The sequence below is a fragment of the Adiantum capillus-veneris genome, unplaced genomic scaffold (assembly GCF_014529385.1).
Source record: "Adiantum capillus-veneris isolate H3 unplaced genomic scaffold, ASM1452938v2 Hic_scaffold_325, whole genome shotgun sequence".
In the NCBI taxonomy this organism is placed as follows: domain Eukaryota; kingdom Viridiplantae; phylum Streptophyta; class Polypodiopsida; order Polypodiales; family Pteridaceae; genus Adiantum; species Adiantum capillus-veneris.
The window spans coordinates 4,652,129-4,724,217 of record NW_028221436.1 but is presented as its reverse complement, the minus strand read 5'-3'; positions in this window follow the sequence as shown (position 1 = coordinate 4,724,217).

Sequence of the window (72,089 nt, the reverse complement as noted above, 5' to 3'; positions counted from 1 at the left end):
CTTACCTTCAAATCTATTATTTAGAGGTAAATCTCAAAATTTGTAGGTTAGATTAGACCGAATGTAGGTTTTTTTTAGCATTGAGATACACAATACTTTCTCCCAAAAACTTGGAAAACCTATATATGAGAATTTTTAGAGGCAAATTTACTATATTTGTAGGTTAGATTACACTGAATGTAGGCTTTTTTCAGCACTGAGATACACAATACTTTCTCCCAAAAACTTGGAAAACCTACGTATAAGAAATTTTAGAGTCAAATTTACTATATTTAAAGGCTTTTTTTTGCAGGTTGGATCACATTAAGTAGGTTTCTTTTTAGCACTTAAATACACAATATTTTTTCCAAAAAACTTGGAAAACCTACATATGATTACAGTAAGCGTACACTCAAATACATTTCTAGTTGGGATTGCACTAAACCTAGCCCTTTTTAGATTTTTAGTAGGGAGAGGAAGGTGTTTCAGTGTCTTATGCATTATTTGTTGAAGGTGTCATTGATCCAACATCTAATGATGATGGTGAAGAGGGAGAGGGAGATTATCCCTCATCTAGACCTTGCAAGATGTCTAACACATTAATGCTTTCTTGAAGTGTTGGTTTGCGTGAATGTGGGATGTGTATGGAGATGATCCATTGAAGGCTAGCGGCCCAGCAACATGCTTTGATGTCCATAAACCATTCTTCATCTCTTTCTACATCAAGTTAGGGGCCAATCCCATGGACTCGAGAATGTCGAGTCTAATGTATAAGTCGTCCAATGAGCAAACATGAGCTATGCTTCTTTTCACCTCTTCTAAAGGCTTGGAAGTATCCATCTTTAGCATACCAGCTCGATGTGAGTGCAACCAAGTGGTGATGGTACTCCTCACAAGATGGGCTCATTGGGTGGTAATGACACTACATATCTTCTTCACTTCCATGGCCAGTTGCATCTCTCAGACGTGGTACACATAGGTATGATCATCTTCCATCTTGACCAAAAATGTGCAGCAGCTCCTTTGAGATAATTAAGGTTAAATTCTCCGTCATCATGGAGATAGCAGGCCCTGTGTAGCTCTCTTTTTTCTTAGACAATTATACTCTCTCTCTCTCTCTCTCTCTCTCTCTCTCTCTCTCTCTCTCTCTCTCTCTCTCTCTCTCTCTTTGTGTGTGTGTAGCATGTTGCTTAACCAGAAGCGACTTCTATTGTATGACGAACACCAAAAGTTGGAGACGTCATGAATCGGGAGAAAAGCTCAAGAAAAAAGTGTAATGGCACCTACAAATTTTGAAACATTACCTCTAAATTTTAAATTAGAAAGTAAGAAAACCTTCAAAATATGAAGGAATTTAGTATTTAAAGTTTTTTTGGGCACTGGGGAGGGAGAGAAAATTAAGCAACTACCACCAACCCAGAGAACTGTCCAATTAAACAAAGAGAAGGGAGGAAGAGGAGGAGAATAGAAATATTAATATTTTTGTATGTGTGTGTGTGTGTGTGTGTGTGTGTTTTCTCTTCAATAGCAACAAAGAACTTAAATCCATTGAATAAGGGCTAGAAAATCCTATGTAATGTGTGAGAACCTACCAAGCTTGGTATTAAAGGAATATTTGTTGCCTCTTGCATGTATATTTTTATTTGAGAATCCATAGAGAGATGTTGTGAATCATTTTTTTTTCAATTAAAGAGAGTGTATACATGTAGAATAATGGAATTTATATAATTTTTCACCTTTGTAGTTGTAAGAATAGAAGATATGCATTTTCTAGCCGCAGCAACGCGCAGGTCATATACTACACTGGGTCTACACTCCCTCTTAAGGCGAATCTAGACAGATGCTTCTACGTCCACGTAGGCTTCTGCTTGCAAAAAAAAAAAACAAAGCAACACAGTCTCGATCTGTTCCTGCACTGTAGATTTCCATCGCAGGGCCATGGCCTCCTCTGCATTCGCGATGGCAGAGGGTACACCCCCACCCTCGTCCTCGCTTCCTCCTGCGACCAAGTTATCGCACTTTGGCCTTGCGTCCTCAACGCAATCAAGCCCCTCGTGAGTTGAAAGAACATACAGTGAGCTCTCCTTTAAGCTCCATCTCGGATTTTTACTCCATGCTCACACCTCACCTCCCTTCCTTACTGCCCTCTATACCTTTGCTCTACACCTCATACCCCCGGGCAGCCCGTCCGCTCACTGCATCTCTCTCTGTTTGCTTGTTTCTCTATCGTCCCCTTCGCCCTGGTACTTGGATATTGTGCAACCAAGCCCATTCATTATGTCTCATGATGATTTTTGCACTTCTCTTGAGACTGTCTCTAATGAAAATATTGTCATGTGTGTGGGACGGGTGTCTAACCTCACTCCTATCTCATTGCAGATGTAGCGCGAACCATGATTAAGTTGTCAATCCATGGGATGAAGCTGACTCGACTAGTGCACAGAGGCTACAAGAGGTTGTCAATCTCTCAAAAAACAACAAACAACTCACATCTAACTCAAGCTACACTCAAGTGACTTAAATCACCAAAAGCCAATCGCTCATCGACAAACAAATCACATCCATTACAGCATCAAATGACATCCAAATGTAATGAAACTTCTATGACAAGTTTATAAGACCTAAGACACATGCTTATGGTCTCAAATCCCACTTTAGGTCAAATGCAAAAATCACGATTATTAACAGCAGTGGATTTTTGACCTAGTCGTTTTCAATCTAGAATGTACCTAAATGCTTAGCAATGATGCCCCAATACCATGCCTATGCTTAGTTTTTTAGTTTGAAGTGTAAATTACTACTTATGATGAAATTAGGCCGTGGGTTGGCGACACCAAAAGCTACGAAATACCGTGAAATTCTTACGTCAATGAGTAGAGCTCTTACCTGCGGTTGCAACGCAACAGACGCGACTGCAATGTGACAACCACGGAGAGAGTAGGAAGCGCGAGAAGGAGAGAAGTGAGAGTCGTTAGCTCACACTGTGTATTTCATTATCTAAAACTCCCAAAATAACTTACAAAAATTGGCTTTTATACCTTAGCCAAGGTTTTTGGTGGTCAAACTAATAATTTGGGAGCTCTAACTAAAGATGGGTAAAGACAGGTTGATACAATCTGGAAACTTATAGCCCCGGCTCATCAATTACAAAGTTTATCCGAAAAATAGGAGTTACAATATTCCCGATTTATCAAAATAATAGGTGTTTTTACAATGATAGCTCCAAAAAATGGTATCCGACTTAGCTTGCTGCTAACATTCCCCCCCTCCTCGCCTATGTCGTCCCTTGACACAGCTTTATGGGTTGAAATGATCTTCAGGTTGACGGCTGGCGAGGTGGTCTTTAAGTGCATGTAGAGCCTTTTCGTATCTGATCTTTCTCTCTTTGTCTGGCACCTGCAAAAATTGCATAGTGTCTCTCTTTTTTAGCTCAATTGCGGAGTAGCCTACGAATCTGGAAGTCAGGTTGTTGATCATTGGCCCAAAAATCTTCGTTCGACAATTGAAAAATCTTGTGTAGAACGCTTCCTCAAACGCCAACATATTATGAGATGGCAAGAACATGCAGCGGGCGTAGAAGCCATAAAGGACTTCTTCGAAAGGTTGGCCATTAAGATCGTAGCATAAACCCTTATTGCCCTCTAGGAAGGACATCCACGGGGCTCCTGCTTGCTCAGGCTCATGAAAGACTTCAATCCATCTGAGCAGCATTCGGCAAATTTTATAGAGCATAGCACATGAGAGATCAGGGAGGCTTTTGAAGAATGACATGGCGTTCGTTAGGGTTTTCACCATGTATTCCTCTATCGGCGTTCCCTTTTCTGGAGCTGGCAATCTCAGATAATTCAGCCATGTCGGCCGCTTCTTTGTCATTGCCTCATGTGCTTGCCACGTTCTTACTCTTGGTACATGACAAAAAGTTGGATCCTTTTGAAGTGTCGCAGGTGCTCTTGTGAACAAAATCAAGTATCTTGGATTCTTGTTCAGCCAGCTCTTTCTCCACTTGGGGTGGACTTCATCTGCACCTTCTACTTGCATGTCTTTATAAAGTCTTTCCTTGACCTGTAGCAGCTCTACCTTGATCAAGGGATATGGTAGTGATTGTTGATGCCAGTGTGTATTGATTTGATTGGAAGTGAGTTGAGTAACATTGACAGAGTGAAGAACTCTCAACTCCCAATCCATCGCTGTTTTCCATTGTTCATCTGCTTCCTGGGTAACCTTTTCTTTAAGTGCATCTTCCTCAGCTTTTGACAATTGGACCATTGGCACCTCATCAGCTTCTGTGAATGGTACTTGAAATTCTTCTTCGCCACCTAGCCCTTCTTTTGGTTGTGTTTCCATCTCAGTGAAAGAGACTGAGGGAATATCAACGTGTGGCTGCTCTAACGTACCTGCTTTTTCCTACGTCTCTTGTTGTCCATCTCGCGGTAGCTAGTTGACTCTCTTTAGCTTGGCTATTTCCTTGAGAAATTCTTCTTCTCTTTGTACCCACATTAATGCAAGGTCTCTAAGTTGTGACTGCTCCAACTTTAGTTCTAGCTCAAGATCTTTATTCTTTTTCTCCAATGCTTTGTACACTTCGTCTGTACCTTTGATTGAGGTGACTGCAGGATTCTCTCTTATCTGTCGCAAAAAGGTTGCCTGATCATTGATCCTCTGCTCTGAATATTGCAATGAGGCGTTTGCTATGTCTAGTTGTACTTGGATCTTTTGAACTGACAGAGTTGTAGTTAAGAGTTCGTTGGTAACCTCTGTCAGTTGTTCGTCCTTGGTCTTGCAGGCATTTGTCAACTTCATGAGAAGTTCGCCTAGGTCTTCCATTTCCTTTTGCTATTTTTTCTCTAGCTAGCTAGTATTGTTCAGCTTCAGCTTTCAATTCTTGGACTTGTTTCTGCAGATCGGTGATGACATTTAAGATGTCCTCTAGCTCTCCTTGAAGAGCGTCTATCACCATTTCCAATTCTTTAGCCTTAGCACTGTGGCTAAGTGCTGCTGATCGTAATTTTTATGTCATCTCTTGCATCTACTTTGCATATTCATTAACTTTGAGAATTACCTCATCATTTGTCTGCCATTCTTCAGTTTCTATGGGCTACCTAGATGTTTTGCCAATATCTTGTGATTCCTTTGGTGTGGCTATGGCGGCTATTTATGGTAGCGGCCGTGTTTGTTCTTCCCCTTGAGACTGGCTTTTGTCTCTACTGCTTTGTCTTCTTGAGGCTTCGTGGATGCCTCGGTCGTTTCTTGCTGAGTGGTGGTAGATGGGGTTGCCTCAGTCTCTTGTACCTTTGGTTGTTTAGAACTTGTTGCGCCCCTTGGTTCAGGACTTGCTTCTCTTTGCGGTTCTAGTTTGTTTGCTTTGGCGTGCTCCGGAGTAGTTGCTGCCTGTTGTGCAGATTCTGCTGCTTCTTTCTGTTTAGGCTCTTTTTCTTTAGTTTACTCACCCTCCGTGGACCTAGCTGTTGGTGATGGTGGAGGGCTTGGCATGGGTTGGTCATGCTATTTCGTAGCAGGTGAAGATGGTCGGGGGTACATATCGCTTTGTTCATGTTGGGTCTCTCCTTGTGCGGTTGCTTTTTCTGCTTGTTTTTCTTGCTCGGATGCATCTTCTCTAGATTTTCTTTCTGCTTCTTGAGCTTCTTTTAGCTTTAATGCCTCCACTTCCTGGTACATTCTTTCCAAAAAATCCTTTGGATCTTCTGCTTCTCTCCCTGCAAGGTGCTTTGTTCTTGGTCCTTTTACTTCTATAGGTACCCACTTTGCAGGGTCCTTGCCTTGAGCTTGGCGGCTTCGTTCAAAAGAGTGCTTCTCTCTCTCAAACCTTGCCTTCTTCTGTTGAGGCTCCTCTTGATGTGCTACCACTGCCGTTCTTTTCATCTCTACAATGCGTGCTCTTCTTTCCTCATTGTCCGAGCTTTTGCTGCTATGCCCTTCTGGAGAGCTCTCGACAGATTCTTCATCGGATTTGTAAGTTCTTTTGGTGGACCTTGTGGCTCGAGGGGATGCCTAGGCAGACACAATCCATGTGTTCTGATCTGACGCAGGTGGAAAATTGTATGCCATGCCGATAGCATGGTAGGGTATTCTTGTGAGTACCTCAGGTGCTCCTAGATATGTTATCTTACCCTCTTTCTTTGTACCCTTCAGTGTGGACATAACATATTGTGCGTGGTCGATGGGTTGCCTGGTTGTCAACTTTAACACTTATATAAATGTAGTCGCAACTGCATGATTGGGTGTTGTGTATCTTGGCGGTCTCTTTGTGAGAAAGTGAAAGTGTTGATGATATAATCTTGTTGGTTCTTCCACTTGCTTCTGGATAAGATCAGCAAAGGTTGCAGCAACGATTTCCTTGGTGAAGGTACGTGCTGTCTTTCTATCTCTAGCCCTCATGGTCATCCCTTCTATCGGAAACTTGAGAGCTTCAGCTACTATTTCTTTGGTAATTACCACTTCTACCTTGTGCCCATGCTGGTCAGTAATCTGGGATGTTCCATCTTCCTTGATTGTGGACAGGAGCTCATAAGCTTTCTGAAAATCTACACCACATGGCTCTTGGTCGTAGAACTCTCTGAGCCCAAGCCTTCTGTTAGCTTCTTTTGTCTCGAGCTTTGCTACGACATTATAGACCTCTTTTGGTAGAAGTTGTAGTTCTACCTGATGTCCTTCTTCACTTTTGAATCTACCTGTGAAAATCGTTGTGTTATTCTCCTCAAGCTGTTCTTTAGACAGATAGGTTGCTTTGGTTATCTTTACTGAAGTGAGGTCAAGTTGGTATGGTGGTAGCTCTTGCAGCTTCTCCTTTTGAGTAACCTCTTCTTGGCCTTCTCTGCAGCTTGCATGGCTCGTGTTAAGTGAATAGAGTGTCAAAGTTAGAAAATTTGGCAGATTCCACCCTGAATTGTCCTTCAATCTGAACTATTGACAAGTTGAGTCCAATTTGCTTCAAATCAATTTTTGAACATGCATAGATGCATAAAAACATGTAAAGATTAAATCATGAAGTGCAAGAAAAAATTTGCAACAAAAGTGAATAATCGTGATTATTTATAGCTAAGAGATTTTTTCAACTTCTTGCAATTTTGGCATTATAGGCTTGAAGTATGTATCAATTAGATACTCTGAGTGAAGTGTGCACAGGGTGAAAATGGTGCCAGATTTAGACTTCAGCTTTTTGAAACAGTAGATGTAAAGGAATTTTGAGATTTTGAGCTCCAAATTTGTTCAAACTTGGTTAGTGGACTTCGAACATCATGTACTTTGGTTCCATGATGGCAAAGTTGCAATTTTTCCCATCTTGACAAAAAAGTAAATAATCGCGATTATTAACTTTTTCATCAAAATGAACATTTTTTTGTGCAACTTGGTTCTAGGCATGGTGTAGACCCTGTGTATGTGATATGAGGTGATTTGGATCAAAAAATATGCCTCATAACTCATAAATTGGTTTGAAAGGACTTCCTTGTGTTTTTTGGCAATTTTCCAAGTTATAATTGCTCATTTTGGCTCATACTTGAAATGGGGCATGTAATAGGTGTGTACAAGTTATAGGTGAGGTGATGATATCATTTTCAAGCCAAAATATTGCAAAAGTAAATAATAGCGATTATTTACAGCAATCAACTTTTTCTTGTAAAACTTGAGAATTTTGACCTAAACATATTCTATACACCTAAAACAAGTTTTAAATTGAATTTGGTAAAATTTCATCTTACCGGCAACACTTCGTGCTTTGTCGACTCTGAAATCATCGATTTTTGTGACTATATGGCCTATGGAGGTGGTTAGTCATATTTGAGGCTATGGACTTGTCCGCTACATAGTCCTAAAGAAACTCATCCAATGTTGGCCTATTTGGAGTCAGTTTGACCTCGTATGTCAAATTTGACGCTTTGTAGCCTTCGAGTTATTTTTTTCTTTTTGAGGGCTTGGCTTGATTGATTTTATGAAACCAACCATATACATTGTATATATACCTCCTATATAAGTTGTCTGTGGAGTCAAAATCCAATTCTGGCATCTACCAAAAACCTAGCTTTTCTACTTGGGACCCCCTCGACCCTTGCTGAATGGTCAACTGTTAATATTAGAAGTGTTCTATTATGTTGGGGCATGCTACAGTTCATGTCTCATCTGATTTGGTTGAGCTGACAGGCCGCTATGGTCAATTTTTGGTCGTAGGTCTTCGTGCACTGCTCGGATTCTAGGGTTTTTTCAAGGGGTTTAGACTAGCTACCGGCCGTCCAAAATGGATCATTGATAAGTATAGAACTTACCCCTCATGTTTCGTGTGAGACAACGCTAAAAACAGGCAACTGTGGACTCCAAAAAGTGCGCGCGAAGAAGCTCGAAAAGCTCTCTCTCCAAAGCCGACAAGTGAAAATGAGGTGATTTTAGCCTACCTTGCATATCTATACTCGGACTTCCCGAACCATTTTTCCCCAAACTACCCGTTAGTCCTATTAGGCCGTGAAATTTATGTTAGGCTCAAAATTTTCCCCAATCGGATTCCTGTAGCTCATTCTGCAAGAATTCTGCAAAAGTAGTTCTGGCCGCCTAATTTAGGCTTTCCCCTTTCATCTGCCGATTTGATTGAAATTTTTTGTGACTATACACCTTGTCTTTTTGATCATCGACGTATCTTCAGTTTTTCCATCTGAGCTTCTTTGATATTTATTATTAATTTTTGACCTGTTTATTAAAAAATCAAAGAAAATAACAAAATAATAAAAAATCAAAGTAAAAATATAATATTTAAGAAAATCCATTGAAAAACACACCTTGATTGTTTTTTGTTGGATTTCTAAATCTCAACATCACAAAAAATGATGAAAAATAACCAAAAAGGACTATTTTTTGATGATTTTTTTATAATATATACACTATTTACACTCATCGGGGAGATATTATCAATTAAATTTTCCCTGTTGATGATTTATAAGGACATTATTATGTAATTTTACAAAAAATCACATGTTAACATCAAACTTTTTTCTCTCTCTTCAAACATTGCCCTTAATTACTTAGTGCCCTTCCACCCCTCCTAGATGACGTACTTCGCGATGATTGTGTACATGGGTTGAATAATCGTGTCTATGCATAGCCTTGGTTGACTCTACCGTGCTTTGAAGATCAATGCAGTTCAAACCATTATGATGTGCATGAGTTGGGTCTTGAGTAATTAACTCAAGGGTTGCTGATGTCGAGGCTAATTGATGCTTTTTTCCAAAGAGCAATACTTGTAGCTTGTGTGCTTTTTGTTGATTGTACCATCAGGATGCTTTAGCACGCTAATTGCCTGAGCTGTTGGTATCAATAATGGTTGTTGCCGATATTTTTCCGGTCATTGATATCTTGGTTTGCTTTGTGCAGAATGGTATGGTTGAGTCTTCTAAGACTTAACTCTCCATTGCTTGATCAGTTTAATGGTTTGAGGAGAAGATAAGTGCTCCTTTTTCTTCCAAATCTATTTCGTGTTAGGTTCCTTGCTCAAGGATGCTCGTCTCTGTGTTGTGATCCTTGGATCTGTCTTTGGTATTTTCGATGATGTTTTGGGCACCTCGATTTGAATCGGCTTGTCCTTAAGCTCTGCTTTTGGTACCAAATTTGTCTGACTCCTTGCATACTACTTGGAGCATTTACTTGTCGATAGGATGGGGGAGATTGATTGCTTTGTGGTTTTCTCTATTGGTAACTTCTTTTCCATTCCTCTTTGCTTGGTGCAACTAGAACAACGAGTTGTCCGCCTTTAGGTGATAGCTTGAGATGATTTGTATCCCAATCTAGTACTGCCTTGTACATCCGCATCCATGAGATTCCAAGAATCATTGTCTCATTCATGTGTTCATCTAGTAAGCATGAGGACATGAACATCCATCTACTATCACATTTAAGTTGACTACTCCCAATGTTGGTGTTGGGTTCTTGTTGCATCCTTTGATAGTCGATATTCCTGTTGTCAAAGACTGATTGGTTTCTTTCTTGTATGTGGAATAATTGAGTGCATTTACTCGAGATCATAAATCAACCAATGCATTTGTGCTATGATTATTGAGCTGTACTTTGATGTGAAGGTCCATTCCATCTAACCATTCATCATCGGTTGACACAGCATCTTTCAGCAATTTCCATTGTCGGTCATCTATTTTGAGAGTGTTGATGGAAATAGGTATTTGTTGATTCTTGAGAGCAGCTTTCCTTTTGAGTACTCAAAGCCGAGCTTCTTCTTGGGCTTCATCAATAACCTGCTGTCGTTTTATCTTCCTTTTCTTAGCTGCATATATTCTTTCTAGCAATTCACTGGTTAGTGGAAAATTGTACTTCTTTAAACAACATCCGCTAATCCAATTAACCATTGCATCTAGGGTGGAAAATTTAACTGCTAAACTTGGAGATATATCTTCAATGATAAACGGTCCGTTTGCTTAAGGGAATATACTAAAACTAAGTCCCCTTTTTTGAAGACTTTTGTAATTAGATGGGAATCAAAAAACTGTTTTTTGTTTTCACTTTTGTGCATAGATGTGAGCTACAGCAGTTATCCTTTGCTCATCTAGATTTTCTAAATCTTCAAGTCTCTCTGAAAATTCATGTCCAGTCCACTTAAGATCCTTAGCTACGCATAGTGTCGGCAATAGAAACTCTATTGGCAGTATGGCATCAAGACTATAAACAAGGTTAAAGGGTGTAGCATTTAAAGTTGTTTTGAATGAAACTCGATAAGCCCATAATGCTGCATGGAGATTCATTTCCCAGTCTGTCCTTCCTGAACTAACCACTTTAGTCAATACCGAGCTAAGAATTTTATTCGTATGCTCAGTTTGTCCGTTTGCTTGTGGGTGATAGGGAGCTGATACTCGATTACCTCATTGAAGAAATGAGTTCCCCTATCACTGACAATTTCTATTGGTAGTCCATATCTTGTGAATACATACTCATATAAGAATGTGGAGGTGGTTCTGGCATCATTCTTTTGAGTTGCTTTAGCCTCGGTCCACTTGGTCAAATAGTCCGTAGCTATAATGATATATTGAGCTTGGTTTTTATAAGCAGGTGGTTGTATTGGCCCAACAAAATCTATACCCCATTTTTTGAAAGCTCTAGCCCCCATCATTGGTCTTAAGGGCATGCTATCTACATGTGTTGGCATTTTTGCTCGTTAACAAGCATCACACCTTCGAACATATTCTTTGGCATCTGCAAAAAGTATTGGGCACCGTATGCCATTAAGATTTCTTTTGAAGTGGTCTCACTAGAAAAGTGACGTCCAGCTAATCCAGCATGTGCTTGTTCTATAATTGGAATATACTCGTCTTCATTTGCACAAAGATGCAAATGTTGATCCTTACCTCTTTATTACAATTGGTTTTCAATAAGAGCATAATCTCCTGCTTCAGTTTCAATTTCTCTTTGACGGCGTTTACTCATATCCTCAGGAAATGTTCAGCTTGATAAGTAAGTAACTAGATAGTTACTCCACTTAGGAATAGGCGACATTTGGAACAATGCTACATGAGGTATAGGTGTTTGTTTTTGTCATTGGGGACAATTTCTCACAAAAGAATGAACACTCCTCATATTATGCCAAAATACTCCAAGTCTCAAGATTTGTCGCACAGTTTGATCTTCTGCAAAGTGAAGTCCTACTACGGTAATATGTGCTTGACTTAGGTATTGGGTTTTCTCCTCAAGATTGATGCATAAGAGCAATATTTCATCCCGGTTTCTTTTGTACAACCTTCCAGCTAGCAATTGATACATAGCCGATTGCTCAATTAATCCGATTGTAATAGGAAGTGATATTTGTGAATCCACTTGAGCTATGGTCATCAATGTGATCATGTTTTCGGACCATCTAGGTATCATTTCCACGAAGAACAGATATGCATCTGGTAGATCATCGTCTACTCCTTTAGATGGTTCTCCGCGACAATCCTTGACAGATGATCTACTCTTTGATGTGTAGTGCCCTTTTTTACAACTACAGTGAAATCAAATTCTAGAAGAATGATGATCCATCTCACCATTTTTCATTTGCTGCATTGCTTGTTGACCAAGTACAATAAGGCTTGGTGGTCCACAATGAACACAAATTTGTTGGCTAATAGGTAATGTCTATACTTTTAACGGCACAGATCATTCCTAGTCCTTCCCTTTCGATGGTGGTATAATTTTTTCTGCCATATTCAATTGTCGGCTAGCATAAGAGATAGGAAAATCAATTTTTCCGTCTCCCGGTTGAGCTAGTATACACCCAATGGCAAAATTGGAAGCATCTACATGTATGTGGAATATCTTATTTCAATCTGGTGCTTTCAATATTGGAGCTAAAGTGAGAGCTTTCTTAAGTTTCATGAACGATTCTTCACACGCCTCAATCCATTCAAAGTGTGTAATCAAGCTATACATGGGTTTTGCAATTATAGCGTACATGTAAATGAAACTTCTGTAATATCCACAATGCCCCATGAAGGCTTGAACCCCCTTGACTGTTGTCAGTCTAGGCAAATCAGCAATAATGTGAATTTTGTCCATATCAGTAGCTATGCCATTTTTAGACACTATATGTCCAAGAATTTTTTTCTTGTCTACCCATGAATGTGCACTTCTCAGGATTTAAGCAAATCCTATAAAGTCTTCATTTTTTTAATATCTTTTTGAGTTGTTCACAATGATCAGCTTGGATTGATGAATGTACGCATAGATTATCCATATAGACTTCCAAGAATTTCCTAAGATATTCTTGAAAGGAATGGTTCATCAATCTTTGAAAGGTGGCAGGGCATTAGTTAACAAAAAGGCATAACCCGATAGGCAAAAATACCCCATTCCGTCGCAAAGGCAATTTTATGTTGATCTTTTGGGTCAACCAAAAGTTGATTCTATCCCGAAAAGCCATCCAAAAAGTTGTAAGCTTCTTTTCGTGCAACTCATTCTAAAACATGCTCAGTGATTGGAAGAGGAAAGTTGTCTCTAATGGTAGCTGCATGCATTCACTTTCTTGAGGTTGATACACACTCGTAATTTTCCATTTTTCTTGGGCACTACAACAAATTGGAGACACCCAATCTGTGTGTTCTATTTCATAGATGAAATCAACCTCCTTTAGTTTTTCAATTCTTCTTTGATCTTCGTGACAAATATTTCATTGTATGTGTATGACCTTTGTCTACTTGGTTTCGCATTATCTATCATGGATATGGTATGTTGATAGAATTCTGAATCAACACCCTTGAGATCCTTGTAAGACCACGCAAAGATATCTCGGTATTCTTTCAGTAAGCTTAACAAAAGCTCTTCTTCTTCTTCCGTAAGGTCATTTTCAATGTAGGCTGGTCTAGGCTCTTCTCCTGGTTCGGCCAAATCTATCTTTTTTTGCATTTTCAGCCCTTCGTAGGACTCGTCGTGTTTTTCAAAGTTCTCTAAAGGTTGTTCAACTATAATTTTTCGATCTTAGAGAGTATATTTCTTGTAATGGGATGGAACACTCATTACATCTTTACCATCTTCTTCAGTGGTTTCCATTTTAGTTGTGCATGTCTCCTTTAAAGCTTTTTTCAACTCTTGATATTTCTTTTTTCGTTCGACTCGTGTCATAGTTGAATCCTTGTCCTGGTTTTTAGGTTTTCCTTGAGTTTCTTTTCTCGTTTTTCTCGACGTTTTTGTAGACATGTAGTAGTGCTAGTGTGTATACGCGCTTCACCAGGGGCACTTTTCTCCCACTGGGTTTTTTCCCCTGGACATTTGGTGTGAAAGGACACCTTATCTCTTAGGGTTTCATATAAGCTTTGTAGCTCTGAGTTTGTATATACTCTATTATTCTAATACAGAGAGAGAGAGACTACAGAGATCTCGTACACAAGCTCTGTGTCTTCTCCTTCTCCATCTTCTTCCTACTCTGAGTTGATGTCTTCCTTCTGTTTCCTGTTTCATCATCTTCAACAATTGGTATCAGAGCGAGGTGATTTCCAGAGCCTCTACTTGCGTTTTCTCGTCCGCGCGCGCAATCGCAGTTTTCAGGCAGTTTGTTCGTGGGAGCATCCTCGATGTTCCGGGAGTATTCTGAATAGGTGACCTGGGTTTTACCCCCCTTTTGAAGCCGTTCGAGCCCTCATAATTTTGTTCTGAGCAGCGTAGCAGAAGTTACTTTTCGGAGGCGTTTAGATCAAGAGGGTGTGCTTTTTGACAGATTTTCTTCAGGTAAACAGTTCTTTTGGGAAGCAGCTTGTCTTAGCTTTGTGCTGAGATTTTGTGTAGAGTTTTGCTTTCATTGGAGAGGAGATTTGTGAATCTCTTGGAGGTTCTTTTTCTCTCTTGTGTGCATCCACAGTATGGCTCAATCTACGGAGAAAGAGATTTTTGGTGCGTTTACATCCGAAGACAAATTGGATGGTACCAACTATTCTCTTTGGTCTTTTATGGCCAAAAATGTTTTGGTTGGTAAAGGATTGTGGGATTATGTATCTGGAGATGAAGTTCGTCCAGGTAGCATTGCATCTACCACGCCTGGTCGTGGTGCAGCTATTGGTGCAGGCCCCTCACAAGTCACTCCAGAGCAAAAGAGATGGGATACTAAAGATGCACAAGCTATGGCTATGATTGCCTTAACCATAAAGAGGACAATCACACTACATATCAGATCTTACAGAACTTCTGAGGATGCTTGGAACACTCCGCAAGCTATGTTTGGAGGAAGAAACGCTGCAAGAATAGAGTTTTTGAAGAAACAACTTGACAAAATACAGATGGACGAAGGTGACGATATCGTCGAGCATCTTACAAAAATCAGGGATCTTAAAGAGCAATTGCGTAGCATTGATGAAGTGATTCCAGAGAAGGACTTGGTTTCCAAAACACTCAATTCACTACCACCATCTTATCTGACTTTTCAAACTTCTTTGGCTCTGTCTTTGCGAGCTAATCCTGAGCCTCTTCATTTTGAAGAGTTAGTGGCTTTGCTATTGCAGGAGGATCAATCACGTAAGAACAAGTCTTTACAGGTGGATGGTATGGATCATGCTCTTGTTGTACAGAACAAAAACAAGGGTAAAGAGAGTGCTCATTACTCCAAGTCTGGTGCAGGACAATCTTCAGAGAAGTCTAAAGGTGATTCCGACAAGTCCAAGAAGAAAGGTAAATGTCACTACTGCAAGAAACCTGGTCACTACATTAGTGAGTGTAAAAAGAGAATTGCTAAAGAAAAGAAGAAAGAGTCAAGTTTGATTGTTTCAGCTTCTGGTGATTCTTCTACAGCTAAAGAAGAGTCTGCAAACTTTGTGCAGGATTCTTATGCTTTTGTAGTATGTTCAGATTTTTCTGCTTACAGTGTTGACGAGACACAAATGATTTGGTACTTTGATAGTGGTGCATCCAGGCATATTACTTCAAGGAAGGATTTGTTTTGTTCATTGGATGCAGCTCCAGCAGGAAAGAAGGTGACATGTGCAAATAATGCTTCTTATCCAATCAAAGGCGTTGGTAAGATTTTGATTACCATTTCAGATGGTTCAGATTTATGCTTGCCAGATGTCTTATATGTTCCAGGGATCAAGAAGAATTTGTTGTCTGTATCCTCTCTTGCAAAAAATGTTCTTCGGGTCATTTTTGAGGATGACAGATGTGTTGTACGAGATCGAGAGAATGGTTATTCTCTTATCACTACAGGTACGCTAGAAAATGGACTATTTGTGCTAGATCGTTATGATCAGCAGATCCAGGTATGTATTGTAGAAATAAAGACTCAGGCCATGCAGGATGCTGAGTTGTGGCATGCTAGATTTGGGCATGTTAGTTATGGCAGTTTGATGACTTTACAACGTCATAATATGGTGCATGATTTGTCTTTATTGGAGATGCCACCAAGACATGTATGTGAAGGTTGCGTTCTTGGAAAGATGCACAGATTTGCATTTTCACAGGATGGTTCAGTTAGAGGGACACGAAAGTTGCAACTTGTACACAGTGATGTATGTGGTCCTATGAGGACGCCATCTATAGGAAACAGCCTTTATTTTGTGACCTTCATTGATGACTTTTCCAGGTTTTGTTGGGTGTATCCACTCAAAGCAAAGTCAGATGTGTTTGCAGTTTTTCAACATTATGTCACCATGGTTGAAAATGAAACTGATTGCAAAGTACAGACTCTTCGTACCAATCGAGGAGGTGAATACATGTCAGGTGCATTTAAGGATTTTTTGGGAAAGAAAGGCATTAAACACCAATGCACTATGCCATACACACCACAACAGAATGGTGTTGCAGAAAGGAAGAACAGGTCTTTAATGGAGACGGCTAGATGTATGCTCAAGGCTAAGAGTTTGCCTCATAAGCTATGGATGGAGACAGTTGCTTGTGCAACACATGTTTTGAACAGGTGTCCTACTCGTGCCTTGAAGACCATTACTCCATATGAAGCTTGGTATGGCAGAAAACCTTCAGTCAGTTATCTTCGTGTTTTTGGTTGTCTTGATTATGCTCACATCCCTCAGCAGTTACGTGGGAAACTTGATGATAAGGCAATCAAATGTATATTTGTGGGGTACAGTAGTGGAAGTAAAGGTTATAGACTTTACAATCCTGCTACAAGCAAGATTTTTGAAAGTCGTGATGTAATTTTTGCAGAAACTACTTCTCAACCTATGGTTGCTTTTGATGTACCTCATATGCAGACACATGATGTATTTGAAGGTTTGCTTCCTTCTTTTGTGGAGAATCAAGAATCACAACAGGTTGATAATCTTAATCAATCTTTTGATCAGCATGTGACACCTCATGATGTAGAGAAAATTGTGTGTGAAGAGCAAGAAGTTCTTAGGGAAGAAAGAACCTTGCCTAAATGGGTTCAGAAAAATTTTCAGGATAGCAAGTTGGATGCACCGTTGCCACGAAAAACACGTGCTGGTACTACTTTTGGCAGAGAGCAAGTAGATTTGGCTTGCTTTAGCACTCTTTGTGATGCAGATGAGCCTGATTCATTTGAACAAGCTTTAGAGTGTGTTCAGTGGAAAGATGCTATGCAGCAAGAAATTGATTCTATTCATAAGAATCATACATGGGATCTAGTGGACTTGCCTACAGGTAAAAAGCCTATTGGTACAAAGTGGTTTTTAAGGTAAAAAGGAAACAAGATGGTACTGTTGATAGGTACAAAGCAAGGCTTGTAGCAAAAGGCTATGCGCAACAGAAAGGCATAGATTATGATGAAACCTTTGCTCCTACTTCTCGTGCGTCCACTGTTAGATCACTAGTTGCAATTGCTGCTCATCATGGTTGGAAAGTGCATCAGTTGGATATCAAAACTGCTTTTTTGAATGGTGATTTGCAGGAAGAATTTTATGTAAGTCAACCAAGTGGTTTTGTTGTAAAAGGTCAAGAGCAAAAGGTATGTAGATTGCGTAAAGCTTTGTATGGTCTCAAACAGGCTCCAAGAGCATGGTATGAGAAGATACATACTTATTTGATTGGCCAGGGATTTCAGAATAGTCCAACAGAAAGTGCTTTGTATGTCAAAAAGAGAGATGGAGTTCTCATTATGCTAACTCTTTATGTGGATGATATGCTTCTTACAGGCAATAATGCAAATGAAATTGAAGCGTTTAAAGATGCTTTGAGAAAAACCTTTGAGATGTCTGATCTTGGTTTGCTACATTATTACTTGGGTATTCAATTTGTGTAATTAGAGGATGGCATATACATGTTGCAGGCAAAATATTTGCATAAAATTTTGGACAAGTTTGGTATGCAAAATTGTAAACCAATCTCTACACCCGTAGAAACTGGATCAAAGTTGAGCATGCATGATGCTGGAGAACCTTTTGATGTACATACTTATGCAGCAGCGGTTGGTTGCTTAATATATTTGGCAGGCAACACTCGTCCAGACATTCAATTTGGGGTTTCACAAGCAAGCAGATTTATGCACAGCCCAGGTATGCATCATTGCAAGGCTATGAAGCGCATACTTCGTTACCTTTCAGGTACCCCTAATCTTGCCATGTTCTTGCCAAGGGGGGATATGTATGGAAAGCACAGTTCTATGCAGCTTCTTGGTTAATACGATTCAGATTGGGCCGGTGATTTTGACACACGACATTCCACAAGTGGCAATTGCTTTTTCTTGGGAAATGCATGTATATCTTGGCTAAGAAAGAAGCAACCCACAGTGGCTACATCAACTTGTGAAGCTGAGTACAGGGCAGCTTTCACGGCAACAGTTGATTGTGTATGGATACACAGGTTATTGGCAGATCTTTGTGAGTGTCAACAGGCACCCACTACCATTTTCACTGACAGTCAGAGTGCTATGGTAGTTCCAAGGAATCCAGTATTTCATGCAAGAACAAAGCACATAGAGGTTCACTACCACTATGTCAGGGAAAAGCTACATGCAGGGGAGATCACACTAACTTACTGTCCTACACAGGATAACATTGCAGATCTATTTACGAAGGCGTTATCACGAGAAAAGTTTGAAGCTTTCCGAAAATCTTTGGGCTTAATCTCATACACATGATGATCTGCTACCTTGTACGGATTCACACTATCACTACAGGGGGGATTTGTAGACATGTAGTAGTGTCAGTGTGTGTATACGCGCTTCACCAGGGGTACTTTTCTCCCACTAGGTTTTTCCCCCTGGACATCTGGTGTGAAAGGACACCTTATCTTTTAGGGTTTCATATAAGCTTTGTAGCTCTGAGTTTGTATGTACTCTATTATTCTAATACAGAGAGAGAGACTACAGAGATCTCGTACACAAGCTCTGTGTCTTCTCCTTCTCCATCTTCTTCCTACTCTGAGTTGCTGTCTTCCTTCTGTTTCCTGTTTCATCATCTTCAACAGTTTTCAACATTTCTTGATTTTTGTTTGAAGGATATTTGCCAGTGATTTTTTCCTTGACACAATCATATGCATTTATCTGCATTAGGAACCGTGTTCTACTAGAGACTGATGGCATAGTTCTAGCTTTCAAATTTCTAGTGTCTCTTTTTTGTCTATACCATTTTTGTCTTCTCGGTTTCTGGTTAGGAAAGTCAAAAAAGTTTTCCTTCCCTCCTTTCATGAGTAGCTTAGCTCTCACATGTTCTTTTTCCGACCCCGAATCATCTGAGGTAGTTGAATGTTCTTCTAACTCATCTGTTGCATCATAGTAGAGGTCTGAAAATACTTGTTGGGCTTTTATCAAGTGACCCTTGGATTCCGGATTTTTATCTTCAATGTGGAGGGTTGAGATCATTTGTATAGGAACTATGTCATAGCCGTCCTCATTGCAAAATTGAGTAGGCATAGACGTATTTACACATACATCCATTATCGCTAAAATTTGAGTTCACTCAAATGGCTCAAACAAATGCTCTGGAAAGGATTCAGGTACATAAGCTTCATCCGTTCAATCTCTTTCTAAGATAAATTCTTCTCTTTTTAAGCTCTCATTTTTTGAAGCTCCGCACGTCCAAATAGGAGTGTCTTTGTTTAACCAAGATGGAAGCTTATAGTTTTAGCTGAAGAGACTAAATTGAATTCTTGTATGGTCATTTTCATGACATCTCTATAAGTGTGATCTTTTGGATGAACCCTAGTAATTGATCCCACTTGCTTCAAGTACATATAATTGTTTCCCCAATCTTGAATGAGTTGTACTTGTCGCATGAAAGGTCTTCCCAATATGATTTCGTAATTGAGTTTCTTTCCAACATCTACTATGGCAAAAGTGTGTTGATATTCAATCCCACAAGAATTAACTATCACTTTTTCAAGGAGTCCTAATGGTCTTTCAATGTGTCCATCAACCAATTTCAATTTCATTCAAGTTTGTCTAATGGCTGGTTGTCCCCAGGATTCCAATACTGCTTTTGTGGCTATGGCTATGCCTGCCCACTATCCAGTATTGCCATGGTTTCTATGTCATTATATTTCACTGGAAGGGTTGTGTTTCCTTCTTCCCCTTCATAGTATTCTCCAAATTTGTTCATTGGAACAGATCGAATCTCTTTGTTGTCCATTTTGTGTTTCAATTTTTCCAAATTTTTTGCAATTAGCCCCATTATTCCCACCTTCTCTAGAGTTTTTGTAGATCATTCCATAGATATGGCCTAATTTTCAATAGTTCTCCCAAGGTAAGAGTGCATTGGATAGGTGTAGACATGATTGAATGGATGTTGTCTACTTCCAGGGTCTATTCCGCTCTTTTTACTTGAGTGGTTTTACACACTATGGATTCATCTTCGCTATCTCCCAAGTAAGAGTAAAGTGTTTTCAAGGTCAACAATGATTTAGACATCCTTGAAGCTTTTGATCCGCAATCCCCATACAAGGATTGTACATCCCTATCCATATTATGAGGTAGATTTTCTAACCAAACTTCCTCTATAGGAGCTGACTTCATAGTTAGGCTCCCATCATTGATCTCTCTAAGTTTTTCCCATAAGTGTCCTGGCCAGTCTTCTTCTACGAGTGGAATTCCATCTAAGGCATCTTTGTTGTCCAGCACTAAAAGTTGTGGCTCTTTTGTTTCGAGGTGGGGTTCTACCACCATTTTGGATTTTTCTTTATTGGCTCTTACCACAAGCTCCTCAGGTTTTGCCATATTCTCAAGCTTGGGTTTTTGTTTTCCATCATCTCTTGCATGATTCTTACCAAATTTTGATAAGCTTCAAGCTTAGCTGCTTCCATGTCTGGAGAAGGATAGTTTTTCCATTTGTTTTTCATGTTTTGGACTGCTTTAAGTCCCACTTGATAAGCCTCCAAGTCTGCATTAATAGGCTCAAAAATTTTGTCACCCAAAATTGATCCTCCAGATTTTACGGTGGTTTCCTTGATTTTGCTTCCAGTTTCTTTCACCTTTTCCTAGAATAGCTTCTTTGCTTTCTCCTCGATGTCAACCCTTTGTTTCTGTTTTCTCATCTCATACCTTTTGTTTCTGCTTCTTTTGGTCTTTTGAGAGGAAATTTTTATATTTTTTGAATCATCAAAGAAGTTATGTTTCTTTTTCTTAGCCTGGGCTCTGGTGATTACCTTGATTGGAACAATCGGTTCACTCTCAAATGAGCTACTAGGTATCACTTGGACTACGTTCAATACTGTTTTACCCTTGTTTAAAGGATTTTTTGGACAATCTTTCGGAAAGTGTCCTCCCTTTTTGCAACATTGTATGCAATAAGCTTCAACTGGCTTGAGTTTCTTGTCAGGCTCTGGGCATTCATTTTTCCAATGATCTTGGCTTAATCATGGGTCTTACTATAGGAGGTCTGGCACCTTGATTAGCTACACAGTACATTGGTGGAAGCTCTGGTGTAGCATAAGTCACAGGTTCTGCCATTGGTGGTGGATGTGAATTATACCATTCTCCTTCTACCATTATTGTAGATGGACTAGGCTCAGCATAGGGTGTAACAGGTACTAGTGCTTGTTCATCTATGACTCCCTCTGGATGCATGTACTTTACAGGCACTGCATTATGTCCCGTATATGGAGGTTGTTGACCCACCATGGATTGAGGTCTTTCCATACCCATCGGTGATCTTTGAGCTGGGGCCATGAATTGATATATGTACATGGGTTGTCCTTGTGGCCTCATAGGCACATATTGAACATTCTCGTCATACTTTGGTCGGTAATAGCACTCATTGGTCTCATGGTTGGTCCATTTAGCAGGTATCTCTAGCTATGGGCATCTGGCAATGTATTGTTTCATTCGAGTTGCACAATCCCTAATAGACTCACCTTGTTTCTGTTTAAAGCTGCAGATTTGAGCTACCGTATTGTGTTTGATCCCCGTTTTGGAACAAGCAGCTACAAATCCTTGAGCTAAGGTATTCAAGTCCATGATTGACCTTGGTGGAATGTTTTGGAACCATGTCAATACTTTTCCTTCTAATTTCATTCCAAACCCCTCAAATTGAGTATGGAAATCAAATATGCGTTTTTCTCTTAGCACTTGCTAAAAGCTTGCTAAGTGGTCATAGGGATCCCCAGATCCACTGTATTTTCTAACCCATTTTTGAAAATCAACTGGTCTGACACGTCTATTTGGTTCAACTCCTAATATCCTGGCAGTTAGTCGTGTTCCGAGTCCTTCAAACCAGTCTGTTCGAAACAGTGACTCATGTATCCCTGGATTGGCTTTAGTATCACCTGGTTTTCTTCGTGATGAGGTGATTTTTGGTTTCTTAACTTTACTCTCGGAAGATCTCTCACGGTGTTCTTCTCTTGGAATAGTTTCTGGTCCTTGGCCCAATATCCAATCCCTTATGAAATACCCTTGGTATTTGGTTTGTTCCACCTCCTCAGGAGTCATCATAACAAAGTTGTTGTTAACAATCCCTAAACAGGTAGGTTGGTAGATTTTTTGAACCTTTATCTTTGATCTTGAAGATATAGATGATCTTCATGGTTGCTAGTTGTCCTAATTTGGCATGCGAAGTCCATAGAAGATCTTTGACGTTTCTATCCTCCAAACAATAGACTTCGATCCTAGGATTGTCTGTACTAAGCCGTTTCAAAGGCTTCAAATCAACTTGATCGTATCCCTTGAATTCTAAAGTTAGTGGTCCTTCTTTTGCTGCCATATCTGGAATTATGGTGTTTACTTCTAGCCCCCATTTTTCTATCACATTAGGGTTTTCAACTTGTAAATATTGAGTTCCATTTCTATCCATGTACATTTTTCCTTGTTTGTTTGTCCTGATCTCCTCTTCAAACTCAATACCATGGTCATCAATGCGAATAGCATACTCTTCGTTGGGGTCCAGGTAAACCTGAGCTCCATGGCGATTAGTCTTATAAAATGAGAGAATATGTTTGTAGCGCACTGTCATTCCGGTTTCTGAGTGAGTCAAATAGGAAGACATTTCAGATGTTGAATCTAAAAAAGTGTATGAGACTTCTTCAACGATAGTGTGCAAGGGATTGCCTTGATTCACACTTTCTTCGATGGATACTCTACTAGAGGTTTCTCCAAGTATGCCTTGGTTTCCTAGTACACGACCAGATCTAAGGTTCATAAAGACTTACGAATCCCTAGATAGAGTACTTACCGTCGGATTGACTTCTTGTCAATTTCTTCCACTTGACTTGATTGCAACTTCTGTCAAGCTGTGAATTCCTTGTCTGCAACCTGATTCCTGTATCAATTTTGATCAAGTTGGCTATTATTTCACAAAGACTGTATAGTTTTTACTAACTATTGTAATTGGTCAATGTGTATCACTTCAAATCAAGCTAATTGAGCTAGCAGTTGAGACTTTCATACCCTAATTTTGCAAAAAGTCAAAGGACTAATCTGCAACCTAAAAACTGAGTGAACATGTACCAATTTGGATCCAATTGAACCCAAAATTGCCCGGGAACCATGTATTAGGATGGTCTAACACTATACAAGTTCAAAAGTCAAAATTGGTATCCCTATATAGCAGTAGTAAATAATCATGATTATTTACTTTTCTCAATTTTTTGCACTTTTTGGCTTGATTTGCCAAGTGTACAACCTGTTAAGGCCCTTGGACAAGTTTCACTAAGTTTGGATAAAATTTGTTCAAGTATAGCAATTGTTTCATGTTTGCAGACTCTGATTTCAAGAGTCTGGCTTAAGTCTCACTTTTGTGATCCAAATTTCACCAAAATTGATTTGTGTAGTCTACTTGATATGCTTGACCTTGTGGTATACTCAAATGTGCAAGATTATCAATGTTTGAAGCAGATGTAGATAATCGTGATTATTTACTTCAGCTACGTTTTTGTAAGTTTTTGTCCCAATCTTGACACAGATCTGTTAAGTATCTCAACTTAAGCACCCTAGACAAGTTTCATCAAGTTTGGACAATTTTTGGTTCAAATGGTCATCAGTTTTGTATCTGCAAACTCAATTTGCAAATTTGGTCACAATTTTCAATCCAATGATCCAAACCTTACCAAATTTGGTTTGTGGGCTTATTATAACATGGTAAAGGTAGTGGTATGCTAACTTGGTGAAAAAAATTGAAAAATGGGACAGATGTAAATATCACGATTATTTACTTCTGACAAATTTTTGCATCTTTTTGGTCAACTGAGCATATATATATGTCTATCACATCAATATAAGCCTATGAATCAAGTTTCATTGAGTTTGAACAAAAATTTTCCCAATTTAAACTCAAGTTCCTAAAAGTCACCACAGACTTTAGTTTTTACCCAGTTTTTGATCAATTTGGAGATCCAAATTCTATGTGCCTTTACAAAAGTTGTTTGCACATATGCAATGAGTCACTCGTATCAACCTTGTTCAGTTTTGATTTGAATGTAAATAATCGCGATTAATTACTTTATGCTTAAAATGAACACTTTTTGCACTTTTCAATGGAGAGTCTTTTTATGAGCTATTTAAGCTTATGAATCAAGTCAAAAGTTAATTTGGCCTAAAACGTCAAGAAAAAGTAAATAATTTGAGTTTTTGCAAACTCTTGAAATTTTTACCTCAATGTGTCCTTGAGCTTACCCACTGGTTCATACAACTTTTTAGCATACTCTCCAATCGGATTGAGTGGTTGGTAGTCTTTTCATGCTATTTTTGGCCATAGACCTGAAATTTTGCAACTTCAAATAACAACTCACAATTGATTCTTTCAGAGAGAGAAATCTTCTGAAATCCACCTCGGATTCTAGTTACCCTACTCCTAGGTTCTATTGCAATGGGGTTGTGGAAAGTGTCCACAAACACTCGTTTTCTTGTTTTTTATGGTTTTTTGAGCCTTGATCTTAAGACTTGTCTCGTCCATCAATCATTTTCAAAATCCTAATCTACTTCTACAATCCTACAATCCTAAAGGCACTCAGCAAGTACGATTACTTCCAAGCTACCTCTACACAGCAAAAGACGACAATCCTAAGGTATGTGGTTTCTAAAAGAAATTTTCTACTATAGGAGATCCTAGAGAATTTAAAGAATAACTTCACAAGGCGCTTATGTTTTTTCCTAGTTTAGGTCTTTCGATCGCCGGCAGCGGCGCCAAATGTGGGACGGGTGTCTAACCTCATTCCTATCTTATTGCAGATTTAGCAAGAACCACGATTAAATTGTCAATCCATGGAACGAAGCTGACTCAACTAGTGCATAGAGGCTACAAGAGGTTGTCAATATCTCAAAAAACAACAAACAACTTGCATCTAACTCAAGATACACTCAAGTGATTGAAATCACCAAAAGCCAATCGCTCATCACCAAACAAATCCTATCCGTTATAGCATAAAATGACATCCAAATGTAACAAAACTTCTATGACAAGTTTATAAGACCTAAGCACACATGCTTATGGTCTCAAATCCCACTTTAGGTCAAGTGCAAAAATCACGATTATTAATAGCAATGGATTTTTGACCTAGTCGTTTTCGACCCAGAATGCATCTAAATACTTAACAATGATGTCCCAATACCCTGCCTATGCTTAGTTTCTAATTTTGAAGTGTAAATTCCTACTTATGATGAAATTAGGCTGCGGGTTGGCAATGCCAAAAGCTATAAAATACCGTGAAATGCTTACGTCAATGCATAGAGCTCTTACCTGCGGTTGCAATGTAACAGATGTGACTGCAATGTGACAACCAAGGAGGAAGTAGGAAGCACAACAACAAGAGAAGTGAGTGCCGTTAGCTTACACTGTGTATTTCATTTCCAAAACTCCCAAAATAACTTACACAAATTGGCTTTTATACCTTAGCCATGGTTTTTGTTGGTCAAAACTAATAATCTGGGAGCTATAACTAAAGATGGGTAAAGACAGGTTGATACAATCTGGAAGCTTGTAGCCCTGGCTCACCAATTACAAAGCTTTTCCAAAAAATAGGAGTTACATTCCAGATTTATCAAAATAATAAGTGTTTTTACAATGAGAGCTCCAAAAAATGGTATCGGAGTTAGCTTGCTGCTAACAATGTGTGTCAAGAATGCCTCTTATCAAGTTCAAGAAATTGGAAAGATTGCACTTCTTGTTAAAAGTGGCAACTCTTTCACACTTTTGGGTTCTTTATGTGCTTGCAAAACTTGGTCTTGTAGTTTGATTTGTAGATGGCAGATGTATTGTGTGTGGTCTCAATTTTGGTGATACTATTGTGGCATTTGGCACTTTTTTCTATGGACTATATAAGATCACTGGTTACAAGAAATATGTGGAAGATTCATAATCGTAACTTTGCATGCTCATTTTGGTCCTTTGAATTTTGCCAATTTGCTTTATTTGCAAAAATATAATATGGTTGCTTTATTACCACCTCTTGAAGCATCATCAAAACATGTATATGAAGGGTGTAAGTTTGAAAAAATGCAACGTTCGAGGTTTTGGGCTATTCAAAGTTTGCAACTTGTACACAATGATGTTAGTGGCTAGTTGTGTTGCACAACCCTTCTTTTGGGAATCGGGTGTACTTTGTACTTTGTGATTTTTATGGGTGATTAATCCATGCATACATGGGTATATGCACTTTAAGACAAAGTACAAAGTATTTCTAAGCTTCAAGAAATTTATACTTATGGTTGAAAATATATATGGTGGTAGTGTGGACACCCTCCATTCTGATTGAGAGGGGTGTATATGGAAAAAGAGTTCAATGCATTTAACTAGCCATAGGATAAAACAACGAGGAAACACTAATATATATTGTTGTATAATGCACAACAAAATATTATTGCAAGAACAAATCATTAATGGATATGGCACAATGTAAAAGCAAAGCTTTGCCACATGGATTTTGGCTTGAGGCTATCAATTGTGTTGCATATGTATTAAATAAATGTCCGATTGAAGCGTTGCAATCTATTAGTTCTTATGAGGCTGGCATGGTCAGAATCCACCAACATTGATCACTCGTGTGTGTTTACTTACTTAGCTTATGATTTCATGCATGGACAACAATGCATAAAGTTAGATGTAAGGCTGTAAAATGCATGTTGTCACTCATAGTTAAAAAATCAAAAGCTACAATGTGTTTCATCCACAAATGAATCATATCTTGATTAATTGAGATTTTGTCTTTATGGAAGAGATGAAATTTAGACCTTGTTAGCATGTACTAAAGAGTTAGCCAAGAAGGCACAAGGGCAAAAACAATGCAAAAGCTTGGAAAAATCTATCAAAATGTGGCCTTTGATATAGCAGAATGGTTCTATTGTGATAAAGAGAAATTATATTTGACTCTTCGTCTAGAACACAATAAATATGTTGTCTAAGGAAAGTCAATGAATATGAGCTCAAGAGAGCCAATTGGTGATTGTGATCTCATGGTAATACCATTCCTTATTTTGGTCAAGCAAACCAAGATGTTTGAAAGACAAGTTCACTTAGTTGTGTGAATTACTTTACAGTGTCGTATGTGACACACCCGTCAAGTATCTATATAGATAAACAAGAAATTAAGCTTTAAGATGTCCTTGAGGACATGATGAATTTTTAAGGGGTGGAGAATGGGTAGCAAAAGTTCCACTGCATAGAAGGTCATAGACTAACAACTAGTTCAAGATATCAAGAACATTAGGATCATTCAATGTCTTTGCATTGAACAAATTTATGATCTCTGATGGGGTTGTTTGATTGACTATGACTTCATTAGTCTCCCCGATATAGCTATATAGTTTGTAGATACTACAAGGGGCATTATGAGGTCCAGTTTGGACAAGAAATCAAGTTAGAAATGGTAAGATAAGTACAACTAATTTTTACTTACTTTGGCACACAAAACACGCCAAAAGATTTTCTTTTCTAACTAAACCCTTCAATATGATAATTGAGGACAATGATCTAAGTTAAGGCGGTGAGAATGTTAGATATCAAGAAAAATTTAGTGTATTTACAAAGTGGCAAGCAGTCAAAAGTAAGTAAATCTACAAGATCCAAGAATAGCTTAAGCCTTTGGACAAGGTATAGGCCGTAAAGATAAACCATGAACAAGTGTGTAAGTAGGTTGAATGGCTAGACTTGTCAAGTGTGACCACAGCACACACAAAGATGAAAAGTGCCAAAATGAGTCATGGATTGTGGCAAGTAGCTAGGATTTTGACTTACACTCGGGGAAGCTTATAGGAAGGAAAATTTGCAAATGTGGGGTAGGAATGCCAAGGGGGAATGGAGGATGCTCCGGTGGAACCTCAAGGGGAAGGTCTCATGGATTGTTTTAGAAGGGCGAGTGATTTTCCTATAGAAACTAAGGTTGGGTGCAGAATTAAACACACTATGCTCATTTTTCACCTTATCTCTCTCATTATTTCTATTAGCAAAATAAGTCCACCATCTTCATGAGACAATTGCTTCGTAGCCACCACTGGATATCAAAATCAACTTGGTAGTAGCCTTAGTTGAGAAATGGTATGCTCTTATACCCCCATGGGCATTTGCTAAGACCTATAGAGAACACTTTTGGGGGACACACAACCTAAGGTTGGAGTTAGGGCCAATGTGGTAGAGTGGGTCCCTTGGTAAGATAGTTAGTTGCATGTCAAGAAGATAGTTAGCTCCATCCCAACGCCATGAAGAAACCAAGCCAAAAGAAGGCTTTCTCATGATAGCCGATTTTCAAAAATCAAAGAAAAAAAAACCCCCCCCCCCCCCCCCCCCATGGGCATTGGATAAATAACACCCTCTCTCTCTCTCTCTCTCTCTCTCCCTCATTTTCCCTACATACCCCTCCCTAATATCCTCTTCCCCAATCTACCCACACTCTCATTGCCCCCCCCCCCCCCCCGCCACGCGAAAGCTTTGAGCACCCTCGACCCCTCTCTCGTGCTTCCTCTGTGTGAGCCGCATGGAAACCCCCCCCTCCGCTCTCCCGTATTCTTACACGCACCCTTTACACCCCCCCCCCCCCCCTTGCCCGCTAATATTCTTTCCCCGAGCCCTCCCCCCTCTTCCCCACCCACTCGCCTCACCCTCCCCTCGGCTCATTCCCTCCCCCTTTGCCTGCTGATATATTCCCTCACTCCCACCCATTGACTTGCTTCCCTCCTCTCGTCCTCAAGCTCCCATGCAAGATAGTAGAACCCCCCCCCCCCCTCTCTCTCACCCCCACATCTCCCATACCCCACTCCATTGCCAAACCCCCCCCCCCCCCCCCCCTCTTCCTTCACTCTCTTGTCCGGCGGCCCACAAGGCGCAGCCCTCCTCCCTCTATTCCCTCACACTCTCCCTCTCTCCCATGAGCCTGTGAAGGCGCCCAAAAGTCTCCCTCTCTCTCCCTTATCCGCACACACTCCCTCCCTTGCACACCCTCTCTACCCACATACCCTATCCCTCCCTCTCCCTCACAATCTCTCTCTCAGCCCAGCGCGGACCACCCTCTCTCTCTCCATCTCGGGCGCTCAGGCTGCGCAAAAAATCTCTCTCTCTCTCTCTCCTTCTCACGGACAGCGGTAGTAGAACCTCTCTCTCTCTCTCTCTCTCTCTCTCTCTCTCTCTCTCTCTCTCTCTCCACACACACACACACCATCACTCCCCCCCCCCCCCCCCCCTTGGCGCTGTGCACGAGCCCACAACAGGATCACCCTATCTCTCCCACCGGGCGCTCACGCACCGCAGCAAACCGTCATCCATACACACACACACAATACACACACACACCGCACACACACTCACGCTCTCTCTCTAGCCTATCTCCCCCCCATCCGCCCTGCGTAATTTGGCAGGCAGCCGGCCGTCAGCCACCATCAACGAAAAGGGAAAAAAAAAACAAACAAAGATATATATATATATATATATATATATATATATATGTATATATATAAAGCCCCTTCCCACGCACGTTTTCGTGCACCCACATACATATACATATCCATACACCCGCCCTCATGCACGAATACATACACACACACGCATATACGCACCGCACCACAAATACAAAGGAAAAATGACTACGACATCGATGAATAAAGAAGAAGGATCCAAAGCACGCGCCGCCAACAACAAAAAGAGAAAATGCGCTGAAGGCATGCCCCGGCCGACTCTGAAAAGAAGTACGCTCGACATCGATTCACCGACAGTACACCATTCGCCGGCAAGGCGCAACCACGACGCCATTCCAGTAATTGATAGGTTATTTTCATCATTATCTTCAGTTTTCACCCAAGCCATTGTAAACTTCCATTTTTTGTAAATATCCTCTCTCTAGGTGATGGTCACAAAGGCCCACCTAGAGATTCCCATCTTTTAATAACCTCCCAAAACAAAGCAAGGGTCAACCACACCGGGCCCACCACTTGCTTTGTCTCCCCGATTAAGCTTACCCTAACCGCACTGGGATTACCATAATCCAAGCAGCCAACACCTATAAATTGGCATTGAGAGGTCACTATCGGGGGGGGGGCAATTCATGAGGAGCCAAGCATTTGGTAGAGTGTAGTGGGAAGGATTGACACTATCACCATCACGAGGAGGGGGCTTGTGTGTTGGGTTTGCCTTGGGAATTGCACTATGCGAAGGGAACCACATCCATCTCTCGACTCCAATGGTCGATGCACACATGTATGCACGCTCTTGGTAGTAAGTATTCACAATCATTGAGTCGTCTTAGAGAACGCACCAAGTAGGTTGCACCACCTCCTCTCCCTACCTCTCTACCACCACGGCGTGCCATTTTGTAAATATTGTAGAAATAATTCACCCTCACACCCCCAAGGGTTTTCATCATTTGCAAATCTCTGTGTGTGTGTGTGTGTGTGTGTGTGTGTGTGTGTGTGTGTGTGTGTAAGTTTGCGATGTTCATATCATCGTGGTTTCCGTCCTAGCCACTCAAAGCTAGATGGTTCCCCCTGTTCACTTTACCATGGCAGGCTCGAGGCACGCCATTCGGCCCCCGTCGTTTTAGAGGCGGTCGTCGTTCGGGGTCCGCTTTGCGTCCGTCATTTACTGCCCCCATTGAGAAGGTCTTTCTAAGACCCTTCAGTTTACAATGCTGAAAGTGACGCCCACTATCAATCATGGACGAATGGCTAAAGGAATTTTCTAACTAGAGGACAGAAGAAGAGGAGACGAAGGAGGCACTAGCCGCCTTCATTGAGGTGCTACTGCCAGGCTGCAGTGTCGTCAGCATTCAAGAGGTAAATTCTCCATCTCGTGTCGCTCGTTCTAACTATAAATCGAAAGCATCAGGTGGGAGGTTGGTGAAGTGCCATCACTGTTGTCAACCAAGGCACACTGTCAATGAGTGCCAGCAACGAAGGCAGCGAAAGGGCTGAAGTCATCTACATCGACATTCATCGTGAAGAAATCATTCACGTCAAGGAAGGGAAGCAAACGGTGAGACCTCTTTTCCCTAAAGAAACTGCAGTCAATAACTCCAAAGTGGCCTAAAGGGGCTGCTCGAGCCAAAGGCAAGGAGAAGATAAGCCAGTATGGAAACACGTGACCCCGAAGGGAGAAGCATCTGGCCAAGCAAGTGCTTCAAGCTGAGAAAGCCGGGTTGTACCCACTTTGTCAAGGAAGAAGTCATCCTAAGCTAAGTGGCGAAAGGTCGCCTACCGATTTACACGACGCATGCGAGTGCTACCAATCCACTTCGACAATCCGGAAGAGGAAGTGGTAAGAAGATTCCCATGTTCTAGAGAAGAGTGGTTCGGCTACTGCTCTCGCTGTTTTGGGAAGCGAGTGGAGGACCTTCCTCCTCTCCCTGTACAACTTATCCTGAAAAAGCTCTCTACCACGGGAGAAACCCAGTGGGCTGGAGACGAGTTGCAACTTAATCGAGTAGAATTCATGCAACACGCCGATTACGGAAATTACCTGCAATTGTTGTTAGCCAAGAGGGTGGGAGTGGTCAGACGCGTCACCATCACCCCGTACATACTGAGCAACGAAGGAAAGGTAGAGCCCATGAAAGGCGACGACCTCTTGTGGATGTGCCGACTCATCAACGTTGGTACGGTAAGAGTATAAGTAAGTATTCCACCCTCTGTGCATGATGGAAAACGGGCCGACGGCATTCCCATTCAGATTCCTGTAGTATATGCATGTGAATATCTATGTAGATAGGAAAGTCTTCTACCAACAGAAGATCGTATACCTATTCGGTGCGGCAGTACTAGGAGAAATCCTCAATTCCCCGAACCCTATCATTCTCCCCATATTAGATTACCATCATTCCTTTAATGTCTCTATTTTTATCCTATTTTAACCTATCCACCCACCCCTGTAAAAAGCCGTTATGAGCCACTACTGTTAATGTAATGTAAAAAAAAAAGGGTTTGTAATTTCCTGAGTCACCACCATGGCAAGTGTTTCTTTCTCCACGTTCAGTGGAAAGAAGGGAAAGGATCTCACCGCCGACTTTTTGGATGATTTCGACATTGCTTGTGTCGTCTCCAACAAAGATGACAGCGTTTCACGACTTGGAATTTTTCCTCTACTACTGATGAAAGTAGAGGCCAAGTCCTGGTATAATGCATTGCCCCAGGCTACCAAGAATGCATGGGATGTGTTAAGGGATGCTTTTGTAAAGAGGTTTGGTGGAGGCACAACCTCAGAGAAGCTATGGCAGCTATTGACAGAATTAAAGCAGGGAGGCCTGTTGGAGTATGCGACCTACGAGTCAAAGTTTATGGACTTATGGGAGAGATGGGTTGCCTCACTGGAGAAAGGCAAAGGAGCGCCTAATTTCCTAAAGAAGGACCGTTTCATTGTTGGTCTATGGTCGCCGCTTAGAGAGAAGGTGAAGGGAAGGTTTCCTGCAACATATGATTTGGCAGTCGAAGTAGCCCGCCTTAAAGACAAGAAGCTGCACATGCAAGCAAGAGTAAACGGGTCAGAGGAAACAAGCTCGGCTCGACCAACCCCAGTGGCTTCAACAGCCAATCATAGAGTCCAACCGCAAGAGGCATCAGAAGAATAGCAGGACCTGCTGAGTTGCATCACCACCCAACTAGAGAGTTTATCTGTGCATCTGGTGCAGCAAGGGCATGCATCTGGCAGAAACCCAGAACAAGGAAGGGGACAACGAAGGCAGAACCCAGAGGACCACTGTTACAACTGCGGGGAAGATGGCCATGGAATGTACTACTGCCCACACCGGAGGAGGCAGAATTTCAATAGAGGGGGGAGACAGAATCAGATCTCTCCGCCAAGAGCAAGACCACCACCACCTAGGCATCCAGGACCAATCCCACCGGTCCAAATCCTTCGACCACCTGTACAACAACAACCACCACCCCAACCTCTCATCCCGCCACTACCCCCACCACCTGCTGTGAACCAAGCGGTGAGTGTTATTAGCTTAGAAGCTAAAGGGAAGGCGAAGGTAGAAGAATCATCTCGAGAGAAGCACAAAGGAAAAGCGAAGGTAGAAGAAGTGGATGCTATGGGAGTGAAACGTGCGAGGCATGAGGAGGCATCTCAAAGAGAAGATAAGATGAAAGGGAAGATCGAGTCTAGCAAGCAAGCAGCTAAACCGCGGTGGAAGATAGACATCATGGACTTCTCACTAGGTGATTATGCAAAACCCTATGACTTAGTTCAGGATGTGTTAATGCAGGGCCCGAAGATAACTTGGCCCCAATTACTCCACCTTGTACCCATAATGAGGAGGCAATGGACGAAAATGGTAAGTACCAGGAAAACAAGACCCAGGATAGCTGGGGCTATCTCTGGGAGGGATCTCGACGGCATCCTGCCAACCATGGACGCTCACATCAAGGAGCAACGGATTTCAAACGTCTACATAGATGGTGGCGTGCAAATATGCGTCATGAGTGAGAAGATGATGCACCATCTAGGTCTAGAGGTAAGTAGGCCGGCACCCTGCCGAGCCAAGATGGCAAACAATGTCAGAGTGAAATGTGTAGGCATTGTAAATGCGGTCAAAGTTAAGTCATTCAATACAGAAGTGGAGGTAGACATCTTTGTCATACCACACAAAGGGGAGGGCTACCCCATCATTCTTGGGAGGCCTTGGCTTATGGCTATGGAATCTAAACAAGACTGGAGCACCGGGATGATCCAGATGAAGGATGCTAAAGGGAAGTCCATATTCTATGACATGAGGACTGGAAAGCAGTGCAGCATGATCTTGGAGTCTTTAGAAGACGAGTCCACCAGCGACTACTCGTCTACCTCAGGAGAAGAGATGACCACCACCGACGGAAGTGACAGTAGCATCGAAGTAATGGGAGTCATTCTTAAAGACCCAAACAGATTAACACAATCTGAAACAACCTCGACAAACCAAGAGGGATCATCAGGTATGCACTCATTGGAGGATGCAGGTAAGCTACAAAAAATGCTCTCAAATGAGTTAACCAATGAAGAAAGAAAGGAGTACGTCTCCATGCTAGGTAACTTCACTACTTTGTTCATTGATGGCTATGATAAGATCACAGGAATTACAGTAGTACAACACCACATAAAGCTCAAGGAAGGCAGTAAACCCGTAGTACAAAAGCTTAGAAGACGTGGAGTAATCCAACAAGAGGCATTGCTTAAAGAAGTGAGAAGTTTGCTACAAGCAGGTTTCATCTATCCTATCGAAGACTCAGAATGGGCCTTCCCAGTAGTAGTCACACCAAAAAAAATGGTAAGTGGAGAGTCTGTGTGGATTATAAACCTCTCAATGTAGCCACAAAGAGGGACCACTTTCCCCTCCCATTCTAGGATGAAATACTCAATGAAGTGGCAGGTCACGAGCGATACACAGTATGCGATGGCTACTCAGGATACTTCCAGATTAGCATTGCGGAGGAGGATCAGAAGAAGACAACCTTCATCACACCTTGGGGATGTTTTGCCTACAGAGTGATGCCTTTTGGCCTCACTAACGCCCCGGCCACGTTTCAACGCTATGTGACTTTTGTTTTCCAACCCTACTTTGGAACATCAATACGGGTTTTCATAGATGATTTTTGCATTTATAGCTCACGAGCCCTTCATTTAAGCAAATTTTATGATGGCTTAACCAGGCTGCAAACCTTGGGTGGCCAACTCAACATGGAAAAGTGTCACATTGGTGAGAGCAAAGTCACTCCCCTTGGTCATGTAATTTCAGCAAAAGGAATCGAGGCTGACCCTAGCAAGATTCAGGCTCTGGTATCTTTATCATCACCCACCACCGCCAAGCAGCTGGTTTCTTTTCTTCAGAAGGGAAGGTACTTAAGCAGGTTCATTCACCTGCTATCTCAAGTGGTCCTTCCCCTACAACAACTCACCCAGAGGGATGTCTTCTCGTGGAGTGAAGAGAACGAGCAGCAGTTTACTGAGGTAAAGCAAATCCTAGCTAAGCTTCCCACTATTTCACCTCCTAAGTGGGACGAGCCATTTTATGTGAACCCTAGTGTGGGAAGTGATATACTCGGAGCAGTGCTAATGCAAAAGGACCCCAAAACTTCTTTCATGTGCCCTATTTACTTCTCTAGTCGGGTCATGACCCCATCAGAAAAAGGATTTACCGAAGTAGAACACATGGTTCTGGCACTAATGTTTGCTACCACAAAGTTCCGCTCCTATCTCCTGCCTAGACCCTTTGTAATCCTGAGAATGGAGGAGGTTTTCCCATATGTAATGCGACACATGGATGTCTCATCTAGGATCTCAAAGTGGTTAATTAGACTACAAGAGTTTGACTACACTATGCAAGTAGAAAACTCCACCAGGGCTAGTTTAGCAGGAATTCTCACTCATCGCCATTATGAGAAGAAGCTGAAGGTCAACACGGAAGCAAAGGAAGAAACACCAACGATAGAAAGTCCTAGGCTAGAGAGAGCTCACTCTCTTTTCTTTGACGGAGCATACAAGAGAACAATGGATCAGTCTGCAGAGCAGGCATGGTCATTTTCAATGAACAGCAAGAAGGTATTCTCCATGGGGCAGTTATTACACTCCCACTCCAACAATGAAGCAGAATATGCAGCCCTAATTCTTGGGTTGGAAACAATGTATTTCACAAAGAATTTAGTGCCTAAATGTGTTCGGCGATGCTTTGCTTTTGATAAGGCAAATAAATGGCACCTGGGATTGCAAAATTCAGGTTTTACTTGGTCAACTTCACCAAGTTAAGGACCTCCTAAAGAGGTTTGAAGCAGTGAAACTATTCCATGTCCCCAGCAAAGAAAATCAAGAGGCAGATGCACTAGCTAAAGAAAGAATACAAGACGTTCCCGTAGGGGGAATCAAATTAAAACTACCCCTCTTCCAAGGTAGTGATGCTATGCCTGATATCATCAGTTTTCTAGATACAGGAGAATGTCCAGCAGGACACACCAAAGGCCAAAAATAGTGGCTGGTAAGGAAGGCTACTAGGTACCGCCTTATAGACGACCACTTGTATTGTAAGGGCAAAGATCAAATTCTCAGGCGGGTGCCAACCTCCAGTGAAATCACAGAGGTAATTTCAAGTTGCCATGACGGCGTCTGCGGCGGTCATTTTGCTCTAGATATCACCAATAGGAAGATTCTACAGGCAGGATACTTTTGGCCTAGTTTGAACAGGGATGTACACCATTGGTGTAAAACATGTAAGGCTTGTCAAGTGGCCAGTGATCGCACGTTAACCTACGAGCCACAAACCCCTATCATTTCATATGGTCCATTTGAGAAATGGGGAATAGATGCAATCTGTCCTTTACCAAGGGCCCAATCAGGTAAATTGTACATCATAGTGCGTGTAGACTACATGACTCGATGGGCAGAAGCAACGTTGGAGAGGGGGAATGGGGAACACACCCGACACACGCGCAATTGCCCCTATATAGCTTAGGGTATTCACAGCACCCCTGTCCTCTCGAAAACACCTTCAAAAAAGACGATTCACACTAGAAAGCCTCGCCTGCGCTTCGACCAACGCACACACACTCTGCACAATCCTCAGACAGCTACCACACCGATCTTGCCCGCTTCTAGCACTTCCGCAGTTCAAGACCTCTCTCTCTTTCTCTCTCTCACACACACAGGGGGCCCGGGGGGGCGCACACGCTCACACACACCGGCACCACACACCCTGGAGACGAGCAAAGAAGAAAGGGGGGAAGGGGGGAGAGACGACGACAAAAAAATGGCAATGACATCTTTCCTTCAATGAAAAACACCCTGTACAAGATCCACACTGTTTGCTCTAGGCCACACCAGCAATCCGTACTGAGGGGCATACACATCCCTCGGAGCTCGATCCTGTTGGCACACAACTCCACATAAAACCCACTATTCGCTTCACTTCGATAGAAGTTTCTTCTCTCGGCATCCTCCACTGGCCTCTTCTCTTTCAAAAACACTCGCCCTTATGAGTTGCTTCAAGAATCATGCATCCGATCTTCGACCACCGAGCGCGAGCGCACCAAAAAAAAAACTCCTCTTCTTCGAAAACCCACTGGTTTCTTCTCCTCCAGAGCACGTGCTTTTCCAAGCCATTTCATGGACGATGCTTCATCATGGGGTGTCGGCTTCGATCGTCGAGCGCGCACAAGAAAACCCCTTCTCTTCTTCTTCTCCTCTTCTTTTTCCTTTTCTCTGTTCCAGCCCCAAACTCCAGCCTAAAAGAAAAACTCCTCTCTTTCTTCTTGGAAAATGGCTCCTCTTCCTTTCTCTTTCTCTTCCCTTTTCAAAGCAAAGAAAAACCTTCTTTTTATGGGTAGTAGCGCCAGGGCGCTACTGCCCTTAGGCTTTCTTTTGGGAGTTTTTTTCTTTTTGGCTTTTGAGCAAACTCCACCCAAAACCAAGGCCAACCTTCTTTTTCCTTTTTTGAACTTATAGCCAAGGGGGTTTTAGGCCTAGTTTCCCCACACCGTCGGTGCTCGTATGTGCACAAGTTTGTTGAATCCCTTTCTCTCCAAGCCACACCTCTCGAGAAATTTTTCCGTATTCCAAACATTCCACATCCTTCCACCGCAAGTCGCCCAATTGGAAAAAAATCAAGCTTGCCCCCTTCTTCTGCCGTGATTGTTTATCCACTTGAAGTGGGCGCATCTTGATGCCCCTGATTCCGATCGGCCATCCGCCAATTTTGGCTGACCCCCCACGGTGCATGCGATTTTCCAGAATCTTGGCGAGGCCGCAAAACTGCCAGACAGCACATCCTCCAATGCGGTCATGTGGGCTCAGACCCGGTCCCCGAAAAATCTTCAAACGGCCATAACTTTCTATCCATAGCTCCGATTCGCAATCCGAGAAGACATGCATGCTCCGTAACTCGAGCTTTACACATATATGCACTGACATCAGTCGGGCCACCTGTCCCCAGCTACCTTGTCCGTCGGGAATCTGCTACACACTCGAGCTTTAAATCGCAATATCTTGCACACTGGATCTCCGTTTGACGAGCCGTCTGGACGAGCTTCTAGAGCATCTCAAATACCACACTTCGGGGCACATTCCACGCATCTTGAACACTTTGACCTGCCGTCCCAATTAGCCCACTTCGGAGTCCCCCTGGTCTTAAAAAAACACTTTAAGCCTGCATTTTTGTTGCCACTGTCCTGCTGAGGTCTTCCACACTGGCTTCATCCCTCTACCATGCACCTGTTGACACCCTTTGCACTGCACAACACACTTTATAGCGCGGACCAACTTTGGCTGCACCAACGTCCACCACCCGCATTATAGCCCAAGAGGTGGCAAAGTTCATTTTTGAGCATATCGTTTGCCGTTTTGGCACTCCTCTTGAGATAATGTCAGATAGAAGACTAGGATTCATAGGTGATTTGGTGGGAGAACTGATGAAGAAGTTAGGCATCACACGTCGGCATTCCACACCATACTATCCACAATGCAATGGTCTGGTAGAGAAGATAAATGGAATGATTTGCAAAATCATCACAAAACAGGTGAACAACCACACAGGGGACTGGGATAAACATCTCATGGAAGCTCTTTGGGCCTACAAAACAATGTTCCGAACATCACTAGGTTTCACTCCTTTCCATCTAGTTTATGGGAAGGAGGAAATTCTACCCATTGAGGTACAAATAGCCAGCTTTCGAGTCTTGGCTAGCCAGACACATCGTCCAATTGTAAACCTCCGAAACCACATCTTGGATCTGGAGAGACTCCAACTGGATAGGGAAGAAGCAATCAATCATTATACAGCACATGTAGAACGACGTCGGCTCACTTTCAACCAAGGGCTTAAAGCAAAGGGACTGAAAAAAGGCATGTTAGTACTGCGATACGACAACAGATTTGATACTAGGAAGGATAAGAAATTTCAAAGATGGGAAGAGCCATTCATCATTAAGAAATGCTATGACAACGGCAGCTATAAGCTGATGGAAGTAGATGGGAGAATTCACAAGACTAGGGTCAATGGATGGAGACTGAAAAGGTATTTTCTTAGGTTTGACCCAGAATTCCTGCTAGACATTCCAGAAAAGGGAGAACCCTCTAACTCTACAGCTGAAGAAGTAGAAGAAGGGCTAGAAGCATGAATGCCTCTAGCCAAAGGGAGAGGGCTAATGATAGCCGACTTTCAAAAATCAAAGAAAAAAAAACTTATTTCCCCCCCCCCCCCCCCCCCCCCCGCCCGACGGACATTGGATAAATAACACCCTCTCTCTCTCTCTCTCTCTCTCTCTCTCTCTCTCTCTCTCTCTCTCTCTCTCTCTCGCTCTCTCCCCCTCATTTTCCCTACATTCCCCTCCCTAATATCCTCTTCCCCAATCTACCCCCACTCTCATTAACCCCCCGACCCCTCTCTCGTGCTCCCTTTGTGTGAGCCGCATGGAAACCCCCCCCCCCCTTCCGCTCTCCCATATTTTTACACTCACCCTTTACACCCCCCCCCCCCCCCCCCCCCCCCCCCACTCTCATTACCCCCCCCTTGGCCCGCTAATATTCTTTCCCAAACCCCTCCCCCTCTTCCCTACCCGCTCGCCTCACCCTCCCCTCGGTTCATTCCCTCCCCCTTGGCCCGCTGATATATTCCCTCACTCCCACCCATTGACTTGCTTCCCTCCTCTCGTCCTCAAGCTCCCACGCAAGAAAGTAGAACCTCCCCCCCCCCCCCCTCTCTCTCTCACCCACACATCTCCCCTACCCCACTCCATTGCCAACCCCCCCCCCCCCCCCCCCCCCTTCCTTCACTCTCTTGTCCGGCGGCCCACAAGGCGCGGCCCTCCTCCCTCTATTCCCTCTCTCTCTCTCTCTCTCTCTCTCTCTCTCTCTCTCTCTCTCTCTCTCTCTCTCTCTCTCTCTCTCTCTCCTATGAGCCTGTGAAGGCGTCGAAAAGTCTCCCTCTCTCTCCTTATCCGCACACACTCCCTCCCTTACACACCCTCTCTACCCACATACCCTATCCCTCCCTCTCTCTCACAATCTCTCTCTCAGCCCAGCGCGGACCACCCTCTCTCTCTCCATCTCGGGCGCTCAGGCCGCGCAGAAAATCTCTCTCTCTCTCTCCTTCTCACGGACAGCGGCAGTAGAACCTCTCTCTCTCTCTCTCTCTCTCTCTCTCTCTCTCTCTCTCTCTCTCTCTCTCTCTCTCTCTCTCTCTCTCTCTCTCTCCATACACACACACACACCATCACTCTCCCCCCCCCCCCCTTGGCGCTGTGCACGAGCCCACCACCCTCTCTCTCCCACCCGAGCACTCACGCACCGCAGCAGACCGTCATCCACACACACACACACACACACCATACCTACACACACACGCCGCGCACACACTCACGCTCTCTCTCTACCCCATCTCCCCCCCCATTCGCCCTGCGTAATTTGGCAGGTAGCCGGCCGTCAGCCATCAACGAAAAGAAAAAAAAACTATATATATATATATATATATATATATATATATATATGTATAAATCCCCTTCCACGCACATTTTCGTGCACCCACATACATATACATATCCATACACCCCTCCTCATGCACAAATACATACACACACACACACACACACGCATATATGCACCACACCACAAATACAAAGGAAAAACGACTACGACATCAATGAATAAAAAAGAAAGATCCAAAGCATGCACCGCCAACAACAAAAAGAGAAAATGCACCGAAGGCATGCCCCGGACGACTTCGAAAAGAAGGACGCTCGACATCGATTCACCCACAACACATTATTCGCCGGTAACGCGCAACCATGACGCCATTCCAATAATTTATAGGTTATTTTCATCATTATCTTCAATTTTCACCCGAGCCATTGTAAACTTTCATTTTTTGTAAATATCCTCTCTCTAGGTGATGGTCACAAAAGCCCACCTAGAGATTCCCATCTTTTAATAACCTCCCAAAACAAAGCAAGGGTCAACCACATCGGGCCCACCACTTGCTTTGTCTCCCCGATTAAGCTTACCCTAACCACACTGGGATTACCATAATCCAAGCAGCCAACACCTATAAATTGGCATTGAGAGGTCGCTATCGGGGGGGAGCAATTCATGAGGAGCCAAGCATTTGGTAGAGTGTAGTGGGAAGGATTGACACTATCACCATCACGGGGAGGGGGCTTGTGTGTTGGGTTTGCCTTGGGAATTGCACCATGCGAAGGGAACCACATCCATCTATCGACTCCAATGGTCGATACACACACGTATGCACGCTCTTGGTAGTAAGTATTCACAATCATTGAGTCGTCTTAGAGAACGCACCAAGTAGGTTGCACCACCTCCTCTCCCTACCTCTCTACCACCACGGCGTGCCATTTTGTAAATATTGTAGAAATAATTCACCCTCACACCCCCAAGGGTTTTCATCATTTGCAAATCTCTGTGTGTGTGTGTGTGTGTGTGTGTGTGTGTGTGTGTGTGTGTGTGTGTGTGTAAGTTTGCGGTGTTCATATCATCGTGGTTTGCGTCCTAACCGCTCAAAGCTAGGTGGTGCCCCCTGTTCACTTTACCGTGGCAGGCTCGAGGCGCGCCATTCGGCCCCCGTCGTTTTAGAGGCCGTCGGGGTTCGGGGTCCGCTTTGCGTCCGTCACCCCGACAACTAAAAGGCACCCAGATAGCAAGGAATTAAAATATGTGACACTAGTTGTTTCTTTCTTTTTGTGCATGTTGTGTAGGAGAGATTTGTGCATGCCTTAGCAAGTACATGTTTGGTGATAGGAGCAAACAAGTTCTCTCTCACCCTATTGATGATTGCAGTTCTAATGTGCTTAAACATTGGTTGCTTTTTTGGATAAGAACGTGACTTTTTATGATCGCAAAAGTGAAATAGTTCAAGATGATATGATTATTTAAGTCATTGATGATTGCTAAGAGATAGGAACTATGTTCTTCAATAGATGTATAATGAATGCTAGAAATAGTGTAAGAATATCTCAAAGTGTCAAGGGTAGTGTGTATGTGTGTATGTGTGTGTGTGTGTGTATGTGCATAGAGGGAAGGAAAGAGAAGAGAGGACATTAGATGGGGGAAGGTCACACAAAATGAAGAGATGCATGTAAATGTTAGTGAGAGTTAGTGAGAGTAGTGTGTAGGGTTGGTCATGGGTGGGCAGCCAACTAACCTTTTTCCCAAAAATCTTCCACTTAAAGGCTAATGTGGCCATCAATGGCTATGACTAAAGCTAGTATGTACAACTGTGAAGCGTGAGAGCTTCACCCTTGTCAACTATGTCCACCCTACACCCATTACCTTGATGCAATATGAAAATTGCTTTCTTTCCATGCTCTTTGTAAGATCATCCACTAGGTTGTCATTAGTGTGGACCTTGATAAGCTCCAAGAGCTTATCCATCAATGAGATGATACCTCACCTCAATGTGTTTCGACTTGGAGTGAGACACAGGATTTCTTGCCAAAGCAATGACACTCTGACTATCACAATGCAAAATTGGAACTTGCCAAATGTCTAAATCTCCCATGAAACATGCTAACCATTTAGTTTCCTTGTTGGCATCTGATGCTACAACATACTCAGCCTCCCATAGTGGAAGAAGACATACAGTTTTGGAGAGATGATCTCCAATAAATGGCTCAACCTGCAAATATGAATATGTAGACAGACATAGGTCATCTACAGTCTTTACAACCCATGTAATCCGCATTCATGTAATCAACAATAGATGCATCAATGTTATTGAAGCATAAGCACTTGCTCCATTGTACCCTTCACGTACTTGTGTCAATCAAGGCCTTGTTGCCATCTCAGCTAGTGGGAATTTGAGATCCTCCCAAACTCTCTGAAAAAATCTTCTCTTAGTCCATCCCGCCCAATCCCCATTGTCAACAAGGCAGGCCAACATTCATTCTTGATATAGGCCTTTGTAGGGATTTTGCTTCTCTTGTCAACATGGTGCTATTCACATTGCTAAGTAGCATTCCTCTCACCTCCTCGACCTCCTACAAGCAGATTTCTAGTTGACGTATAATTTTGCCTAGGTTGTCGAGCATAAGCCTAGTCATATTGTTCTTGTCTCGAACCACATTCCCTGTATCATCCATGACTACAATGTTGGGGTAAAGGCGATGTTCCTTTGACCAGGGTCAGATGCCTGGTTTCCAGCTGCCCACTGTGTACATACCCTAACCTCATTCTTCATATACCAAAGAATAAGGAGCTCCCCACTACAAGGAGGCTTGCTCCACTCACACAAAAATGCACGCTCTCCTCTTCCCTCTCTCGCACTGCACCCCACGCACACACATCCATGCACCATGCACTCTTTCATGTAATTATCAGGTCCCTTCTTGTTTGAACCTCTAGAGTTGTGTATAAGTGATCTCGGTTGGCAGTCTCCAAAATGAGGTTAAGAGCTATGGCTAGTAACTTGTTCTTTTTAAGATCTCTTTGACTTGAAAAGTGGCAAGCTGGGACTTTGCTTCAAGATACTTCCTGTGTTTTTCCTCTAATGTGTTGCCTATTTGAAAAAAAAATTGGAGAGCTCTTCAGCTTCCACTTGAATTCTTTGGCTTTTGATAGCATGATTTCTCTTCACCTTGGGCCATGTACCTTTGATTTTTGTATGGATGTTACACACTAGAGTGTGTAAGGCTTGATGATCATCACTTTTATATCTTTCTTTTACCTTGTTTAATGTTATCTTAGCCAAGGACCTAAAAAGTGTATCCTTGAAGAGATTGTCCCTGAGACAAGTTTTTTATTCTTCCCTTCTAGATAGAAATCTTCCTCCTTAGCCCTTGCAATTCTTAGCTTGATGGGGAAATGATCAGACATACATTGGGCTAAATCTACACTTAGCTTGACTTAACTGGTAGCCAGTCTTCTTGGTATGAGATGAAGCGCCTATCAAGGCAAGATGCCATGTTGGCATACCTGTATGAGCTCAAGAATCTACCAATTACACAACCAAGGATCAATAGATTGTCAACCCCTACACCTCCAATGTTTGAGTCTCTTTCTCTTCGCATGCTTCTACATTAAAAATATCGTGTCTATCATTCATTATCGGGAAATCAATAGTGAGTAGAAGTGACCTTATGAACCATTTAATCAATCCGATGGTGTGGAAAAGTCTTTGGCAAGTTCATTTTCCACAAACACTACTTCAAAATGGGATTTGCGGCAAGTAAATGTAGCTATTAATTTTTCGCTTCGACATGGAGTCCAGCATCAACACCTCTTCGGATAGAAGCAGCTATTCTCTTCTATCGCAAACCAATTTGAAGCATCCGATTTACCTACTGTAGCAAAATTTAGATGAAATGAAATAGCATTTGGAAGAATGTGGTAACAAAGTAGTCCATGAAGATGGCATCAAAGACAAGTGAATTGTCAAATTTTAAAGGCGGCTTTTGATGAATAGAGGTTGAAACAACATAAGATAAGTCAAAAATCTATTACATTTTCAAATTTGATGGTCATAAAATTTGCAAACGGGTGCTATCATGGCTAACACTATTCAATGATTATTTTTTTGGAGAATCATTTACAGCACCCAAGAACCTAGATAAAAATTTACTAATGGGTGAAAGATTCTTTTTTGAAACCCCATATGTGTACACCTTGAAGCCTATGGCATCGTCACTCGTATATGTTCAACGTTGGAAAATCTGCTTGCCTTAACAAATGCACTTGTCTTTAAAAAGCATCAATTCAAAATCTCTCTCTCTCTCTCTCTCTCTCTCTCTCTCCAAGTAATGTTGTGGGTGATTAAATGTAATGTAGTTGTGATTCAGTGTCACTCTTCATCAATGCTATGATTTGGATAGTCTCCTCTTGTAATTTAGGTAGTGTGTAAGCACTCTAAGCCCAATCCACTCTTAAGTACAACCATGATTGCCTCCAATTTACTCTTATTTCATGTCCGTTTGAAGAGGTCATTTAATAGTTGGTTTAATTAAACACAGCTATAGGATTACTTAGAAATTAATAGGTAAACACGGGTATAGGACTACTTAGAGACTATTTATGCAAGCATCAGGAAACAAGCAAATAAAGTTGATATAGTTGCCCTTTTCCAAAAGTGGAGTGCCTGTGTTTGATGATTTTTAGGTAGGTAAGGGCCCTGATAAGAACATGAATGTGATAGAGACACTCTTTTTCAACGGTGTAGTACTTGTAATTGATGGTTTTCTACACACGTTGGCAAGGGTCCTTATAATGAGACAAGTCCTAGTAGAAGGACATACTTTAAGTAGACATAGCTGTATGACTGCTTATGCAAACCTATACTCAACCAAAGCTTGTTGATTAATCATCCATTTAAGTGAGCAATGAGTACGATCGGTGGGATGTGGAGTGGAATTGGAGCTGATCTCTTGAGATAGCTAATTCCAGTGTTAAAAGATTTCAGACTGGTGATGTATTAGTTCAGATAGTAGACTAGACAAAGGAACAGAAACTAAACTGAAATACATCTACTGGAATAAGAACCAGACTATGTACTGAGAAATATATTCAGAGTCAGATTCAAATTCAGATTCAGATTTAGAGTACTGAGTACAGAGTAAGTGTAACTGGAATATGCTGTTGTGATCGGAATTACAGATGAAAGATTACAATGAGTATGATGTGGCTTATGAACAAAGGGATAGACAGAGTATAGCCGACAACAACTGCCAATGATTGACAACTCAAGTACAATTGCCAACAAATGCCACCAAAACACTAACCCGATTACAATGTAATGGGCCCTATTTATATGCCCTGGGTTTACCATGGTAATTATCGTAGTAATTACTGACTGATTCGCTGCCCGTCTCACAAGAGAGCGTTCCCACCTAGTAAAACTATCTCAGCCATCTACATCCTTCCCTCCTTTCGTGAATTTTGGCAAGATTCCAAAATTTCTAAAAAATTCCCCTGTATTATTTTGGTTTGAAGCTTAAAAATCCACTATCTGCTTCTGATTCTGGGGATTGGACTTAACCAATGATAGAGAACCAGCTGGAAGGGTCGGTGTAGAGCTCTCATCATCTACACAAACTGATATCAACCTTCCAGCTGAGAAGGAAAAGACACCAACTGAATTCTGAGATGGAACTACCCAGTATCCTTCCACTGAACCAGCTTCTATTTACCCTTTGGCCTGGATGGCGTCTGAGAAGTCCCAGTGCCAGCATTCTCCCTCTGAATGAGTTTATAAATGGCCTCCTGCTCAAGCTGATCTCGCATTTCTGTGGTCATCTCCACTTCATAAGGCTTACGAATGATAGGTTTTGGTGTCAGGATCATAGAATGTGCGTCTGCCTTTGGTGATCTTAGTTCTCGCCAGCTTGTGACAATGCGAAGTAGTATGGATCCATCAATCTAGAAGAGGCTGATTGGTTTTGACCCGAGCTTCAAAAAGAATCTCAGCCATCTCTCTATACTGTGGTGTGAGGCCTGCCTTAGCTGCAATATCCTTTTCAGGCAGTTTAGAGGACTCAACATTAAGTTGCAGGAACTGATTGGTGATCTTGGTAAGGCCTCTGATCTGAATCTTCCACTGACCCATACACAACCGGATCCTCTGCATCTCCTCTTTCAGCTTGTGAATATCATTGAGCTAGAGAGCATCATTGAACAGTGTTTGCCAAGTTTTCCATTCCACAGTCGATCACTCATACCAATCCTGGAGCTCATCAATAATCTTGAAATATGTAAGGCGATCGACTGGTTCTGGATGTTGAGGATAAAGTGCAGGAAAAAAATTTGGCAATTCTGTCTCTCTTGCTGGAAAGGCATACAAGAGAACTAGGGAATCAAGCACAAATTCTAAGAAATTGAGAACAGCCTGGTTCTCTTCCTGCATCATTTTTTTTGTTATTTTGATCAGCTGAAATAGTTTGCGAAGAGCAGTTGCCTGTTCTCCGACTGACATTCTAGTCTGAGGTCCTTTACTGGTGGCTGTCTGATCTTCAAGAATGGCCCGCACTCTTTGATCCAAGACTCCTTTAGCGATTTGCATCTGCACCAAAACCTCTTTCAACTGATCCCTAACATCCTTCATACATTTGTAAGTTGGCTTGTTTCCCAGCAGAAGTTCTAATTCGAGAGCTAGAGAGCGATCAATTTGCAGTAGACTTCTTTGCAAATGTGGGTTGGTCACTCTCTCTTCAGTAGTGATTGTCGATTTGGGTACCCTTTCCAGCACCAGCTGGACTGTGCTGGGATGCGCACGTAAACGGCAAGTCTCTTGATCATGAAAAGAAACTGATTCCCAGTGCTCCACCATTTCCCTGGCTCCGACATACAGTCACTGAAACCGTTCCAGATCAGATAGGGGATCATCATCCTCCAGATATTTCCTAGTTAGGGAAGCATGTTGATGTCTCAATCGCTGTTAAGGGTGATAAGCTATAAGAAATTCTATTGATCAGCTGCTGGTTCTTTAGCCCTAACTTTGCTTTTCCCTTTATCCTTCCTACTGAGCTGGAACTGGTTTGCTGGCTGGTTCCCAGTATGACTAGGTCGTTGTTATTCTGGCTGCTGATTGCCTGACTTCTTTCCTTCATTCTGGTCTGGCTGTGACTGACTTCCTTCAGTTGGCCTTGTGCCACCAGTACCAGGTCCTGGAGGTGGAGATGGAGGCGAGGCATCATCCTCATCATTATTATGCCCTTCATCTTGGTCATCCTCCTCCTTATCAGCTTCTTCTTCCTTATCCGCTTCTTCTTCCTTATCTTCTTCTGCTTCTTCAAGGGAATTCGCTGCTCAATATAATCCAAGATAGTTTGATTTGCCAGAGCATTATTATATTCAGCCACTTTGTCCTGCAAGTCACTCTGCATAGTCTCCATAAGAGACTTCAAGTCTCCAGGTCAAAGACAGCGTTGCCTGCTCGATTTAAAATTTCAACCAAATTATTATAAATATATCTGTCAGTGAGGGAAGCCTTCAGAGCTGTATGACAAAGTAGCAAGGAGTTGTAGTCAACTTTATTCATTCTCAGCATCGTTTCAGCCCGATCTGCAGCTCTCTGTGCTTCATCCCTGTCTTCCTTCACAATCTACATATCAGATTCCACCCTAGTTAACTTGCTCTCCAGTAGCTTAATAGACCTCTCTGAATGGGCTTCAAGTAGCTTACGGCGCAGATTTTGGCTGTCTCGTGCTTCCTTCAGCTTTTGAAATCTGGCCTTCAGCTCGCTTCAAGTCAGCTTTAACCTTATTCATTTCTTCTTCTGACCCTGCAACGTCCAACATCTGTCCCATACAATGGACAGTAGTGTTCCATGAAGACTGGATGAGGACTGAACATCCATCAGTGATTGTGGTTGGGTCAGAATCAGTGGGCTCATACACTATAATAGGAGCCATATAGGGTAAGGCTGCATAATCAGATTTATGGAGGAAGAGACGCCCTTTCAGGGGATGGGTCTGCAGCTGCTGCAACCTGACCTTCTTCACCAGGTGCAGAGCTTCTTCATTGTTTGGGATGGAGACACCACGCAGTAAGGTTGGAGATGCTAGACCTTTTCCCTTGTCTAGTTGACCTTTATCCTTGTCCAGTTGTCCTTTGTCCTTATCCGACTGTTCTTCTGCCTTCTCAGAAGTCGCTGCTTTTGCCAGGTCTTTGCTAGTACCAGTAGTAGTGACTGTAATCTGTCCTACTAACTGGTTGAATTCAGTGGTCTGAGCAGGTTGTTTGTCAGCCTGGCTAACTAGAGCCTTTTCAGTAGTCATTGATTTGACTTGACTCTCTATCTGTTTCAAAAAAGCACTGCTCTTCGTCAGTGTCGTCTTCGGTTTCTTCGAACTGCCAAACTTATCTTGGGTGGCCTTCCTTTTCAGACCAGTCGGAGTGGTCTGACTGTCCGTGGCTTCTTCATCTGAAGACAAAGCAATATTCTTTGATTCTGGAACTAGCTTCTCACTCCAAGCCATTCTGACCTGACCATGAGCATCTGGAGCAGTTGCCCAATATAAAAATTGCCAAACATACCAAGCTTTAAAAACACTCTGTGATTTCAACTTGGCAGTTTGTTGAAGCACGTTGTGTGACAAGATCTGACAAAGGTTAATAGAAACTTTGGAATCCAATGTCTTGGCCAACAGCATAGCAAAACCTTCTCTGACACATATGTTGGATTGTTTTAAGATTGACCGCCTTCAGATACAAACCTGTAATCAGTAGAGGCCTCTAGTCCGCCTCTAGTCCGGCCACTGGAATCCCTTGTCCATTGGCTTTTCTTTTTCTTTGGCAGCCTCATTCTCCTTCAGGACTATACTGATCTGCTGTGGGGTTGCCACAGACGGCTTGGGCTCATTTGGCATCCGAAATGCAAAAGCAATGGTGTCTGGTGTAGCATACACCTTTTTACCATACACCATAGCACTGCCATCTTCAGCATTGAAAGAGTCAAGAACCTGCTTTATGATGGCTGCTCAAAAGAGATTCTTGTGGCTTGCAAAACTACCCGTAGATCCCACAGTTGCAGCAAAGCCATAGCTTGGTCAGTGAAGACGTAACACTGAGTCTTGCTGCAAGGGATGATGGGAAGGCTTGCCTTTGCAGCAGTGACAATGGCTCGGGTTTCATCGAGAGATTCCTGCATCTTGTCCGAACGCTTCTTCCTACCCATACACTGTGAAGATGACGAAACAGGTGAGGAAGAGGAAGACTTACTTGATGCTTCAAAGCCGTACCCAGGTGTTGCTGGCAAAGCTAGTCGACAGTCGACTGTCTCCTCAGAAGACGAAGTCTGCGATTGTAGCGAAGATACCTCAGAGCTTGGCGATGGCGAATGAACAACGGGAGGAAATCGTCGTGCAGGAGATTTGTGAGGGAAAATGCTGACTCTCCTTACTGTTATACGCGTTCGCGCCATAAAAGCTCCACCACTCGCCGCTCCTAGACTTGTGTGCGTCGATGCTGTCATGGCAGACATGCATTGGACAAGACTTCTACCCATCCTTAAAACGATTACTACTGGCGTGCCATCTAACCATTTGGGCGCTTAAAAATTGAAAACTGTGTTCCCACTAATACTGGGGTGGTTCCCAGTATGGCTTGATCACACTGGTACTGGTCCTGGGACCACTCTAGCTTGATCCTACTGGCACTGATTCTGAAACTGGAACTAGCTGCACATGAAAAACCCCAAAAATATCTGATTCTGGTATCTCTTGATCTTCAGTTCCCAGCTCCCTAGTACCTTGTTCCTGGCCAGGCTCTCTAGCTTCTGAATAGTAGAGCTTGATCTTCGCACCATTATACACTCCTGGCAGCAGCAATCCAGATAAATCTTTCAGTCTTACTGTGCCATTGGAGAAAACCCAGTCTACCTCAATGGTCCTGCCCAGGAAATCTTCAGGTTTGGCTTCTTAGGACCCAGTCTAGACTGATAGAGAAGCACCAAATCCCCTTTCTGAAATTCCCGGACCTTAATTCGGCAATCATGCCAGTGCTTCCTTCGCTGAATAGTTTCTTGTTCCAGCATAGCTCGTTGCCTGAGTTCATCTAACTGCATAAGTTCATCAAGGTGCTTTTTCATATTGTGGTTGAAGTCTAAGCCATACTTCACAACCATTCTCAGACTTGGGATAACAAACTCTCCATAGGAACCACAGCTTCAGTGCCATACACCATTCTGAATGGTGTCAACCCAGTAGTGACCTTGTAAGCTGTCCTATACATCCATAAAGCAGTCTAGAGTTTCAAATCCCATTGGTCTGGCTTCTTCTGCACAACCTTAGTGAGAATAGTCTTGATTGTCTTGTTACTACTTTCAGCATGTCCATTGCATCTGGGATAATAAGGAGTATATTTCCGATGCTTGACTGAAAGCATATCCAGTAGAATCTCCATGGTGTCATTGATAAAATGTGTTCCTTGGTCTGACACAATCTCTACCGGACATCCATATCAATAGACAATATTCTCAAATAGAAACCTTGCAATTGACTTGGCTGTGTTGTCAGGAAGAGCCTTAGCTTCAACCAACTTAGTGACATAGCAAGTAGCCATTACTATGTACTTTTTCTTTTTGGGGGTAACCTTCTTAAAAGGTCCCATAAATCTAAGCCCCATTTCATGAACACACCCAGTGGTTGTACTGGCATTAAAGGAGTCATATTTGCAGATTTAGGTCTACCCATTCTTTGGCATATGTCACAAGTTTTACAAAAACTTCTAACATCAGCAATTAATGTTTGCCACCATAGACCAGCTTGTAGAATCTTCTTGTAGGTAACTTCATTGGAAAAATTTCCACGAGATTCGCCATCATGTACCTCTGAAATGACTTGCTCCCTTCCATAGGCACACAACGCCGAAGAATACCATCAACACCTAATCGATAGAGTGAACCTCCGATGATAGTAAACTTCAAGCTCTTGATGACCAAAGCCTTCTTCTGGTTCTGCTTCCAGTCCTCTGGAAAAGCACCTTGAGAAAGAAACTGATAAACCTCATACCATTCAGGGTCAACTGATTCTCCTGCTTCCGGCTGAAATAACTCAGCATCCACTGGTTCGTCCCTCAAGGATGCTTCTGAATAACCCTCTATACTTCTAGATAGAAAATCAGCTCCACAGTGATTCTTGCCAGGCTTATGAAAAATTCTGAATTCAAACTCCATGAGGAACATCATCCACCGTATTAGCCTGCCTTGAATAATAACTTTATTAATCAAGAACAAAAGAGCTTGATGATCCACATAGAAATGAAATAGTTTTCCTAACAGGTAATGCCTAAACTTTGTAGCGCTGAAAACCATTCCAAGGGCTTCTCGCTCAGTGGTCGTATAACCTTGTTCAGCCTGACTGAATCTGTACTGGAAAAATAAACAGGATACTCAGTCCTTCCATCTAGCTGAGCCAATATCGCCCCCATTGCGAGTCCCGAAGCGTCCACATGTACATGAAAAATAACATCCCAATTCGGTTGCCTGAGGACTGGTTTACTGATAATGGTCTTTTTAGATTCTGAAAGCTTTCCTCACACTCAGCAGTCCAATCGAACTTACCGGTCTTTTTTGTGAGCTCATATAATGGTACTGCTTGAGAAGCAAACTTATGCACAAACCTTCTATAGAAGTTAACATAACCCAAGAAAGAGCTTAGCTCAGATGCATTTTTTAGTGGTTTAGCTTGCTGAACACAATGGATTTTATCGTTGGCCATTTCTATTCCATTATGAGATGCCACATGTCCCAGTAGCTGTCCCTTCCAGACTAGAAAAACAGATTTAAATGGATTCAAACAAATCCGCTTCTCCTGACAGTGTTTGAAAACCATTTCCAAGAATGTAAGTGTTGTTCCTCATTTGAATATACAGTAAAGTCATCCATAAAGATGGCGAGGAACCGATGAAGGAACTCATTAAACATTTCCATCATACACCGCTGAAAAGTAGCCGGTGCATTGCACAGCCCAAAAAGCATCACCAGATACATGAAAGCTCCTCACTCGGTGATGAAAGTGGTCTTTGCTCTATCCTCAGGAGCGATCTGTAACTGGTTATAGCCACTGTAACCGTCCATAAAGCTATACATTTCGTATCCTGCAATCTCATCAAGCAACATGTCAGTAAAAGGCAATGGGAATGGATCTTTGATAGTTTGGGCATTGAGCTCCCTATAGTCAACACAGACTTTCAATTTCCCATTCTTCTTGGGAACTACGACTATGGGAAACAGCCAATCGCTACTGGTTACTTGTGTGATGAACCCAGCCTTGAGAAGATTTTCAATCTCCTCTTTGACCTTCTTAGCATAGTTGGGGTTCATTCGGTATCTTTGCAGTCATACTGGCCGAGCATCTAGCTTCAACGATATTTTGTGCTGGCATACTTCGGGATCCACCCCTTTCAGTTCTGTGTGTTCCCAGGCAAATACATCTTTATAGTTCTAGAACATCTTGCGTTCCTTTTCCTTCATTATAGGATCGAGATGCTTATTAACCTTGATCATCTTAGGACTATCCTCCGAGCCTAGGTTCCATTCTTCAACTTCTTGGTCGTCTGGAAGCAACCAATTAGGCCCTCCTCCTTTTCTCTTGGTCGATTCCTCAGCATAATCCCAAGATGTCCCATTCAGTTCTGAATCAACATTCTGATTCACTGTGTGCTCCCCAGAATGCACTGGCCCCTCTGCCATGCCAGGTTCAGCTGATTCCTCCAGCCTCCCAGTTAACTGAACTCATCTTTCCCTTGTGTTGATTTCAGTAAACTAATCTGGGAATTGCTTTTTCTGCTTGTCGGCCTGCTCTTTATTCAGTAAAACCGCATTCAAGTCAATCTCCGCTAGAGGAAATATGTTCATAGCTGCTAGCATTCGTTCAATCTTCTTTGCCTTGTACTTCTGACATAATTCCTTCCGCCTCAGCTCTTTTCTCCAAGTCCTTGTATTGTTCGTCTAGATCTGAATTCTGTCGCTGGCCCCTTCTATGGTTAAGGTTTGATTTACATAGTCATGAACAACATGAGATGTTCTCAACCATGGGCGCCCTAGCAGCATCCCATATGCCCATTGCACATCCAGAACTAAGAAGCTGGCTTTAAATTTTTCCCTACCTACTCTTATCTGCATATTTTCAATCATGCCCATAGCTTGTACTACTTTGTGATCTGCCATTCTCACTTTAAATGGTGCCGGATTTAGATTCGTGATGCCCATCCTCTGCTAGAGATGGACTCCCATTATATTGACTCCTGCTCCTCCATCCAAGATAACACTTGGAAGAGGTTCCCATTGCTTTCGAACCTTGTAGTCCACCTGAATGATCGATACTTCATCATCTCGGACAGCCGTCAGATCAACTATTATGGCCTCCGCTTCAGCTTTTCTGTGTTGTCTGATGAAGTTTGCCACTTCAGGTAAGGTTTTTTTGATATCTTCTAGCTCCACAGTAAGCTTCTGAATTCTATCACAGATCTTAACATGGATTTCTTCTTTCTCCTGATCAGACTGGTTGTCAGAGCTTGAAGAACTGGTTGTATCTCCACACTGCCATTCCTCCCTTGCAGTGCTTCCAGTTCTTCTATCAACTCCTAGTTCACCAATCATTCCTTGTATCGTAGCCAGCATGGTCTCAGGTATGCCAGGCATCATTTGATCTTTCTCAGTAGATTGGGCTGGTATCTTCTGAATGACTCGGGCTTCAGAACTTTCTGGCTGCTCCGGCAGCTTCTTGGCTAAATCCTCCGTGATTTTAGCTGCTAGTTCTCTCTACTCCTGCCATTCATCTACCACCTTCTGTTTACCCTTGGCCTTCCAGACCTCTCTTTGTTGAGCCCATTTGCTGCTGTCAGTAGTGACTAGTTTCTCTGGAGTATCTGGAATTTCTTCAATTACCATTCCCTTGCTCCTTGTGACTGCCCGTACTAGGAATGCCTCCAGTGCCTTTTCCTCAGTCGCAGCAGGTGCAGGTGCGTCTGGGCATTGAGCCGCGAAATGCCCGTACTTTCCACAAGTGTAGCAATTCAAACTCCGGCTCTGGAAGTTGCCATGCCCTCTACCTCGGCCAGTACCCGCTTGGAATCGGCCACGCTCTTGACCAGTACACTGGTACCTGGTCTCTCCTCCTGAGAGGCTTTGGCGGGTTCCACTTTCACTTGGTTCAGTATAGGCTACCACTATAGCAGGTCTTTGCCCTTCTTAAAGTGATGAATCCTGATACCACAATTATTCCATAAATGGCCAAAGGCCTTACAGTAAGTACACTATGGGCACTCATTGGAAATATGGTCCTTGGATTTGCATTTCGAACACCAAGTCTCCATTTTCCGAACTAGTTGTCTAGTGTGGCTAATCTCTGCAATCTGCCTAGCCATCTCTTCAATATTCTTAGTCCAGGATCCCTTCTTTGGCTTATCCTTGGACCTCTCGTTAGAGCTACTTTCAGAGCTGTTGGACACTTCACTAGAATCAGAGTTCTCAGTAGAAGAGCTACTGCTATTGGATCTTCTCTTTTTATGGCTCTTTTCCTTCTTGGCCTGTTGTTCCAGCTTCAGTGCCCGTTGTACCAGATCATTGAATTTCTTGGTTGGAGCTCGTACCTCCTACTCCCTAAGCTTCTTGCTGTAAAAGCCATTCGGAAACCATGCACGCAGACGCTTCTCTGATGGCGGTTCCTGCAACTGCCTTTTCAGCTCCTTGATTTTCTCCACATAGCTTCGGACTGACAGATTCCGCTGCTTGATCTTATCCAGTTCACAAAGAATATCTTCATCACCTCTGTTGTCTGAATTCTCCAATCTGAAGGCTTTCAGTAGTTTGTCATAGGATCTAAGCTGACAAGCGGGGTAATGGTAGTACCACTTTCTTGCTGCCTCCTTCAAGGTTTGCGGAAAGTATTCCCCCCAATCATCCTCATCAATATTCTTCAGCTCTGCATACTGCTCAAAAGCTTGTATGTGAACATCTGGATCATCCTTCTTGCCCCCTTTGAATACTGGAAAAGAAATTTTCAGGGAAGACGTGTAATCATTTTGATTACCACTTGTTCTGCCGCTTCTCTTCTTAGATTCTGAACGGTGCTTGGGAGTCTTCTTACAGTTGTCAGTATCTGCATCCCAATCAATATTTGTTTCTCTATCTGTGTCAGTGTCCTCTCTGGCCTGTCTACTGGTAGTGTGGTGACTGCCTTTACTACCTTTGGTACCCTCATCTCCTTGCCTGGACCGAGAACTTTTGGCCTTCCGTGCTTCCCTCTCCGCCCGTCGGCGTCTAGAGTGATTGGAATGTTGTGAGTCCTGCCTCTCATCAACCTAACTATGCTCCTCATGAGCCTCAATGTCAGTTACCCTCTCTTCCTTAGGGTCAGATTCTCTTGCGACTCCTCAAGAATAGGATCAACACAAATGGTGGATTTCCGGCCATGACTGGTTTTAGGTGCCATTGTTGTAGCTGAGAACTTCCAATTGGGAGAAGAGTGTGTCAGTCAACGAGCTTCAGCTCTAGCCACCGTGATCGCCAAAAAGGAATTGGAGCCGATCTCTTGAGATAGCTAATTCCAGTGTTAGAAGATTTCAGCTACTGGTGATGTATTAGTTCAAACAGTAGACTGGAGAAAGGAACAGAAACTGAACTAGAATACATCTACTGGAATAAGAACCAGACTATGTACTGAGAATGATATTCAGAGTCAGATTCAGATTCAGAGTATTGAGTACAGAGTAAGTGTAACTGGAATATACTGCTGTGATTGGAATTACAAATGAAAGATTACAATCAGTATGATGTGGCTTATGAACAAAGGGATAGACAGAGTACAGCCGACAACAACTGCCAATGATTAACAACTCAAGTACAATTGCCAACAAATGCCACCAAAACACTAACCCGATTACAATGTAATGGGCCCTATTTATATGCCCTGGGTTTACCATGGTAATTACAATAGTAATTACTGACTGATTCGCTGCCCGTCTCACAAGAGAGCGTTCCCACCTAGTGAAACTGTCTCAATCGTCTACATGGAGTATAGTGCATCAAGTGTGCTCAAAGGCTCTTGCACTATCACTAGCATAGGTTGCATTGGTTGAGTGTATCCCCTTTTTAGACAAAGATACCCCTTCAAAAGGGGATTGGGGGGGGCTACTCTTACAAGGTCAAGCTTAAGAAGCGAGATTTTGTGTGAGTCTTGGCATGGTAAGAGGACATGGGAAAAAAGGATTTCTTGGGTATCTCACTCCAAAGCTCATACACATCCTTGCATATAAATTGTACTCTATAGATCCAAAATCTATGACTATCTATGTACCTATAGCTGCAATGAGCATACATTCGATTTCACTCCTACGAGAGTGGATACAAGAATACAAGACCATGTCCAAAGCTGAAAAAACCTATCAAAGTGAGAGTCAAAACTCAATCATTGTCAAAGTGGAGGTAACTCTCAATCACTATACCTTCAGAGAATAGACTACAAAGACATGCATTGTTTTGCAAGAATCTGGGGAAAATATGGCAGGTTTTCCCTATAATTTAAGCAAATAAAACTAGCCAAAATAATTGGCATACTGGTATATAAAGCCAGCTAGGCTATGTGCAAAAACAAAGACTTAGTCTCTCATGCACATGTGTCATGTACCTGTCCAAAAACATGTCAAATCCGAGCTAAAGAGCTGAACCTATAACCACATGAGTCATACATGAACAAATTGCACAAAACCCTGTGCACGAATCTCTCCAAAAAGAAACCATAATCAAAACCTTTGTTGTGAGGATTCTATGTGCGAGAAAACTTATGAAACATACACAAGCTAAGATCTGATGTGTCTCAAAACCACAACGGCATACATAGGCCAAGAAAATGCATATGGATGCTACCAGGTAAAACCCTCTCTTAAAGTCATAGAGAGTAAAAAAATGCATGTATCTTGCAAGTCCGTAACCCCACCTATGGTGGCAATGGAGTCATTTACACCTAGACCAAAAAGATCTATTTTGGTCGGTGATCCAATGCTCTCCACCTGTAATGTCGATGTAGAATCTCAGCCTCCGAGCGATGTGCTCGGGATACCAGTCTCTCAAGAGATTCATACACGTGTGTCCAACCTTAGTTGTGGAACTAACCAAATGTGGTGTCATCGATGTTGATCCTTCGATGTTGTAGGTCAATGTTGAAGAGAGATGTTGCTCAAGGCCGTAAATGTTAAGCCGATGCTAGAGACAAAATCAAAGCCGAGAGGTGTGCGTCGAAGGCCATCAATGCCGAAGATGAGATGAAGCTCTCTCTCTCTCTCTCTCTCACTCTCTCTCTCTCTCTCTCCTCTCTCCCTCACTCTCTCTCTCTCTCTCTCTCTACACACACAGATATATATATATATATACACACACACACACACACACACACATATATATATATATGCAAGTGTGCACAAAATTTTTCCATTAAAAATTAGTTTCTGTGTTTTGCATTTTCAACTCACCTGCACTTTGAATTAGCTAACAAGTTCTTCTACAAAGTTATAGATCTTGAAGTTAGCTCCACATACATAAAAAGCTTTTTCAATCGGATCTTTCTAGCTCAAGTTATGGAAAAAATATTGAACTGTTATCAAGCTACCAAAATATGAGCGAATTGGTAAATTTGCTCCAATTTTTCACTCACAAAGACCTTAGTCTCTACTTAGAGTGAACCTTAGCCACCTCTTGAAGGGGCTTTACACGTTGGAAGTGGGGACATTGGTTAAAATGCTCTTCAATCCTTACAAAGAGGATGATAGCGTTGAAGCCATGTGGGCTATGACACTCCCCTATGCCTTGGCTTTGATACCAATTAAAGGGACCACGGTGTGAGAGCATGCACCATGCATTTTTGTGCTTTTTGAAGTGCACCCCACAGTTTGCATCAACTTTTTCCTCTATATGGAAGCTCAAAAATATAGAGGTGACTACTATGATCGTAACTCAATCAAATGAGATCCGGTTTGAGCATTATAAAGCACACGCTCTGGTCCATGCTAGTCCACTCTCAACCTGAATCTTGTAAAACTAAATCCAATCACTAAGAACACATCTTAAGGCTGGTCCAAAAACAATAGAATAGATCCTTAAAAATCTTGTATTGCCCATTTTTTTTTCGCTTGGACTACGACTGATGAGCCATAAAGATAGCATGGAGAGCATTTTGAGTACTACACTATCAACCCACAAACTTTCAAGCCAGCCCCTTTTTTAGCATCTCAACTTACAAGCATCAAAGCATGCTTACTAGCCCCAAAAACCATATATGGCATACATTTATCTTAACATTTTCTTGGTATCATGTCCATCATTGCATAAATAACATGTACACCTCAAACATGCATGATCTGCATCCTTCATCCCTTTTTTGATTGTGTAAGTAGAGCGACATGACAACATGTGTGACCACACTGAAGGAGTAGCACACAAAGATAGGTGGAGCCAACCTCACAATAAGAGAAGTCCCTTATTTATATATATATATATATCTACAATGAGAGGAGTCCCTAGTTATTCATATATATCTACAATAAATAAGGCTATAAACGGTGGTCGGGCATTATTTCCGCCCCCAATAGTGAGACATACTACATTTAAACCAACAAGCTCTACTCAAAAAGACAGGCAAACAATGCAAAGGTCGCGCTATCTCCACATACTTTTAGATAAATTCTTGATAATAGCCATATTGCCTATGGCGAATTGAGCATCCCTTGGGCTAGCTAGCTTTGACAAGTTTATGATAGCTAAGATTTTATCAACAGCCATGGAAATAAAGTTTTGGATACAATGTGGCCAAGAATTTTTCCATGCTTTATTATGAATTTACACTTATAATTAAGTGGAGAATGTGATCTTTGCTCCTTGGAATGCAGGTAGAGTTCATTCATAAATATTCTTTGAAATCGCAAAGGTATGTCCTAAAAGCATGGCACATGAGCCTTTGGAAAGTGGTTGGGACAGTGGTCAATCCAAAGGGAATGATATGGTAGGCAAAGATTCCCCACTCTATAGTAAATTCCATCTTATGTTGATCTTGAGGTTCTATTCTCACTTGCTTGTATTAGAGAAGCCATCAAGAAAAATGTGGCTTTCTTACTTTTTGCTCCAATGCATGATCCAAGATGGGTAGAGGGTAGTTATTGCAAATTATGGTGGAATTCACTTTTCTTGAGGTTAACACAACCCCTAAGCTTTCCATTTTTCTATGGAACTACCACAATTGGGAAACTTCGGGTATAAGGATGTTGTTTGTGTGGTTTGGCATCATCCTTGAGAGGGATGGTGTGATGAAGATTGAGGGATCCACCCCATTTAAATCCTTAGAGACCATGAAAAATGCATCCATATACTCCTTGAGAGTATAAACTAGCAAATTTTCCTCTTCCTCATTTAGATCCATAGCTATCCCAAACAATTTTGAGTGGTTCATCCAGTCCTGCCAAATTTACTGGCTTAGCATTTTCCAAAATCATTGGAGGATCATTGTAGGATTCACTTGCCTTGAACAATATAGCATTTGAAATGAGAGAATAGATTAAATTTTGGTTCTTCTTCACTAGCATTCCTCTCCATAATTCCTGCCAAGCCTCCTTTGTGACTTGATTTTACCCCTAATGTACTCCCTATGCTCTACTTTGATAGGCTTGTATTTTTTCTTTTTAGAAGTTCCAACTTTCTCGTGGTTGTTCACTTTAGATCTCTTTTTTGTTGTGGTTTTGCATAAGGGGTCAGTTTCTTTTTTGGGTAGATCAATGGCTGTTTCACAACCCATACCTTATTTCATTGAATTTCCTTTTGACACAATCATATGCTTTTGCATAAAGCAGATATTTTGTCTTGGTGTCAAATTGTTTTTTCATTTGACAACCCTTCAAAGCATTCATTTTTGTTTGCGATTTTGGTGCTCCTTGAACATTTATCCTCATTGGGTAAGAAACCAATGGTAAAGAGTCATTTCATCTAAGTGACCTCATTGTTTGTGTTTAGCTCTTTGTTTGAGTATCAAGCTTGAAGGGCTTTAATCCACTATAGAATACTTCTCACTTATATTGTTTAGGTAGTCTAGCAAGATTCTGCAAGTTTTCTTCCTTTCTAGCTCCCTCGTTGTATCTTAAAGAGATCTTCAATAAAGGACAACATTCTTATGGGATCTACATCATAGCCATTCTCATCACAAAGCTTGGTTTGTGGCTCTAGGGCACAAATATCCATAGTTGCTAAAATGTGCAGTCCACTCTTTGTTGATAGGCTTGGAAACATGGAAGTTTTGATAGAGATAGTCATGAACCATACTCACTACTACTATTTTGTAACTTCTTGTGGGGCGGTCACTTGTAGAACACAACTTTCACATGCATAAGCTCTTGGGTATGATGGTCGATTTTTCATGTAATAGTATGGTTCCCTCGCAGTTGCATCTCCTCGTCACTTGGTCCACTAAAGCTTCCAAAAATACATGGCAAGAAGTGGCACTAGAGTCTTTAGAGGCGTTTGTTGGTTGTGTCCATAACTTCCTACAGATTTTTCTTATCTACATAGAGACAATCATCTCTATAAAAACTAATTAATGTGGAAGTGATTCTTAACTATGATTCTTACCTAACAAGTGTATGCATAGGATCTTGTCCCTTGGACTTAATAACTGAAGGTAAAATTCAGATTTTGACAAAGGTATGGAAGCACTTGTGCTTCGGATTCCAAAAAGAAGACCAATAGCCATTGTTAAAGATGTGGAAATGTGGTCATTTTTCTAGAGATAGTAGATCCAAAAGCAAAGATAGAGGCTCTACAAAGGACAAAGGACAAAGGCAAAGGCAAGGATCATGTGAAGAAAGCGATGATAATGACTTGGGGAAGGAAAGTAAGGAATCTGTTGGTGTGCTGGAGACTACACTAGCAAGGACTCTTGCCTTCCAAACGTTGAGACGAGAGCCTAGAAGGGTCATCAAAGCAAAATTTATCAAAAAACATAATTGCCCCAGAAAAACCTAATTGCCCAAATTTATCAAAAAACCTAATTGCCCAAAATGGTGTTTTAGATTTTTTTGTGCTAGTTAGGTGTTTTGGAAAGAAAATGCAAGTTGGCCACATTGAAGGCCTCATTCTACTAATTCACTGGTGGAAAAACCTAATTTTTTGACCCCAAATTTTACGCAAATTTTTGTACTTGATTGGTGTCCAAATGAGGCTTTAAGCATACCTATGTGTCCCTAGCAGTCTAAAGACCACACAGCTGCCCCACTCTAAGTCCAAAAAAAAATACATGATACCCAAAACTATCTGAGCAACAGAACGTAATTTTGGTGCTATTGTCCTGCTTGTTGGGTGTAAAAAATCCTCTCTAGGGCTGAGCATGGTGTTGGTGAAGATAAATATCAACTTGTCCTTGGATTTGAAGGTATAAAAAACAAGAAAATGCATGCAAAAAAGGTGAAAAGACAATCTTTTGTACTCTATTTTCTCGCACCTAACTAATACAAACCTTATCTATGTTTAAACTTTAATAATCCTACTTAACCTAATCATGATTGACTATACAAAGTCACAAGTGTAATGGTTTTTTGAGGGTTTGTGAACCTTCCACAAATCAACTAACATGATCAATCCTAAACATTGATCTAACTTAATTTGTATAGTGAAGAGAGAGTCTAAGAATCATGCAAGTTTTTTGCGGGTTTGTGAACCTTCCACAAATGACCTAATGTGACCAATCCTAAACATTGCTTTTTGGCATACCACACATTTTGAAACATACTCTTGTAAGTCCACTTCATGGTAGGCCAATAAAAGTACGTCTCTACTCCTAGAACAGTAGGTTGAATGCCTCTATGCCCCGCATAGGGAGGAGCATGGGATTCATACATGACTTTTCTTATGAAGGGAGTGGGTAACACATAGACTATTTCCATGGAGAAGATAACCATCCTAAAGGGTGAATGGTTCCTCTTTCTTCCCAAAGCAAGGGTTGACAATATGTCTTTAAAGTCAGAGTCAGTAGCATACTCATCTATCATAGAAGATAGATCATTGTGAGTTGCTATAGACACAGCATTAACTTTTGGTCCTCGTGAAAGTGCATCGGCCACTTGATTGTGCTTACCAGCAATGTGAGCAATGTGAAAATTAAATTGCGAAAGAAAATTTTCCCACCTCATTTGTTTGTCTAAAAGCTTTGTTTGCGTCATGAAGTACTGGAGACTTTGATGGTGTGTTCGTAAAATGAATGGAGTCCCCAATAGATAGTGCTTCCATGTGTCTAGGGCATGTAGAACTCACCACAAGCATCACATTGGACCTCAAATGGCTTTGAGAGATCCGGAAGCATAAGGACTGGTTGGGAGGTAAGCTTCTCTTTGAGCTTCTCAAAAGCATTTTTCTCCTTAGCAGTCCATGAATACTTAACATTTTTCTTTGTTAAGTCATGTAATGGTCCGGCTATTTGAGAGACTTTTGCTATGAAGCATCTATAGTATGCACACATACCCATAAAACTTCTTAGCTCATGTAGATTCCTTAGATTAGGCCATGCTTTTATTACCTTCAACTTTGATGGATCCATACAGATACCATCTTAAGAGATAATATGACCTAAGTATTGAATCTCTTGAAGGAAAGATTCACTTTGCTTTTGATTGATAAAAAGCTTGTTCTCCCTCAATGCTCAAAAAATCACTTGGAGATGTTGCTTGTGTTCCTCCAAGGACTTGGAGTAGATGATGATATCATCAAAGAACAATCCAGTGAATTTGTGTAGGGTCTAAAAAATTTTCTCCCCATTAATCGATTGAATTTAGCTGGTGCATTATTCAAAACAAAAGGCATGACTAGATATTCATAAAGGCCAAACGTTGTACAAAACACGGTCTTTAGGATATCTTCATTCACTATCCTTATTTGATGGTAGCCACTTTTAAGGTCAATCCTATTGAAGTAGGTAGAGCCTTGTAGCTTATCAAACAGACTATCTATTTTTGGATAGTGATATGGTAGTGGGCGATAGTCCACACACATGCAGTATGTACCATCTTTATTTTGCAATAAAAGGACTGGAGAACAAAAGGGAGAGGAGCTAGGCCTCACCATCCCTTTGTCTACCAATTCTTGTACTTGCCTCATGATCTCCTCTTGTTGAGCTTGGAAACTCGATAAGGAGGTTTGTTAGGCGGTGAGCTTCCTAATAGTAGGAGCTCAATTCGATGGTCATGAACCCCACGTTTTGGAGGTAAGTCCATAGGGATATCATCGATGAACACATCTTGGGAATCCTTTTAGAAAGTTAGACAATTCTAACTCTTCTTGATTCCTACCATTCACCTTTGATGAAACATTAGGACCTTTTAGGGACTCTTTGACAAAAATCATGTACGCAAAACTAATCTTTTTATTGATTTATCAAGAGCAAGAGGATTTACAAGTGGTATAGTACGACCAGACTCATTAGCATCTATATACATATTCTTCCCCTGTAGGTGAAGTAGATCTCCTTTTAGGGAACTTCATGTTGGCAGCCATGCGGTTTGAACTTGAACCATGGTGCCCCTAGGATAGCATCCTCATGTTGAAGAGGAGAGATAAAGAAGTCTTCTTCATCGACATAGCTTTGGACATGAAGCCTTAACTTCCCAAACAAGGGAATAATGGAGGCTTGCTGAGTCCCTTGAAAGCAGCATTGCAGTTAATAGCATCTCCCATCTCAAAAGCTTGAATGCCCAACTTGTGGCCAACTCTTTGATATGAATTTGTGAGTAGAGCCAGGGTCAAACAAGATGAAGGCATCATGCTCCCTACCTTTCCCCGAGCTTAGAGAGAGGTGATCCTTTGCAATGAGCATCCTCTTTTGGATCTTCGATAGTGGAAGCTCTAGGAGTCTCATTGCGAGCATTTCTTTTGGGACAAGAACAATAACCATGTCCTTGCTCCCACACTTAAAGGATTTGTGATCCTTGCAAAAAGTTTCAAGCTCTTCAGGAGAGAATTTATTTTTACCTTTGTAAACTCCTTTCTCCTTGGACTGATTGTTTTGTTGTTGTTGTGTTGGAATGGCCTTGGCAATAATTTTGGGCATTGGTTTTTTCCCTTTGCATCACTTTTGTTTTCATTTTCCATGGGCTTGACATTCCCTCTAGCCCCTTGTTGGAAATTGATGCACGAAGCAACCATGGTGTGGTGGATTACTTCGATGAATAGAACCAGGCCGTTGAGAGTTGACATACTCGGCCATCTCTTCAGGTAATCTCGCACACAATGTTGCTTTTGCTCGGCAAAGTCTACCTTTTAAAAGACAGTAGCCTTGAGATGTAAATCTTAAAACTTGTCGTCCACATATTTGTGGATAGACTCATGAGAGAGAAGCCTCAAACTCCACCATTTGGTGAGCACTTTGTCCTTTGCATCGCTTGTAAGGAATTGCTTCATGATGGAAACTCGTAGAGTTTTCCATGTCTTTGGGGCTTCGCCATTGCCCCAAAGGCTAGCCCACCATTGACCAGCCAATTTTTGGAACCGCATAGCTATATGGCGTACCTTGGAGGACTTCGTGGAGCCCTTGTCTCCAAAGGCCGCATCAAATTGTTGGATGAAGGCAGATACTTTGTCGGTAGCACCAAAGGTGCCATCATAGGTGAGAAAAGAGATACTCTTTCCTCCCTCTTTGAACTTCTTGAGCTTTTGTGACCTTCGCCATGCAGGGTAAGACTTGCAATGTCCTCCCCTCTTGTATTCTCTAGGAGAATAGCCATAGCTTTCATCGGTAGACGAGGAAGGTGAAGGAGAAGGAGAAGAGGGTGACCTCTTTCTTGCCCTTTTCTTCCTTTTTTTCCTCTCTTCCCTTTCGGAGTGACGAGGAGAAGGACTATGGGTTAACCGTTTCCCTTGGGAGGAGTTGGCGATTGTTTAGTCTACCGTCTTTGTAAAGCCACGTCTTCGGGGACTTAGGGATTCATTACTTTCTTGTTCTTTGGACTCCTCCTCTCATATGGGAGAGAGTTTTCTTTTGGCGGTCTCATTAAGAGGCCTCCTAAGCTCTCTGTCATCTTGGAGAGGAAAGGAAATCCCATAAGCACAAAGTAACTTCGGCTTGCAAAGCAGGGTTTCCCATAGCTTGTTGCAACCTAGTAACAAGATAATTAACAAACATGGGGGCATCATTATTACACCTTCATGTGCAAAATCAAAGTTAACAATGTTCATTCTACTCTCTTGGTTATTGTCAACCATGTTAATTAAACTTATGTGTTTACATAGTGTATGCTTTGGCCATTCAAAACCTTAGTTGCTACTCCTCTTAGCCTTTGAAAATGCACTTAAGTATCTACACCCATGGCTCGAATTGATTAATTATAGAGAGTAGTGGAGTGGATCTAACATAGCAGAGTTGCCGAGGGATAGCTCCTTTCGAACTTCTTATGGCTCAATAATGGTAAAGCCGTAGGCAAGTTTAAAAAGAATCCATTATTAAGACCAAAGTTCCTGAGGTGTGCACCATATCCCACATAGTGGGCTCAACAAAACCAATAATAGATCCCAGTCCCACTTACCCTAATACAGTTAACAAAATCAACCATTAATAGGCTACTTAAGGACCTCTCTTCTTAAGCAAGAAAAGAAAAACCAAATGCTGCGATATCAATGTAATGGAAATGGCCTATGAACTTTGAGAATAGCGGAATTAGGGGATTAGATAAAGCACTTTTGTGAGATTACTTTGTGAGCATAGCGGGTGAAATTAATTGATGGTAGAAACATAAACGTGGTTCTTAGTTAACTTGGCATGAACAACGCTTTTACAAGAGAGAGGGTTAAAAGAACATGACAACATTTGAGGATCGGATTCAGACGGAGCGGGTCCCCCCTCCAATAGGCATTTGTATTATAGTTTCTCCCATCAAGAGAGACTTGGTACAATACAATATCTGTGTTCCTTGTGACCTTGGTGATGCAATGAAGATGGAAAGCTTCATGCATCACAAGCATAACATAAACTTTGTAGAAAGCATTTAACTATCCCCAAGGCCTCAAACACCTTCGAAGGCGGAGAGAGCTAGTAGGAATGAGGGTAGGGAAGAGGAAAAAGAAACATTCCATAGGAGAAAGAAATAGTTCCTCACTTATCATCACTTTCTTGCTAGTATACATAATAGATAGTAATGAAGATGGAGGAAGATGGCAAGGCTTAAGCATTGAATCTGTCTCTTGGCTAGATTTGCATTCCATAGACAAGAGTGTTGGTGTAGGCTCTCACTCCTCAACAAGCTTGGAGAAAGGAGGTGGAGTTCCTCTACTTTCACACCAAGTGAGAATACCTCAAAAAATGAGTGTATGAGTGGTGTATACCCCCCTAGCACACCCCTTGATTTCTTGGATGAGTTCTACCTTTTTCTCATGCCTCAAACTCATTGGACTCCCTCTCCCCCTAGCCAATCGCACGCAGCATGCATTTCAAGTACATGGGTAGTCTTTGGACAAGTGTCCTCCATACATCTTAGAGAGAGAGAGAGTTTGAAAATATCTAGATATTTGTTGGATGGAATAGAAGTTCATTGGACCCCTCTTTAGCCCAACCTAAAGCATTCACGCAACCATGTGGCTAAGCATAGGAAGAGTCTGACATGTGTTCCATGTGCCCTTGAGAAAAGGGTGCCTTTGGGTGAGTGGGAGGTTAAGTCAAAGATTCCCCTATCTTTGGGGCTTTTCCCCTCCTTTGTAGGGTCTCTTTTTTACTCAAGCACCTTACCCCCCATGCATGGGAAGCTTCTCGAGCAACTTAGCATAACAAGCACCTTAGTCATCAAGCACGACAAGCACCTCAAGCTTAGGTCGCGGGTTCCACCTCAAGCTCAGCCCTAGCTTGCTAAGGTCAAAAGACTTTTTGACACTAACCATTGGAATTCTTTAATGAAGCTAACCCTAAGGTCTTTTAAGTTCCATTAGTTAGCTTGCTATTTAACATACCATCTCTCATTTGGACCCCTTTACCATTGGCCCCGTGTTGAGATAGATGTTTAAGCACATGTCTATATTCTAACCCTTGTTTCCGTTTATTATCCCACATTAAACTGATCAGTTTAATATGAGAAAATCATTTGGGTTGGTTAGATATTAGACTTTATGATGCCTTGTCGTGTCTCTGAGAGAAAATTAGATGAAAGCATTGAAGCTCATATATCCTACTTAGAAAAGATCAATGAAGAAGTATTCATAATGAAATAAAACCAAAACATATGTGTACCTGGAGGTTAAACATAGTGTTCACTTACCCATAGTCAAATGCACATGTCCAAATCTCCTAGGTGAAAAGGGCCTAGTAACACTAATTAAAAGCGTGAAAAGCAAGTAGTACTGCATTGATAACTCTGGGTGTTGCCTTTGCAATTTAAACCCCTTGGTTAAAATCTATAATGTCAAACCCCGTTGTTGAACTCTACATAAAACTGCTCAAATTAGCAGCCACCAACGATAACCAACATAGTCTATCTACCGTGTCTAATACTGATTGGAATAATTTGGAAAGTTGAATTTTTTCACTATCCCTTGGTGGATTATAGAATTCTTTCCTTGAAAGTACAACTATGATGGGATCAAAATGTAACTCTCAACAACGATGGAGTGATTGTGTATTAGCTAGGTCATACCTCTGAAAATACCACTCTATATCTAAAACACCATTTTGGGCAATTAGGTTTTTTGATAAATTTGGGCAATTAGGTTTTTTTTGGGGCAATTATGTTTTTTGATAAATTTTGCTTTGATGACCCTTCTGGGCTCTCGTCTCAACGTTTGGAAGGCAAGAGTCCTTGCTAGTGTAGTCTCCAGCACACCAACAGATTCCTTACTTTCCTTCCCCAAGTCATTATCATCGCTTTCTTCATGATCCTTGCCTTTGCCTTTGTCCTTTGTCCTTTGTAGAGCCTCTATCTTTGCTTTTGGATCTACTATCTCTAGAAAAATGACCACACTTTCCACATCTTTAACAATGGCTATTGGTCTTCTTTTTGGAATCCGAAGCAACAAGTGCTTCCATACCTTTGTCAAAAATCTGAATTTTACCTTCAGTTATTAAGTCCAAGGACAAGATCCTATGCATACACTTGTTAGGTAAGAATCACTCCACATTTAATTAGTTTTATAGAGATGATTGTCTCTATGTAGATAAGAAAAATCTGTAGGAAGTTATGGACACAACCAACAACGCCTCTAAAGACTCTAGTGCCACTTCTTGCCATGTATTTTTGGAAGCTTTAGTGGACCAAGTGACGAGGAGATGCAACTGCAGGGAACCATACTATTACATGAAAAATCGACCATCATACCCAAGAGCTTATGCATGTGAAAGTTGTGTTCTACAAGTGACCGCCCCACAAGAAGTTACAAAATAGGTAGTGAGTATGGTTCATGACTATCTCTATCAAAACTTCCATGTTTCCAAGCCTATCAACAAAGAGTGGATGCACATTTTAGCAACTATGGATATTTGTGCCCTAGAGCCACAAACCAAGCTTTGTGATGAGAATGGCTATGATGTAGATCCCATAAGAATGTTGTCCTTTATTGAAGATCTCTTTAAGATACAACGAGGGAGCTAGAAAGGGAAGAAAACTTGCAGAATCTTGCTAGACTACCTAAACAATATAAGTGAGAAGTATTCTATAGTGGATTAAAAGCCCTTCAAGCCTTGATAACTCAAACAAAGAGCTAAACACAAACAATGAGGTCACTTAGATGAAACGACTCTTTACCATTGGTTTCTTACCCAATGAGGATAAATGTCTCAAGGAGCACCAAAATCGCAAACAAAAATGAATGCTTTGAAGGGTTGTCAAATGAACAAAACAATTTGACACCAAGACAAAATATCTGCTTTATGCAAAAGCATATGATTGTGTCAAAAAGGAAATTCAATGAAAATAAGGTATGGGTTGTGAAACGGCCATTGATCTACCCAAAAAAGAAACTGACCCCTTATGCAAAACCACAACAAAAAAGAGATCTAAAGTGAACCAACCACGAGAAAGTTGGAACTTCTAAAAAGAAAAAATACAAGCCTATCAAAGTAGAGCGTAGGGAGTACATTAGGGGTAAAATCAAGTCACAAAGGAGGCTTGGCAGGAATTATGGAGAGGAATGCTAGTGAAGAAGAACCAAAATTTAATCTATTCTCTCATTTCAAATGCTATATTGTTCAAGGCAAGTGAATCCTACAATGATCCTCCAATGATTTTGAAAATGCTAAGCCAGTAAATTTGGCAGGACTGGATGAACCACTCAAAATTGTTTGGATAGCTATGGATCTAAATGAGGAAGAGGAAAATTTGCTAGTTTATACTCTCAAGGAGTATATGGATGCATTTTTCATGGTCCTCTAAGGATTTAAATGGGGTGGATCCCTCAATCTTCCATCACACCATCCCTCTCAAGGATGATGCCAAACCACACAAACAACATCCTTATACCCGAAGTTTCCCAATTGTGGTAGTTCCATAGAAAAATGGAAAGCTTAGGGTTGTGTTAACCTCAAGAAAGTGAATTCCACCATAATTTGCAATAACTACCCTCTACCCATCTTGGATCATGCATTGGAGCAAAAAGTAAGCCACAATTTTCTTGATGGCTTCTCTAATACAAGCAAGTGAGAATAGAACCTCAAGATCAACATAAGATGGAATTTACTATAGAGTGGGGAATCTTTGCCTACCATATCATTCCCTTTGGATTGACCACTGTCCCAACCACTTTCCAAAGGCTCATGTGCCATGCTTTTAGGACATACCTTTGCGATTTCAAAGAAGTATTTATGAATGAACTCTACCTGCATTCCAAGGAGCAAAAAGATCACATTCTCCACTTAATCTATGATAATGTGTAAATCTGATCAAAAAGTGTAAATTCATAATAAAGCATGGAAAAATTCTTGGCCACATTGTATCCAAACATTTATTTCCATGGCTGTTGATAAAATCTTAGCTATCATAAACTTGTCAAAGCTAGCTAGCCCAAGGGATGCTCAATTCGCCATAGGCCAATATGGCTATTATCAAGAATTTATCTAAAAGTATGTGGAGATAGCGTGACCTTTGCATTGTTTGCCTATCTTTTTTGAGTAGAGCTTGTTGGTTTAAATGTAGTATGTCTCACTATGGGGGCGAAAATAATGCCCGATCACCCGTTTATAGCATGCCTTATTTATTGTAGATATATATGAATAACTAGGGACTCCTCTCATTGTAGATATATATATATATATATAAATAAGGGACTTCTCTTATTGTGAGGTTGGCTCCACCTATCTTTGTGTGCTACCTCCTTCAGTGTGCGTCACACATGTTGTCATGTCGCTCTACTTACACAATCAAAAAAGGGATGAAGGATGCAGATCATGCATGTTTGAGGTGTACATGTTATTTATGCAATGATGGACATGATACCAAGAAAATGTTAAGATAAATGTATGCCATATATGGTTTTTGGGGCTAGTAAGCGTGCTTTGATGCTTGTAAGTTGAGATGCTAAAAAAGGGGCTGGCTTGAAAGTTTGTGGGTTGATAGTGTAGTACTCAAAATGCTCTCCATGCTATCTTTATGGCTCATCAGTCGTAGTCCAAGCGAAAAAAAATGGGCAATACAAGATTTTTAAGGATCTATTCTATTGTTTTTGGACCAGCCTTAAGATGTGTTCTTAGTGATTGGATTTAGTTTTACAAGATTCAGGTTGAGAGTGGACTAGCATGGACCAGAGCGTGTGCTTTATAATGCTCAAACCGGATCTCATTTGATTGAGTTACGATCATAGTAGTCACCTCTATATTTTTGAGCTTCCAATAGAGGAAAAAGTTGATGCAAACTGTGGGGTGCACTTCAAAAAGCACAAAAATGCATGGTGCATGCTCTCACACCGTGGTCCCTTTAATTGGTATCAAAGCCAAGGCATAGGGGAGTGTCATAGCCCACATGGCTTCAACGCATCATCATCCTTTGTAAGGAGGTGAGGAGCATTTTAACCAATGTCCCCACTTCCAACATGTAAAGCCCCTTCAAGAGGTGGCTAAGGTTCACTCTAAGTAGAGACTAAGGTCTTTGTGAGTGAAAAATTGGAGAGTGAAAAATTGGAGCAAATTTACCAATTCGCTCATATTTTGGTAGCTTGATAACAGTTCAATATTTTTTCTATAACTTGAGCTAGAAAGATCCGATAGAAAAAGCTTTTTATGTATGTGGAGCTAACTTCAAGATCTATAACTTTGTAGAAGAACTTGTTAGCTAATTCAAAGTGCAGGTGAGTTGAAAATGCAAAACACAGAAACTAATTTTTTAATGGAAAGTTTTGTGCACACTTGCATATATATATATATGTGTGTGTGTGTGTGTGTGTGTGTGTGTGTGTGTGTGTGTGTGTGTGTGTGTGTGTATATATATATATATATCTGTGTGTGTAGA